Raw genomic sequence first — 70,913 nt, 5'->3', positions numbered from 1 at the left:
TTGCTCATTTTTAAAGTTACTGACAGCGCGCAGTGGCTTCTCATCCAAGTACATAAATGCTGCGGAACACAAGTTGCAGTGCAGGGCTTAATATTGTTGGCATAGTGCTGACGATGATAGAAACTTCGATGTGTGAATGTGTGATGAGCATTCACGGGACTGAATTTATTCAGTCTGATGGTGAAGTCTCCTCCTAAACAGTGTTTCTATCTGACTTTAATTGGCTTGCGTGTGAACGAGATCCCCTGCGATGGATCAGCATGAGAAAAGCGTATAAACGCACATACTCCGTACTACTCCCTCCGTCCTTCGTTCAGAGGCGTAGTAGCATTTTTCACCGAGACCAAGGAGAACTTAATTGCCGTAACCTCCAGCCGCAAACGCCGCAAAATCCCTTCGTATCCCACGCTGACCGTAACTCCCTGCATGGCTGCATGCAAAAGCATTCAACGCTCGCGCAACGCCGGAACGCCCACGACCGCGCTCGTCCGCTCCCGCGTTTTTAGTTTCAGTTTTGCAGTTGAAAATTGCCGCGTTTTGAGTTTCAGTTTTGCTGTTGAAAATTACGGCAATGCATAAGAAATCAAATCTCCCGCTTAAGGTTTCAGGGTGTTTAAAATTTTCACAGTTGCCGCGCCTATGAAGCCTCCACAGTTCTATATATACCCTTCTCCTGCAACCTGTTCTAATCAGCTCTCTCTCTCGTCAATTCTCCTCTCCCTACCTCTCCAATCCATGGCGCCAGGTTGGGACAATCCAATTGATCGATGGTAACAAGCTCGCTCTCGTCCTCAGGAGTCCGGCGCCCAGTTGAGACCACGAATGAGCACCGGCGAAGCGACCGCGCCCTTTGCCGGCAAGGCGGCCGCGCCCTTTGCCGGCGAAGCAGCTGCGTCCTTTGCCGGCGAGGTGGCCGGCGAGGTTTCCGCGTCCATGGCCGGTGCTTCTCTTTCGTGGCTGAGTACGCAAGCGGGAGGGATAAAATAGGAAGTGCAGTTGGGAAGGGAGAGCAACTTGCATGCATGCATGCAGCTGATACTGGAAGCGAGGCGTCGCAGTTACTACGCGCGAGAATACAGGACGTGAGCGCTGGCTCCCGATGCACCCAACGGCTTAGGCGCCGGTGAATTCACAGACCTTTTCCAAGTCAATACGCCTCTGAATGAAGGACGGAGGGAGTACTAGGGCCGCGTTTAGTTGGCCTCCTGATTCGGCCCGAAATTTTTGGCACTGTAGCGACACTGCTGGGTACTGTAGCATTTTGTTTTTATTTGGTAATAATTGTCCAATCGTTGACTAATTAGACTCAAAATGTTCGTCTCGTAAAGTACAACCAAACTGTGCAATTAGTTTTTAATTTTGTCAACATTTAGTACTCCATACATGTACCACAAATTTGATGTGACAGGAAATCTTCTTTTTGCATAGTGCCAAATTCTGGAATCTGGCAAACTAAACATGGCCTAGTTTGTCATGGCCCAGCATGCCACTGCACTCAGATCTAAACTGAAGGCAATAATAGAGGACAGGGGCAGAGGTCCGCGCAGGCCAGCCAGTCAAGTCGTCGGCCCCCACTCACGGCGGAGCAGCATATGTTGTGCTCATCACTCATCAGTGCCGTAGACCCCATGTGGACGCATGTGCTACCAGCGTACTCCCTCTGTCCCATATTATTTGTCGTTTCCGGTTTTCGTGCCACAAGTTTGACTCGATTTATAGAAAATACGTACAACATTTATATCTCCAAATAAATTTATTAAAAAACTAGATTTAAAGATCTTTCCAATGATACTAATTATGTATCATAAATACTAATATTTTTTAATATATATTTTATCAAAGATGTTTCTCGAGAAGTGAAAGCGACAGATATTCTGGGACGGAGGGAGTAGGTATCGAGGCCCATCGAATGGATGGCTGCCTGCCATAGCCCCCCGTCTGCCTGGTTGCTTCCGGGTTAGGGCGCGTTTAGGCCTTGTTTAGATCACTCCAAAATTCCAAGTTTTTTCACTCTCTCTCCATCACATCAATTTTTGGACGCATGCATGGAGCATTAAATGTAGATAAAAAAATTAACTAATTGCACAGTTTAGTTGGAAATCACGAGATGAATCTTTTGAGCTTAGTTGGTCCACGATTGGACAATATTTACCAAATAAGACGAAAACGCTACTATTCATCGGGTTGAAAAAATCTTCAATCTAAACAAGGCCTTAGTTTCGAAATTTTTTTGGCTTTTGGCTACTGTAGCATTTTCGTTTGTATTTGGTAAAAATTGTCTAATTATGGACTATTTAGGCTTAAAAGATTCGTCTCATGATTTCTCGGCCAACTGTATGATTAGTTTTTTTTTTCGTCTACATTTAGTACTCCATGCATGTGCCGCAAGATTCGATGTGACGGGAAATCTTGAAAAATTTTGGGTTTTGGGTTGCATCTAAACAGGGCCTTACTTTTGCAGCTACTTCATGCCTCCAACTAGACGCCTTGTCACCACCAACCATCAGACTTATTTGCTGCTATGAATCCACTACACTCAGATCTGAAACAAGCAAGGGTAGAAGCATGAGTGTGGTGACGGGGGCGCTGGGAAGCCTCGCCCCCAAGCTGCTGAAGCTGCTCTATGGTGAGTACAAGCTCCAGAAGGACGTTCGGAAGCAGGTGCAGTGGCTCCACAGCGAGCTGGAGAGCATCCACGCCTTCCTCCGCAAGGTCGCTGATGTGCCATGGGACCGGCTCGACGAGCAGGTGAAGGTGTGGGCGCGCGAGGTCAGGGAGGCATCTTACGACATGGAGGATGTCCTCGACACCTTCCTCGTGCACGTCGATGGCGGAGAGCCTGCCGACCCGAGCAGGCTCAGACGCGCCATGAAGAACATGGACCAGAGTGTGAATGGTCAATAGTCTACAACTCTATTGGTTTGGACACTGGAGGTAATAGGGAAGCTGAAGATACTATGACAATACTCTCATTGATCTCCCTCCAGATTTGAGGGCATGCTTACTATATCTAAGTACATATCCAGAAGACTACGAGATCGAAAAGGATTCTTTGCTATGGAAATGGATAGCCGAAGGATTTATCAATCCAGATCTAGGAAAAACATTATTTGAGCTTGGAGAAAGATACTTCAATGATCTCATTAATAGAAGCTTGCTGGTCCAGGTAGTGGAGGCATGGGATGGCAGAGTATCAGGCTGTCGTATTCATGATATGGTCTTGATATGATTCGTAAGCTTGCATTTGAAGAAAACTTTATTGCTCTGTTACGTGATAATATTCAAGCAACAGCTGGACGAAGCAGCAACGTTCCCAGGCATGGGCGCGGCCACCCAGCCGCTGCAGGCGCACGCGGGCTTAGTCGGCCATGAGCCAGGCTCGGGTGCGACCCAGGCTAGAGCAATCTGTTTACGGATGAGAATTGGGTGACATGGTTAAGCTAATGACGCTTATTTGGTATAAAAAAATAGTATTTTAATGTATTTGGTTAAACTTGAAATTGTTTCACGTATCAAAATATGAGACCTGCACTTCTTTCAGCTGGAGAAAGTGCATACTAAAAAAGTTACTGACAGCGTCCAGTGGCTGCTCATTCAAGTACATAAATGCTGCGGAACACAAGTTCCAGTGCAGGGCTTAATATTGTTGGCATAGTGCTGACGATGATAGAAACTTCGATGTGTGAATGTGTGATGAGCATTCACGGGACTGAATTTATTCAGTCTGATGGTGAAGTCTCCTCCTAAACAGTGTTTCTATCTGACTTTAATTGCCTTGCGTGTGAACGAGATCCCCTGCGATGGATCAGCATGAGAAAAGCGTATAAACGCACATACTAGTTTGTTATGGCCCAGCATGCCACTGCACTCAGATCTAAACTGAGGCCTTGTTTAAATTTGGGTTAGGAATCAGTATTTGGCACTGTAGCAATTTTGTTTGTATTGGACAATTATTGTCCAATCATGGCCTAACTAGGCTCAAAAGATTCGTCTCGTAATTTACAATCAAACTGTGTAATTAGTTATTTTTTTATCTACATTTAATACTCCATGTATGTGTCCAAAGATTTGATGTGATAGAGAGGGAGTGAAAAAACTTACCTGAAGGCAATAATAGAGGACAGGGGCAGAGGTCCGCGCAGGCCAGCAAGTCAAGTCGTCGGCCCCCACTCACGGCGGAGCAGCATATGTTATGCTCATCACTCATCAGTGCCATCTCTAAAGACACCTGCAGTCTCAGCCTCCCATAGACCCCATGTGGACGCATGTGCTACCAGCGTAGGTATCGAGGCCCATCGAATGGATGGCTGCCTGCCATAGCCCGCCCCCGTCTGCCTGGTTGCTTGCGGGCCTGGTTTAGATCGCAAGTTTTTTTACTCTCTCTTCATCACATCAAATCTTTAAACACATGCATAGAGTATTAAATATAGATAAAAAATAACTAATTACACAGTTTGATTGTAAATTACGAGACGAATCTTTTGAACCTAGTTAGGCCATGATTGGACAATAATTATCAAATACAAACGAAAGTACTACAGTGTCAAATACTGATTTCTAACCTCAATCTAAACAAGGCACCAGTTAATTTTGCAGCTACTTCATGCCTCCAACTAGACGCCTTGTCACCACCAACCATCAGACATATTTGCTGCTATGAATCCACTACACTGCTATGATCTGAAACAAGCAAGGGTAGAAGCATGAGTGTGGTGACGGGGGCGCTGGGAAGCCTCGCCCCCAAGCTTCTGCAGCTGCTCCAGGACGAGTACAAGCTCCAGAAGGGCGTGCGGAAGCAGGTGCACTGGCTCCACAGCGAGCTGGAGAGCATCCACGCCTTCCTCCGCAAGGTCGCTGATGTGCCATGGGACCGGCTCGACGAGCAGGTGAAGGTGTGGGCGCGCGAGGTCAGGGAGGCATCTTATGACATGGAGGATGTCCTCGACACCTTCCTCGTGCGCGTCGATGGCGGAGAGCCTGCCGACCCGAGCAGGCTCAGACGCGCCATGAAGAAGCTGGGTGAGCTGTTCACCAAGGCCAAGGCTCGCCGTGATATTGCGGGTGCCATCGACGATATCAAGAAGCATCTCGACGAGGTAGCTGAAAGGCGTCAGAAGTACAAACTCGATGAGATGATTATGTCCAAGTCAATTACATCAGCGTCCACTATTGATCCTCGCCTTACTGCTATGTACAAAGAGGTTTCCCAACTGATTGGCGTTGACAAGTCAAGGGACGAGCTCATCTCTATGCTGAATCTATCCCAACCGGATGATGATGCGCCTGACAAGAAAACTATCAAGAAGGTTTCTATTGTTGGTGTTGGGGGATTGGGCAAAACCACTCTTGCCAAAGCGGTGTATGACAAGCTTAAGTCGCAATACGATTGTGGGGCTTTTGTTTCAGTTGGTAGGGATCATGATTTGGTAAAAGTTTTCAAGGACATTCTCTTTGATCTTGACAAAAATAGGTATGAGAACATTCATAACACTGGAAGAGGTGTTGATCTCCTCATTCGTGAAGTTCGAGAATTCCTAGAGAACAAGAGGTACACATCAGAAATCCAATTGTAAATTGTAATTAGCAAGTGCCTTTTAAGATGATGTTGCTCCACAATTTGCTGTAGGTTATACTAAAAATATTATCTCCGCATCATCTATGCATGCCAGACTGCTTCATGAGATTGATGTTTTTCTACTCCACACATATAAAAAAATGCATAATTCAGTGGTGTCCGACATAAAAGGGCATGCATAGTATCATAATTTAATTAACGGCTTAAACATTTCTAATTCATAATTGAACTTAGTTTTTTTATATTTTTCTTCTGCAACTATAAACTTTCAACTTATAGTATAAAAATAAGGACCCTAAAAAATATAGTATAAAATAATCTCATAAGACGATAACTTCTTATTGCATATGCATAAAAGTTGAGGTATATTTTAAGAAAAAGAACAGTTTTAGGGTCACCTTGTGTTGCAACATGCACTTAGATGTGTAACTTCTGTATACAACTTGGCCTTAAATTTGTAGTTTTTTTTTAAAAAAATAGGACCTTTAATGTGTAGTTTTCAATTTTTCATGCATATGCCCAAAGTTGTAGGTTACTTCTTGAAGTTACTCTTCTATAATTACTTTCAACTACGATTCCTAATCAGAAAGATTCTGAAACATCAATGCACTGTATATTTGTACTGGCGACTACTTTTAATGTATAGTCATGAGTTTGATATGTAATGGCGACTACTTTTAATGTTAGAATTTTTTTAATTATGTAGAAGCTCCAACATTATTACTAACCAATGGTTCTTCCACTTTGGTGTGAATAGGTATTTTATTGTTATTGATGATGTATGGGAGGTACGCATCTGGGAAGCAATCGAACTAGCACTTGTTGAGAATAATCATGGAAGTAAAGTAATCACAACTACTCGAAATGTCGAAGTTGCCAAAGCATCTGGTGAGGTTTACAAGCTGAAACAACTTTCCAATGATGACTCCATGAAATTATTTTATACAAGGTTATCTAGAGCAGACCGAAAGTTCCTTGATAACCATCCAGATGACATTTCTGAGAAGATTCTAAAGAAATGTACTGGTATACCATTAGCAATCATCACAATGGCTAGTTTGCTGGCTGGTAAACCAGAATGCGAATGGTCAATGGTCTACAACTCTATTGGTTTTCATACTACAGATAACAGGGAAGCTGAAGATACTATGACAATACTTTCATTTAGCTACTATGATCTGCCTCCACATTTGAGGACATGCTTACTATATCTAAGTACATATCCAGAAGATTATTTTATCGAAAAGAAACCTTTGATATGGAAGTGGATAGCTGAAGGATTTATTGATGGGAAACAGGGAACAAGATTATTTGAGCTTGGAGAAAGATACTTCAATGATCTCATTAATAGAAGCTTGATCCAGCCAGTGGAGAATGAGTGGAATGGCAGAGTAGAAAGCTGTCGTGTTCATGATATGGTTCTTGATCTGATGCGTAAGCTTTCATCCGATGAAAACTTTATTGCTATATTAGGTGATAATGTTGAAGGAACACCTGCACCAAGCAGTGTCCGTCGGTTAGCCAACCAAAACAGAATATCTGAGCACATCAATTCGGAAACAATGGTTACTGGGATGCCAAAAGTGAGGTCATATACCGCATTCAAGTGTTTTATTGATAGCCGGGACCAGTTTTTGAGATTTAAACTTTTGCGCGTGCTGGACATAGTACGCTGTAGCTTTGAGAAAGGTTGCCACCTTGATCATCTTGGTGATTTACTTCACTTGAGGTACCTTAGGATAAGATTCAACGGTAGTTCCCCTGAGCTCCCCATGCAACTAGGGAATCTAAAGTTACTGCAAACAGTCGATGTGCAGGGAACGTTGCCAGCAAGCATTGTGCAGCTAACAGAGCTGGTCCGGCTACGTGCTCACCAAAAGGTACCGGATGGGATTGGGAAGCTGGTTTCCCTGGAGGAGCTAATAATGAAAGGTTTCGGTGACAAGGCCTTGAAATTTTTGAAAGAGCTTGCCAGCCTGCGAGAACTGAGGGTGCTCGTGTTCGGCACTAGAGGGGCGGACGAGAGCATGCAGAGAGATTTCGTGGAGTCTCTAAGCAATCTGCAAAAGATCCAGCATATAAAGGTGTACGGTTCATATTGGCACGCAGATACAGCCATGTGGGAAGCAGCAGGCTTTGTGCTCCCACGACCTCTCCGTTGTTTGCGATGGTCTGTTATTGAATTTTCTAAATTGCCGTCATGCATTAATCCCACACGTCTTCCCAACCTGGCCCAATTGAAACTACGGGTGACTACTATGGATGAGCGGGATCTGAAACTCCTTGGCAGGTTGCCGGCGCTCTGTTGTCTCACGCTCTTAACAGTGTCCACAGTAACTGCAAGTAATATTAACGCTGGTGATGGATGCAATATTAACTCTAGTGATCACAGCTTCTTCCAGAAGTTGAGGCACTTTGAGACCAATGCAATGGTCCTGTTTGAGCAGCCCGACGAGGAGGACACTAGCGTTTCATTGCATATGTGGAATGGAGAGGATGCTATGCCCTTTGCCTCTAGAAAAAACAGTGACTCTAGAAAAGTTGTACCCTCTGGCGTGATGCCAAATCTTGAAGTGCTTTATTTTGATGTCCCTCTGCGGGCTCTAAAAGATAACTACAGTGACTACTGTGAGAATATTGGCTTGGAGTACCTGCCTTCCCTTCGGAAACTTGGAGGTGCGATCGTCCGTGAAGACGCGCCTTTTGTGAATAGCGATGCTGCGTTGGCTGCACTGAGAGACGCATGCAACGTCCATCCTAACCATCCCACGTTTGATATGTATATATCATATTATTACACCATGTTCGCTTGATCGTATCAGCTATGATACGGTGTTTTTCTCTCACAACAAAACAGCATCAGGTACGACCAGAATTTTGTAGTTCCGATCAAATTAATATCTCATTATTTGTTTCTACCTTGTTTCAGTTCTGTCTCCATTTTGGCATATATTATATACATACAGCACTGGCTTGTCTCTACTCAATTAATTATTAGCTTTATCCGAATTTTCAGCTTGAAGACGATAATGTATCTTAAAGAGATACGAATTTGAATCTGCATGCCTACAGTGTATGTAAGTACTCTCTCCACCCTGTTCTGTCCTATCCTAGCTGATGGTGTCACTATTCCTGCTCGTGCGTGTCAGCCATTCGAGTGCTTCTGAGTTTTTGGGAGTTCACGGATTTTGAAATTGTGTTAACCTAATTTCCGTCAAACAAATAACTTTATGATTCCCCAGTCCTGACTACGTAGAATGGACCGTCGCATTTCCAATAAGCAAATACATGCATGCCGACATCTATGTTGATGTATGAATTACATTTTTGTTTCGGAAGGGCGAGTTCTAATAAGCAAATAACTTTATGCCGACATGTATGCATGAAACTACCAAACGTATTTAAGCAGATACCGATTTTTCATTGAATCCGTTATACAGCGGACGTAGGTATAGTCACTGGACCGTTCCTAGTGCCTGCACCAACTCTGTTTCTGGCCATCAGTGGATACTCTGTTTTCCACTGTCCACCTGTGAGTCTGTGACACGTCCTTCTATGATTATTTACTACTTCCTCCATCCCAAATTGTAAGACGTTTGATTTTTTTGGCCCTAAGTTTGACCACTCGTCTTATTCAAAAAATTTGTGCAAATATAGTCAAATTTAAGTCATTCTTGAATAATTTTTATTAATAAACCAAACCACGACGAAAGAAGTGATATTTTACACAAATTTTTGAATAAGACGAGTGGTCAAATTTGGTGTCAAAAAAATCAAACGTCTTACAATTTGGGATGGATTGAGTACGAAATAAGCACTTTTGTCATCCGATAATTTATGGTTGTAAGCTTAATATGTACAGAAGATTAAGTAGAATTATTGACGAACTTGCTTTCTCTCGTAGATTAGTTTTCCTGATCCAAGTTTCTGCTTGAACCGTAATATGTACAGAAGATTAGCTCAAATGGTGCCGGCTTCAATGCTTCAGAGTCCACGTCAGCCCATCGACACAAGTTCACTCGACTGCCAGCCATACTGTGCCGGCTCTTATGTTCACCCGATCTATTTTCTATTCGAATAAATATGCTGTATCAAAGTTTCAGTGTACTCCACTGCTATTAGAACCTGCTGCAACATTTTTCTCCATGCTGAACTGCTGGCTTGTATTATTAGTTTAGTTTCTCGACCTTTTCTGTGGTTCGTACATTCTAATAAGCTTGGAACGTATTTATGTTGTGCGAAAGTTTGAGGAGGCTTTATGTGTTGCTTGCATTGCCTCATGGTGCCTTTTTTGCATTGCCGCTGTCTGGTTTCCACACGACCCATTTGCCCCCTGGGATGCTGGATCCAGCCATGGAACAAGAGAACAGAGAATGCAGCCATGGAGCCGGCAGACCTGGTATCGTTTATATGCTGTCGTAGAGGTCGGCCCCCGTGGCGAGAACAGCAGGCCAATGGGTATGTGCGATATATACTCATTGCTCAAAAAAAAAAAGATGTGCAATATATACTCACTATATAATAAGTAGGATGCTGCTGATCATCTACAGATCTTCTATATAACACACAAGAGAAATTGAAGTGGACTGGAGAAGGAATCAAGCTGAAAACTTATAAGTACTGTTTTCCCGGGTGTCAGAGTGGTTATTCCTAAGTCACAACTTAAATAAAAAGGGTTTGCTCAGTCTCAATTACAGAACTGGAAACACAGAGCATATCCCATATATAGTTTAAACACAGAGCATATCATCTACAGACGGTTTCGGCTCCTATGTTCACCCGAGCTATTTTCTATTCGAATAAATCAAATATGCTGTATCAAATTTTCAATGTACTCTGCTGCTATTAGAAGCTGCTGCAACATTTTTCTTTTTCCTGAACTGCTGGCTTGTATTATATATTTAGTTTCTGGACCTTTCTTTGGTTCGTACATTCTAATAAGCTTGGAACATATTTATATTTATGCTGTGCGAAAGTTTGAGGAGGCTCTATGTATTTCCTTTTTCCATTGCTGCTGCCTGGTTTCCACACGACGCATTTGCCCGCTGGGATGCTGGATCCAGGCACGGAACAAGAGAATCCTGCCATGGAGCCGGCAGACCTGGTATCGTTTATGTGCTGTCGTAGAGGTCCAGCTACGGCAGTTGCTGAATGAAATTTGCACCTTTTTTTTTCCTTTCTTGAACAAGCAGGAGGGCTGCGTGCCATTCTGTATTACGGAAGAAGATAAAAGAGGAGGGAAACACCACTAAGTACACTGTTTTTGAAAAGTTATAGACTCACCTGTGCTAAAAGAAAAGTGACCTTAACCATAACCTCTACTGAAACTGAACATCGGCTAGGGCGGTCAAAAGAATTGGGAAAGAGTGAAAGACAAGAATTGCGTAAAACAATATCGTCTGTAAATTTCGTATCCCCGTCGGTAGAGTAATACACAACCAGCCGTCAGCTGGGAGCAAAAGGCGTCACAATAATGTGCAGAAGCTTACACCTGCAGAAGCTTTAGCCTCAATCAGATGGAGCTACATATATATGCAGATGCCAATAACAAGCTGAAAAAGCTTAGAATGGACAAGAACAATGTCAGAGATTTTGCAGCCGTCAGCTAGGGAACCCTGCGGAGCACAACAGCACCAGAAAATAAATCCCACAAGGGCAGCCCAGTGAAATCTAATGCGTGATTCACCGTCTCCTGCGGTCCTGGTTGACATCGCTTTGACTTTTTTTGCCATCCAATTTACTATGTATTTAGATATATTTTATATCTAGATGCATATCAAAATGGATGTACCAAAAAAGTCAAAACGACTTATAATATGAAACGGAGGGAGTAGGTTGCTGCTGATCATGTACCAATCTCTTATATACGGAGAGGCTAGCGCCTGGATTTCCGGACGGACGCCCACATCTGTTCTGCCCATCTGCTCAGATTCACGTGCCGCCTGCCCCCGGCTTGCCCGGATGACTCGCCCCCGCCCCCGCCCCCGGATGGCTCGCCACTGCCCACGGCTCATCACGCGGATGCGACAGGGCGCAAGTCACCTCCACCGTGTAGGACTCCTTTGCTAGGAATCGTGGGGGTTCTTCCACACCGGTGCTGCGTTGTGTAAGCCTCCTCCCCACACCGTCGGTGGTGGCCTGCGCCTCCTTCCCGCGTCAGTGGCCACAGCCCTCGACGACACCAATGATGGGGGCTTGCACCAACAACATGAAACACCTGCTGCGACATACAACTAAGAAACATTTAGAACATACGTGTATAGCCACCGTAACATGTGCAAGATCAGAAGAACGTACTTGTAACATACGTCTAAAACAGATGAAACATTTTTAGTAGTCGCTTGCAACACACCTCTGAAACACTTGCAACATATGCAACATTCAAATCTACTGTTGCAACATCCATATGAAACACATGCAACGAACCACCGAAACATCTGAAGCACTTGAGATTGAAACATACATTTACAATATACGCTCTCAGCACAACATCTCCTGGTGGGGGACTGCGGCAGCGGAAGCACCTTGGCGTGGCGGGGGATGGGCACAGTGAGGCGGAGTGGGCGCGGCAGGGGAGGAGCACGGCGCGGCTAGGATGGGGCGCGCGGTGGGAAAAGGCGGCAGCTGCGAGGTGGAGTGGGGCAGGCAGCGTCCGGGCGGACGGATGCCCGCTTTCCTAGCATTACCGTTCTATATAAACACACGAGAGAAATTGAAGTGGACTGGAGAAGGAATCGATCTAAAAAAAACTACAAGTACCGTTTTTCCAGGTTTCGTAGTGTGATAGTGGCACGTCCAAAGTCACAAATGGTTTGCCCTGAATTACAGAACTGGAAACAGTGAGCATATCCCATAGTTTGGACTGAATGGATGTAGTACTCCCTGTAATATAAGCGAAAGCTCAGAAAGTTCAAACCGGTGTTAGGAGAAGACAAGCCATCGTCCACATTCATTTGGGGTCTCATCTCGTCATTCCTTTCCTGATCTTGAGTCTATTAAGCATTTGTTCTTTCGGGCTGGCAACACTTTCTCGCCATTGAACATGTCGCGAGAAAGGATAGCGTTGTGGAGATGTCCTGGTTTCTAAGCACCGTACGTGACAACGTGCACGAAACTTTTTCAAATTTTTACCATAGGCTCCATATGTTATATAACGATGCATCCACAAGTTTCGTGATTTTCTGAATTCGTTTGAATTTTATACAATTTAAAAACACTTTGGCCGCAACTTTGTCCTCATGTTTCGTTAACAAGATGTGAAAAATATCCCGCAAGTTCCTGGATACGGCCTCAAAACACACTCACTAGCGTGACAATCATTTTTTGAATGATTAGATTTCATTATTCGATGCACTTGCAGTTCAAACTTGCTTTTTGCGAAATAAATCAACAAAACAAAAATAATTCTAAAAATATAGTAAAAAGTCACAAAATTCAACCAAATTTTAACGTGTACTTTAAAGCACTGTATAAACCCTAAAGAAAAAATCTGGGAGCAAAAATAAAAAAAAAATTCTTTGCCGAGTGCCAGACCTGGCACTCAGCAAAGGGGGTCTTTGCCGAGTGCCAGAGATAGGGCACTCGGCAAAGAAAATAAACAAAACATTAAAAAAACCTTTGCCGAGTGCTAGAGACAGGGCACTCGCAAAGAAAATAAACAAAAAAAACCTTTGCCGAGTGCCAGAGCCAGGGCACTCGGCAAAGAAAATAAACAAAAAAAATAAAAAATCTTTGCCGAGTGCCAGAGACAGGGCACTCGGCAAAGAAAATAAACAAAATAAATAAAAAACCTTTGTCGAGTGCCAGCCCGTGGCACTCGGCAAAGGACCTAACATCAAAATGGGCCCCGACCGGCCCACGCCGGCCAAACCCTACGCAACCGCCTACGCGCCGCCGCGCCTGCGCCCGCGCCGCCCGCGCACGCTGCCCGGCGCCCCGCCCCGCGCTGCCCGCCCCCGCGCCGCCGCCGCGCCCGCCCACGCTGCTCGGCGCCCCACCCCACGCTGCCCCGCCGCCCGAGCGCGATGCCAGCGCGCCGCCGCGGCCGCGCGCGCTGCATGCGCCTCGGCCCGAGCTGCCCCAACGCCCGCGCGCGCCCGCGCCCGCCGCCCGTGCGCGCTGCTCCGGCGCCCCGCCCCATTGCCGCTGCTGACGCGCAGCTGGACCGAGCGGCATCAAGCCCCGCCCCGGACCCCTCCCCTGCCGCCGATCTTGCGTCGCGCCGTGTCTAGGCCCCGCTTCCCGCCGCCGCGACCGGCGAAGATGCGTCCGCACCCGGCTCTTAGCCGGCCGGGCCTGCCCCACCGCTCCCCGCCCCGCCACGCCCCACCGAACGACCGGTGCAGAAGGAGGAAGAAGGGGGAGAGGAAGGAGGAAGGAGAGGAAGGAGGATGGAGGAAGGAGGAAGGAGGTTGCCTTCCCGTTCCGTTCCCGGCGCCATCTTCCCCGTGTTCCCATCTCGTCGATGCCTCTGCCGCCAAGGTATAATGATGTGCCATTGTGATTGTCGGCCTTTGAGCCGTTGTGATTGTCGGCCTTCGAGCCGTTGTGATTGTCGGCCTTCGAGCCGTTGTGATTGTCGGCCTTCGTGCCGTTGTTTTTTGTAGGTTTTGGAAACCTCCCCGTGCAGGGGAGGTGCTGCCAAAATTTAGAATTGACCAAAATCTATTTGTTTTTCATGTAGGTGAAGGAACTGTCTGAGCGGAGCCGGAGCGCCTTGGCTACACCGATTGTCTTCCTCGGCGTTGCGGGTCTACCTACACCACATCGCCTCGCCACTGCACCGACTCACCACCGCCCCGCTAGCCTGACTCCACCGACACCCTAGGTATAACCCTTCTTTTGCGTACCTTGGTCGTAGATCGCGTAACCAAGTTAGGCGTCTCCCGTCCGAAAGAGATACGGTTGGTGGTATGCATATCTTTGCATATCTACGGCCGTATCTTTTTCAGATTGTCCACGTTATTTGGACAGCCCGCCGATGCGTAGATGAGTTTAGTTTCCATGGTCCGCTCCGATCCGAGACAGGGTTTCGGCATTACCTCCCCGTTGTTCTCCGGATACACACTCTCCCTGCCAGGACGTGTATCGGGAGAACAACGGGGAGGTGCTGCCAAAATTATGTCTGGGATAGGAGCAGACCATGGTAACTAACCTCATCTACGCATCCGCGGGTGGGATTAGGACCTATCCTCACCTATTAGACAGTATGAAAGTCGTGTAGATGTAGTTGATGGTTGCAATACTCGTTGGCATTTTAGAGGATGGATGACCGTCAGTGGATGTACACGGGCTGGAAAAGTCACATGGAGTACACAGATGAATGGTTTCGCAAGACCGAGGCTTTTTTGAACAAGGCATTTGGCAAGGCTTCGTCATCACATCTGCTAGAGCCGTGTCCCTGCTACAAATGTACAAACAGGAGAAGGATAAACATGGTCGACATGGGTAAACATCTTGTGAAGAATGGATATATGCCGGGCTACACCCGGTGGATCTACCATGGTGAAGCCCATCGTACGAGAGAGGAGGTGGTGAGACCACACGTCGAAGCTTTTGATGATGATGCCGGTGTACCAGACTTGTTAGATGATGTTCACCAAGCACTCGGTGTTGACGAACGCAAGAAGGAGGAGATGGAGGCAGCCACAAAGGCTTTCTACGAGATGACGAACTCTACTCAGAAGCCTCTTTACGATCGGTCCTCGGTGTCTGAACTTGACGCCATTGGACGCTTGATGGCGTTGAAGTCTGAGTTAAACATCAGTCGAGACGACTTCGATAAGATGTTGATCGTGATTGGCACCCTGCTTCCAGAGGGCCACATTCTGCCAAAGAGCATGTACGATTCACAAAAGCTCCTTCGGGCACTTAAGATGCCGTATGAGCAGATACATGCTTGTCCGAAGGGGTGCGTCCTATTCTGGAAAGAACATGTGGACGCAAAGTACTGTCCAAAGTGTGAATCGTCTAGGTACCTGGAGACAGACTCTGGTGATGGTCAGAAGAGTCAGACGACAGTCCCAGTGAAGATCGTACGGCGTCTTCCGTTCCTATCGAGGATCCAACAGCTATTCATGAACGAGGAATCCACGAAACAGATGACATGGCACAAAAATGGAAAATGGTACAGTCCGGAGAAGATGGTGCATCCAGCCGATGGTGAAGCATGGAAACACTTCGATGACATATATCGTGAAAAAGCTAGAGGCTCGTAATGTACGTGTTGTGTTGGCAACAGACGGGTTCAATCCTTATGGAATGATGGCTGCCCCATACACATGTTGGCCTGTATTCATTAGCCCCCTCAATCTCCCCCCCCCCAGTGTCTCCTTTGAACGACATAACATATTCTTGTCGTTGATAATTCCTGGACACCCGGGGAGTAATATGGGTGTGTTCATGGAGCCGGTGATTGATGAATTGATCCATGCTTGGGAGGTAGGGGTATGGACATACGACAGAGCTACAAAGACAAGCTTCAAAATGCACGTTTGGTACCAGTACTCCATGCATGACTTCCTAGCGTATGGGTTATTCAGCGGTTGGTGTGTTCACGCTAAGTTCCCATGCCTAGTATGCAAGGAAGCTTTGAGGTTCATCTGGTTACGGAAGGGTGGCAAGTATTCGTCGTTCGACGCACATCGGCAATTCCTCCCTTCTGAGCATCCATTCAGACAAGACATCAAGAACTTTATGAAAGGTGTCGTAGTGACAGACCCTCCACCGTGGATCATGACTGGTGCTGAGGTTCATTCATAGATAGATGCTCTCGTGTCTGCTCCAGATGGTGGGTTTATGGGATATGGTGAGCAACATATGTGTACACATAAGTCAGGCTTGACGAGGCTCCCCTATTTCGATGACCTTCTTCTGCCACATAACATCGATGTAATGCACACCGAGAAGAATGTCACCGAGGCACTTTGGGGAACACTCATGGACACTGAAAAGTCTAAGGACAACACTAAGGCTAGAGTGGACCTGGCAACATTATGTGATAGACCAAAGCAAGAGATGCAGCCTCCTAGAGGCAACAAGACATGGAGGCGGCCTAAGGTCAATTTCGTCTTGACCAGGGATCAGAGGAGGGAAGTACTTCAATGGATCCAAACGCTAATGTTCCCTGATGGGTATGCAGCGAATCTGAGGAGGGGAGTCAACTTAGGCACTCTGCGAGTCAACGGGATGAAGAGTCATGACTTCCACATCTGGATTGAGTGGCTTCTTCCAGCGATGGTTCGAGGCTATGTCCCTGATCATATATGGCAAGTGCTTGCAGAGTTGAGCTATTTCTTTCGCCAGCTTTGTGCAAAGGAGCTTGACCGGTCCGTCGTTCGTGACTTGGAAAAAGCGGCACCTGTGTTGGTCTATAAGTTGGAGAAGATCTTTCCACCCGGCTTCTTCTTGCCGATGCAGTATTTGATTGTGCACCTCCCCTATGAGGCACGTATGGGGGGGCCCGTGCAGGCCCGGTGGTGCTATCCAATCGAGAGATGTCTGAAGACTGTTCGAACAAAATGTAGAAATAAGGCCAAAATTGAGGCTTCCATTGCAGAGGAAACCGTTAGGGAGGAGGTGGGAACCTTCACACAGAAATACTACAAACCGAACCTCCTTCCTAGGGTGCATAATCCACCCCCTCGTTACAATGCTGGCGAAAATGAATCGAAGCTCAGCCTTTTCCAAGGGCAGCTCGGAAGCGCAAGTGCATCGACCACTAAGCAATTGAAAAATGAAGAGTGGCGCAGTATCATGCTGTATGTGTTGACCAACCTTGTCGAGGTGTAGCCGTTCATTGGGTAAGTTCTCAACCCCCTTGTTTCGATACGCCGTCACACTATTTCGCATCCAAACCCCTTATTTCTCTTTGGTACAGGGAATTTACTTGTCAAACTTGGCAAGGACGAAGGGATCCAACCCCGCAGGAAACTGATACCCTTCTTTCAAAGGGTGCAGGACCTGGGAGGCCCGATTTCATTTCTTGGTTCAAACGGAAGGCCCAAACTGATGTTACTATAAGTGACGAGTTAAGACAGGTTGCAAACGGCTGTGCCATTAGGGTCAAGTCATTTAATGGCTACGACGTGAATGGATATCGCTTTCAAACAACATGCTACGAGCAGAGTCGGCCCAATCAAAACACCACAAATAGCGGAGTTTTAACACCAGGCACTGATGAGGTCCAATATTATGGAAGAATTGAGGAAATCTATGAACTTTCATTTCATGGTTCCAAAGCTCTTAATCCTGTCATATTCAAATGCCACTGGTTTGATCCTGGAGCAATGAGACGGACCCCTAATCTTGGGCTAGTGGAGATTCAACCAGATTCCGTCTACCCAGGAAAAGATGTCTATATTATGGCTCAACAGGCCTACCAGGTGTATTATATGCCATACGCGTGCCAAGACGAAGAGCTTAAGGGTTGGGCTATTGTGCACAAGGTACCACCACATGGTAAACTACCTGCCCCAAACGATGAAGATTGCAACTTCAATCCAACCACATATGAGGAAGAGTTCTTTCAAGAAGAGGGGCTACAAGGAAGCTTTGTGATAGACTTAACCGAAGCGATAGAAATGGAAGTAGACAATGAAAAGGTTGATGATGAGGATGCTGGAGATGAGGTCCAAAATGTGGATGACCTACAAATGCTTGAGCGATTACGTTTAGGCAATGACAATGAAGACAACATTCCTCCTTCAATTAGTGTTGATGATTTGGACAATGTTGATAGCGATGATGAGACCTATGATCCAGCTAATCCAAATAATGACGATTATTTCTAATAAATGTAATACTAAAGTTGATTATCATTTTGCATCTATTTCTAATTAAGTGTTTTTTAAGCATGAATATTATTTCTAATACATGTAATACTTTTCTTTTTTTCAGGTGATTCAACAAAGATGGCGGCGGGTGGACGTCACAGGCCCGTCAGGTCGCTTTACCAAGCGGGGGAGGAGGCCGAGGGGTCGGACGCGAGGAGGAGGAGGAACCCGAGGAGCAGGAGGCCCCCGGCACGTCTCCAGGTGTCGGAGGAGGCGGAGCCGGTGACGCCCGTGGAGAGGGCGCACGAGGAGGAGGAGCAGGAGGAGGAGGAGGTTTCGCAGATGCCCCCCGAGGGCAACGAGGAGGAGGCGCCCTTCGATGAGCAGGAGGCGTTGGCGGGAGGCACGGGTTCCTCTTCCTCTGCTTTGAGGGTGTACCTGCGAGGCCCCATGAGCCTCCCTGCTTTTCCGCTTCCTCACCGCCGCCCAGTGATTCGCCCTGAAGGGCAAAAGTAAGTAAACTTGACATTTTATTTGCCCCTACTTCATATGATAAGTTCAAACAAAGATGAACTACTAATTTTTCTTAATCACATGTGCAGGAACTGGGTGGTTGTGTCCGGTGCTGGTGCACGTGCCCCCAATGGAATCCTAGGTCTTCTGTGCAGGCAACACTACCCCGGCGTCGTCACGTACAAGAACAACACGTTGGCGGCCTGTTCGTTTGACCACTATGCCATCGCCGCTGATATAGAGCCGTACCCCAACATGGCAGCACGGGTCATTGGGGAGTACTGGGTAAGTCTCCTCGCATAGCATTGCTTCTTTCATTGAACTTTTTCTTTAAAAAATATCCATACAAATATCGTGTTTGTCTGCAGGCTTATTTCAAATGCGAGGAGGGATTTGAGGGCAGGAAGGATCAGGTGGCAACCAAAGCCTGCAAAAAGCTCATCGTCGACATGATTCACGAGGCGAAGATCCAGGCCTTTGTCACCTACTATGGGTCGAAGCTTGGACAGAGGGTCAAAAAGGCCGACGCCAGAACCATGGACCTGACCCGGGAGCAGTACATTGAGGTACATGAGAACATCCAGATTGATTCGTTTTGAGAATAAGTAGGTTTAATTTGATCATCTTATATGTCAATTACCGGATGACATGCAGATGACTCCCTGGTGGTGCAGATCGTATCCCGAGGCGTGGGAGAAGATCGTGGACAACTGGTTTACGGAGGGGTATGCCTCGACGCACAACGCTGCAAGGGAACGACGTTTGGAGATGCAAGGACCTGCACACCATCAAGGCAGCCGCAACCTCGCCGGATACAGAGACGCATGGGTACACGAATTCATTTATCTATTCTGATGCTCAATTATGACTGATTTGTAATCTTCTTGATGTCTTTCTCATAGAGGGCGGCACATCAAGGCCAGGAGTGCTCGGACTTCCAGGCATGGTGCATGTCCCACAAGGGAAAGGCGATGTCCGACGTCTCCTTCAGCCTGGAGGACGGGTCCCAGGAGTACACGAACCCGAGCGTCCACACCCGCATCAGCGAGTACACGTCGGCGGCAAGGTCAGTCCATGGGCCAGACTTCGACCCGTGCATGTAGGAGATTGATACGGAGCTCGTCATGATGTTGGGAGGAGGGAAGAAGCACGGCCGCATGTGGATTGCCGATGGCACAATCGACTCGCCCGCTGTCCCCGACCTCTCCACGATCCGAGCCCGGAGCACGAGCGAGAGCCCGGCCATACGCACACGGCCGACCGTTGCACAGCAGCGGGTCGACGTCCTCGAGGTAATTTCAGTTTGACTCGTCGTATATTGACTTTTACACACCGTAATTAGCTATGCATTACTGAAACATTGGAGTGAAATGTTGTAGGCCCGGCTCAAAGAAGAAGCTCGGCAGCGTCAAGAGCTGCAGGCACAGCTGATGTCCCAGCATCAGAACTATGAGAGTAGGTTGATGGGCATCACGGAGACCTATGAGACTCAGTTGTCGAGCATCACGGCCTTTCTTCAAAGCCTTGGGCAACATACGGGTCTTGCTTTGCCACCTGAGCTGCTCGCTCCACCACCTCCACCTGCAGCCTCACCCTGGGATGGACCTACACCTGTGAGTATGAAAGTTAATTGCAGTCTCTTACATGCAAGTAATTTCTAATTAGCTAACCAAGTACATGTCTAACACATAGAATATATACTCCTTTGTGCAGCCTCAGTCGGCGCCTCAGTCGGCGGGTTCCAATAATCCACCTAATCCTCAGGATCCGTATCGGTCACCGCCCGATCAAAGGCGTATTTGGTAATGAGTTTGAACTTGTCCATGTTCATGGAATTGTGGTAATAAACTGGATGTTAGATGATGAACAACTTTTGAACTTGTGAATTTCGATGTGATATATTCAGACACTTATGTTTGTGACTTCTAAATGGTGTTTGTGATATGTAAGTGATGAATGTCATGGATTTGAAGAATGTGATGAATATCTGTGAAATTTTCTGTTTGAATGTGTGATGGAAGTGTTGGAATGTAAAAACAAGAAAAAAATAGGCAATTATAGACGCTTTGCCGAGTGTCACACTCGGCAAAGGCCTCTTTGCCGAGTGCAATGGCCACTGCACTCAGCAAAGCTGGCAAAAACTAGAGGAAAACACCAGATTTCCTAGCTTTGCCGAGTGTAATTGCAAGGACACTCGGCAAAGCTGGGCTCTTTGCCGAGTGTCAGGCCACGGCACTCGGCAAAGGGGAAGGATTTGCCGAGTGTCAGGCTAGGGCACTCGGCAAAGGGGAAGGCTTTGTCGAGTGTCAGGCCAGGGCACTCGGCAAAGGGGAAGGCTTTGTCGAGTGTCAGGCCACGGCACTCGGCAAAGAGACTTTAAAAAAATTCTTTGCCGAGAGCCGACACTCGGCAAACAATTTCGGGAAAAAATTATATAAATTCTTTGCCGAGTGCCGTCCTTGAGACACTCGGCAAAGCAATCGTCATGGTTAACGGCTACTTTTCTTTGCCGAGTGTCCGGTCGACACTCGGCAAAGGCTTTGCCGAGTGCCCGACAAATGACACTCGGCAAAGATGGCTTTGCCGACTTTTTTTTCTCCGAGTGGCCTATGCCGAGTGCAGCGCTCGGCAAAGCCTTTGCCGAGTGTTTTTAAGCCTTTGCCGAGTGCCGTAGGCACTCGGCAAAGTCCCTGTTTCCAGTTGTGGTAGTGGCGTGAGTTGTGATAGTTATACCAAAGTTATGCAGGATGAGTGACGTACTCTCCTCAGTTGTATGGTTTTTCTGGTCCAGTTTCCATTCAAAAAACTGGACTGGAACTTGCATTTTTTCTTTCTTTGTCTAATAGAAATCGCGGCAAAGCTTTTACCATCCTTTCTAAAAAATGTCAAACGTGGAGACTAAAAGTTGACTAAGGCCCTGTTTAGTTCTAGGGACTCAAAGAGATTAAAGACCATTAAGGCAGATAAATAAAGACCAAAATACCCCTACTTCTCTTGCCTAGCCGCGCCGAGGAATGGGGCACGCCGCGCCACTCCCGGCCGAGCTCCGTCTCGCCGATAGCTGTACGCGCGCCCGGGGAGGGGCGGCGCCGCGGGCCGTGGTGGGGAGGGGGCACCGAGATGTCGGAGGTGGGGAGGGGCTGCCGAGATGCCGGAGGTGGGGAAGGGGCACCGGGATGCCGGAGCTGGCCGCCGTCTCCATAGTGGCCACGAGCTCACCACCATCTCGTTGCGCGGCGGGATGGTGGAGAGCGGAGGCGGGTGACTCCATGCTGTCAGATCCAGGGAGAGAAGACGCCGTTGCCGATGCTTGGAGGAAGGGCTCACCGCACCGCCATAGCTTTCCCCATGCACGGCCGTGAGCTCCAGGGGTCGCGAGCTCCTTGTTCGTCGTCGCGCATAGCCTCGTCGCACAGTCGCTATCGGTGCTCCAGGCCGCGGCGGCGCACGCTACAGCGGGCAAACGCAGATGGTCCCGACACAATAAAAGAGGAGAGAGATAAGGGCATGGTTTGTCAACTTGGCCTAAGAGTCCCAAATAGCCATCGTTCAAGGACTACAACCCAAACGTCTTCTAGTCCCTTTAGTAGTCCATGTGTTCGAGAAAGTAGGGACTATTTGGGACTAAAATGGGCTCAGTTGTCTCTAGTCCCATCTAACCAAAGAGGCCGTAAAGTAGTTCAATCCTCTTTAGTCCTCAAGGGGTGACTAAACTTTAGTCCAGTAACAAACTGGGCATAAGTTAATTAAGTCAGAATTTTCCTCTCACTTTATTTTTGCATTTTCCTTTTTTAGGTTGTGGATTGCAATTAAAGCCCTACCTTTTCAAATGCTTTATTAATTATTAATTTCAGATTGTGCTGTAGCTTTCCTCCGATCTGAATTTTATTACGTATTTGGAGATGCTAAAAATTTCACACCACCTCTATTAATAAAATTCCTTTGACTTCTGAAATTATTTTTGTATTAGTAAGATGTGGTTTCCCTTAAAATATTATTTTTGGAGACGCTTCCAATTTCAAACCGCTTCTGTAAATAAAATGTAAAATTTTAATATGGAAAAATATGGATCATTCATTGGGCGAGATCGGACGGTGTAAAAATAGGAGGTACCTAACTGAAAGTACCTGGAGGTACCAAATTAGTCGGGGGTAATATCAACTTAGGTCGGACCAGTACCAAAATATGTAGAGCAATATCTATTTTTCATTTTTTTTCCGAATATGGGTAATCGGTCATTTTAGTACTGTCATTTAAGGTAAAAAATGGGATAGCTTCTCGATGAGTTACGTGTACTTGTATTTGAAGACATTTCTTCTTTAATTTTGAAAGGGAAAAAGAGCATATACGACGTCATCATGACATCATGGCCCAGTCCGGCGTTAGGCACGCCACGCGGCTTCGCGCCCTCCGCTCCCTGACCGCCACCTATACGCTCCCAGGATTCCTTGGTCCTGAGAACAGCCGCACGCTCGGCGTCCTAAGCCTTGCTGTCTCGTAGTCCGCCATGGCACGCTAGCCGCCGTCCGTGTCCTCCGGTGTGTTGCGCTCCTCCAGTGAGGCCACCTTCCAGGGCCGCGTGTGCCATGGCCAGGGTTACATCTACTTTTAGAAGGGCGCAACCTCAATTACTAAAATATCCTGTATAATATATTTCTCAATTAGTAACTTAGAAAAAGAAAAAGATGAAAGCACCTGGAGGTATACAATGGTACTTTTCGATCTATAATAAAATCCCTCGTCTCCTAAAATCATTTTTGTACTAGTAGAATTTGTTTTGCTTAAAATATGAGTAAGATTTTGCCCCGTAGCTAAGAGATTTGGTAGCCGTTGGCGAGCAACGCACGCTTCTTCCTGTTCTATATATATTGCACTTGTTCAATCTTGAATCGTCTTTGAATTTTGATGGAGGTATGGAGAAAAAAATCTTAAATACGATAGATGCATTCAGAACTCTTAAAGTTTTGACCCAGTCATTGATCATCGTAAAGAATGAGAAAATTTTAGAGACAGCAGGTGACAGTGAGGTGTTCAGCCGCATGGATGCATGCGCAGTGTCACATGGACGCATGTGCTACCAGCGTAGGTACCCGAGGCCCATCGATGGATGGCTGCCATAGTCCCGGCTGCCTGGTTGCTTCTCTTCAGCTACTGCAGGCCTCCAACTCGACGCCTTGCCACCACCAACCTCCAGACCAGTGCAATGAATCCACCGCACCCAGATCTGAAGCAGGTAAGGGAAGAAGCATGAGTGTGCTGACAGGAGCGCTGGGAAGCCTCGGCCCCAAGCGTCTGCAGCTGCTCCAGGACGAGTACAAGCTCCAGAAGGGCGTGGGGAAGCAGATGCAGTGGCTCCACTGTGAGCTGGAGGGCATCCACACCTTCCTCTGCAAGGTCTCTGATGGGCCATGGGACCGGCTCGACGAGCAGGTGACGGTGTGGGAACGCGAGGTCAGGGAGGCATCTTACGACATGGAGGATGTCCTCGACACTTTCCTTGCGCACGTCGATGCCGCCGAGCCTGCACTACGTCAGAATTGCACTTCACTGCCGGTTCAAAATACCCTATCACTGTCGGATTTTGAACTAGCGAAACCATACCGACAGTGATGAGGATAAGCTATCAATGTCGGTTCTTATGAACCGGTAGTGTTCTTCAACTTCACTGCCGGTTTTTTATACAGCCGGTAGAGTTCAGTTCCACCAACACTGTCGGTTCATAAGACCACCCGGTAGAGTTCATTTCCACCAACACTGTCAGTTTGTGTTTGAACCGGCAGTGTTGTCGTAAACATCACTGCCGGTTTGTGGCAAGAACCGGCAGTGATGGCTAAGCCAACGCTGCCGGTTTGTGGCTCCAGCCGGCAGTGACATCACTATCAGTTTGTTGCTAACCGGCAGTGATATTTACGACAACACTGCCGGTTTTCTACTGACCGACAGTAATGTCACGTTTGCATTTTATTATTTTATAATTTATTTTAATTTATATTTTTTTGTGGAATCAGGTTTCGCTTTATATACGCTACTTAGACGACAGGTCTATCAATATTAAACATTATAAATGTTACGGTTACAATTCAAATATTCTTATCAAGATCTCGATCCCTCAAAATAAAATAGAAATATTCTCCGACTTCACAGATTGTGCAATACTTCTCGGACTTCTTACAATAATTTGGCGAGCCGCTGTGGGCCATACTGGTCATTTAACTTCACGGATTGTGCAATGGAAAATACTCCATCTTTTTCTAATACCTCGGCTAAGATGAATTTTGTCAACTCCGATTGCAGCGCGACGATCTCTATGTCTAACAGCCTTTCATGGTTATATTTCTTGCGCTGTCGTTCAAAAAACATGATATCCAAAGAGGAATCAGTAAATCATTTTGTTGAATGATTAACAGACATAAATAAAATGTGGATTATACACACCAACTTATCGGCTTCTTCCGATTTCTCGTCGATGTAGCGAAGCGTTGCCTACATTACATAAAACCCGTATTCATTGTTTTTCGCTGGCTGTTTTAGGTACTTCCCCTCTATTTCGACAACCTTGAATGGGACCTGCGTCCCACCGATATATCTTCTTCGGACACTGAGCAACATTAAAAGGAGAAACGTTAGAAAGCGGTATGTGTGATTAAAAAATAATATATTATTAAGATCGCTTACTAATTCAACACTACCACCAGTGCATCCAGATGATGAAATGGTTTTTTCTTCGAGTCCCACACCTCGATCAGATTTTTGGCAAGATTAACACAAATGAAGACAAAATGGTGGCTGCAATCACAGAATCCTAATTATCAACTAATCTTTTCGAAAAAAGAAGCATAAAATTAAAAGCCAAGAACACATACTCGCAGTTGTAGGCTAGAAGTACGTGGATTTTGTTCTTCATCTTGAATTCGTCGAAAACTACAATCAATCTCTGTTTCAGGTCTTCCACGTCACATCCATGGAGGCCTAGGCATGTATTCTCATTGACTCGCAAGGGGTCCAAGAAGCCTATGTTATCCCATTTGTTTTTTAGATTGCAAAATTTTGCTATACACCTATATAAAATCATGGGAAGTGCTGAAAAGTTAACAATTTGTGTCCCGAGAGAGTAGTTATTTATAATATCGTGCGTGTAGGGTACTTACATAGTCCACAGCGCCAACATTTGTGTATCGAGAGAGCATTCTGGTATAGCTGGAACAAGCACTCCCACTCGACATCGAATTCTCTTCTTCAGGATAATTAAAAACATGTGGCGAACGGATAATAACCTCAAAACCAAAGTCCTCCATCTCTGTTGTTTGAGCCATGTAATATTTATGCAACTGGCGCATATATGTTGTCAAATTTTTATACTCGTGATCGGGAACCAAAAGATTGCCCCTTTCATACTTCATTGCCGGTGTTGCCGTCCCTTGTACATCATAATAGATGGCCGCGGCCTCTTCTATGGTTAATTCGGGGTTGTTTTCGACGAACTTCTGTATCTTCCTTAAATCTTCATTGAGTATTTCATCGGCTCTTGTTGTAGCGTACTAATTCTGTGTTTGCCTTTCGAATTCGGACTTCAACAAAAACGGGGGCAGTGAGGTACAGAGATTGAAGAAACTAATACAATCTTCCTTCGAGATGTGTGCTGTAAATTTTCCTTCCATCAAGTTTGTAACGCTGCCACTGAACATCCTTTTTCTTTTTTGTTGGTCCACTTTGGGAGCATTAGCGACCGAATCCGAGGACCTTTTTCTACGACTGCGAGGATGTCCTTGATCTTGTTTTGGGCTGAGGTGGAGGAGGAGGAGTATGACGATGAGAATTCTGTTTTCCCGGGGCTAATGAAGATGGAGGAGGAGGAGGAGGAGGAGGAGGAGTCTTCTCTTTTCTTGGGGCTAATGAAGATGGAGTCGGACGAGGAGGAATAGAAGGAGACCTCTGTCTTCTCGGGGGTGATGGCAAGGGATGAGGAGGGGAGTGATCTCTGTTGGGAAATGGTGAGTGATTATCGCGGGTGGGCGAAGACTCGCAGTCGTCCTCATCATCAGAGGACAATTGGTGGTCAAGCTTAATGAAGCGCTTGCGCCAGGCCACTTGAGAGCCCTTGTTATGACCAAGTTTCGGCCTGTCTTCCGCTGGGGGGTACTCAATGTGTATCTTATTATAATTCTTATCAAGTATTCTGTCAATGGTGACGCAAGCATACCCCTGTGGAATTGGGCGGCCATTAATGGTCCCGTCTCCCGTAGGCCAGGCCTGGCCGAGTGCCACCTTGTCCTTTGTCCATTCCTGATGGATGTACAACTTGACATTGATGGGTTCAGTGATGCCATCCACCGAATGAGGCACATTCGCATCTTCTTCATCGAGCGGGGTCGATCCGCAGCTGCTACGACCCCTAAACTGTGGACTAAAGGCAGTAGGAGTTGGGTTTTGTGGTACTCCTGACCCCTTGGACAGCAAAATTTGCTGGACTCATGCTTCAACAGTCGCCTCAATTCGTGCGTCCATTCTGTCTTCTATCTCTTTTAATCGCCTCAAATACTCTGCCTCATGTTTTGCTCTACCCCTCGAGTGGCTCCGGTAAGTGTTAGATTCTTGGGGGAATGCTAGTTTCCAAGGAACAACACTGGTTCCTCTAGTGCGACCAGGGTGCTCCTTGGTTCTGAGTGCTTATGTGAGCACGTCTTTCTCCCTATTAGAAGTGTGAGTCCCTTGCCTCACCTCCTCAGTTACCTAAGAGATCATCTGGATGAGTTCGCTCATGGGTTGATTTGTGGAGCTAAAGCTCCCGTCCTCGGCGTGCCGTACATTCCTCCCCATACAGTATATTACCGATCTGGGCTCCCAATCGGCGGTCTCAACCAAAACGCCTTCCTCAGCAAGGCGATCCATCTTTTGAAGTTCTGCTTCAAATTTTGGCATCTTTTTGGCGTAGCCACGTGAGCCGAGATGATGAGGATTTGTCGCTTTCTGCGAGTTCTCCTTATTCTTCGTGCTCAGTTCTAAGTACTCCTCGGATAACCTGTATTCCTTGAAATCCTACCAGAAGTCCTTCTGCTTGCTAAACTGTCCACCATCGAAATCTGGCTCTTTATTTTTGGAGGACAAAATTCTTGTACAATGTCCCCTTGAAATTCTTGAAGCACGTCCCCATGATTTCTTTTGCTTTTTTCTTGATTAACTCCTTGTCATACTCGGTTCGGAAAGTGAAATACTCTGGGATCTTCACATCCCATATGTAATCCTTCTGATTTTCGGGAACCCTCCATGGGTCATCATCTTTCCCAATCCACTTCCTGACCTAATCGGGATGAAGTCCCTAACAATTAACCCGAGGATAGTCTTGTATTTGGTCAAAGCTATAGGCGGTGAGAGTGGATCCCCGAATTCATCGAACTCAGTAATGTGCCAGTGTGCATTCCTACCAACAAGAATCTTTGACACGCCTTACTTGGATCTGGCCTTCCTGCTACCCGAACCCTCTGGCTCCTCGGCCGACGGAGGCTCCTGCTAGAGACACCAAGTAAGCTATGACCCTCTCAATTGATTAGCGTGTGTGGCTACATAGTCACATGATACCAAAGTTACCTGGCCATCTTGGTCATTTTGACCCAGATCGAGCAGGCTGGACGGGGTCCGTGGCTGCTCGTTCTCACCGTCCTGATTGACACCATCACCGTTTGTCGAATCATGCGGCTCTCTCGTCCCAGCGATATCAGTCGCTTCTTGTTGCCGATCTGTTCTTCGGCGACGGGGTAACAGGCGACGATGAGTCATGGCTGTGACACGATCATGGTTAGTTTTGGCTGTGGACAACTACTAATAGCATATGTTTATATATATATAATATGTTTAATGCAAAATTTAATAATAAGTCCACATACAACAAAGTCAAATAATAGCATATGTTCACCTAGAACAAATTCATTGTTTGATTGACTGCATACAACAAAGTCCACCTACTGTTCTACGAAACTAAGCCTACATCAACTTCCAAATAAGAAAAGCAATGACCATAGCCATAAATAAAAGCATGACATCTTTCCAAGACCAAGGAGCAATTCTTCTAATCTTTACATCTCCGGCGGGTGGCTTCTCTTCAATCTCCAGTGCCAGCGGATGGCCATGGTTTGCATTCATTTAACCATAGTAGGCCGGTTGCCCATGGTTTGCAAGGTATGCCAGATGACTATAGTAGGCCCTCAAAGCTTCAGCTTCTGTGTTGTACTTTTTGTGCAAATTATCAAGGTAGCAAATGACTTGAGCATAGCAATCTTTCCAGGTTCGATAAATCCCAGGCATGTGGCCAACATGCACTACATACCATGCTATGGTTGCCTATACATTTAAGTAAATTAGGCATGTGGTAAGTGGTAATGGTAACTCACTGAACAAGAGTTATTATTCAAGTTATATGGCCAAACTAAATCTATTTAATGTTACTCATCCTCCAAGCAATCCAGGTGACATTTCAAATGAAAATTTTGCAGGGCTGCAAAGTCTATTTTACTAAATCACATAATGCACATAAAATACTCACTTTGCAATCATTGATCATGAGAGAAAGGATAAGAAATAAGCTACTTCTCTGTTAGCTGGCTTTGCAACTGTATCCCTCAAATGCTCAGTAGTGCTTTGTACAGAAACAATGGGACATGATAGTTATATGCATGTTACATTGCCTGATTGACAAACTTAGATGGTTGTACCATGCTCCTAAGCAAGTTAGACAAGAGGATTGTGATTTTATGAATGGTTCTGTCTAGATTTTGGATTGACTGCTTTGAATATTCATTTGTGCTCTGAATGTATTTTCAGTCTTCCAGACAAACAAACGCTTTAGCAATGATCATGAATTCTATGAATTGCAAGTTTGGATTATTGAATTTCTGGTTTCACGGTTTAGGGTTTAAATAGGTTGTTTAGCAATGATCACGAGGACAAATGTAATAATTGCTTTTTGGTTTTGTGTAGCAAGTTTTAGGTTTGGGTGTTGCATTTTTAAAATTGGAGTGCACCATGCTCAATTGGCATGTAGATTCGTCTCAAGGAATATTTGTTTTTTTTAATATGTACCATTTACTATGAATTGCTAGTTTGGAGGGTCATCCCCAAACCGGTAGTGATGTGGTGTAGCAGTTAGGTGTTAAGTTAGGTTTTAAGTAGGATAACTTTTTGTTTTGTTTCGAACTCCTCCTACTAGCGCAACGGTTAAGACCCCTCAACTTAGCCCTCGAGACCCGTGTTCGAGTCCCAGGCGGCCCAAATTTTTTTTTGTTCTATTTTATAAATTATTAATTTACTTTGGAAAATAGCTCATCACTGTCGGTTTTGATTGTAAACCAACAGTGATGGGGTACATCACTGCCGGGTCATCCCCAAACCGGTAGTGATGTGGTGTAGCAGTTAGGTATTAAGTTAGGTGTTAAGTAGGATAACTTTTCGTTTTGTTTCGAACTCCTGCTACTGGCGCAACGGTTAAGACCCCTCAACTTAGCCCCCGAAACCCGTGTTCGAGTCCCAGGCGACCCAAATCTTTTTGTTCTATTTTATAAATTATTAATTTACTTCGGAAAATAGCTCATCACTGCCGGTTTTGATTGTAAACCGACAGTGATGGGGTACATCACTGCCAGGTCATCCCCCAAACCGGCAGTGATGTGGTGTAGCAGTTAGGTGTTAAGTTAGGTGTTAAGTAGGATAACTTTTTATTTTATTTCGAACTCCTCCTACTGGCGCAACGGTTAGGACCCCTCAACTTAGCCCCCGAGACCCGTGTTCGAGTCCTAGGCGGCCCAAATTTTTTTGTTCTATTTTATAATTTATTAAGCGACCTAAAGGTCAAAAGAAAAAATTAAATAACCCTTGGCACACATCCTATACTAGCGTAGCGGTTAAGTCTCTGAACTCTGCAACCCGAGACCCGAGCTCGAACCTGAGGGCTGGCACAATTTTTTTTAATTTTTTATATATCACTGCCGCTTTTCAAAATAAACCGATAGTGATAACCAGTATCACTGTCGGTTTATTCTCATCAATGCTGGTTTTTTGAAACCAACAGTGATGTTTATATATATTAAAAAAATTCTTTTATATACTGAATAAATAGAAGCATATGTATTCCTATGACGAAATGGTTTGAAATTTTTTTGGCAAGCTTGTACACCCAAATTAAGACCCCACACAGGATCTTATGTTTTTCTGATCAGTTTTTTATTTATTATATTTTTCTGTGTGCTGAATGGGACAAAAGAGGGTGAATTTCATCATGGACCCAATAGTTTTTTTTCATCCACCTCCATAAAATTCTTATCCCTAGGGCACATTAGAGCCTGTGTAAAAGTTTGGCGCCATTCCGGATCTTTTCGTGGGTAGACTCAGTTCAACCTATAATTACATCGCGCGGAAATTCAATTATACCTTAGAAAGTAGCAAATCATCTTCGGAAAATCCCAAACTAGGTGTTTCCTTCACACGTGGCATGTGCAAGCCTAAGAAAAAGTTTGAGACTAATACGACACCGAAATGCATATGAAGCACAGTGTCGGTGTTTTGGACCAGCGGGCCCTCAACCAACTAGTGAAAATGTACTGCGTGTCCCTAATCCCGGATGGTGATGCAAAGAGACACACGGTTTATACTGGTTCAGGCAATAGGTGCCCTACATCCAGTCTGAGAGATCGATCTTGTATTCCTTGCACCGAAGTGCTTGTAGTAGGGGGTTACCAGCTGGGCGAGAGAGGGAGCTAATCCCAGGTCTCTGCGTGGAGTGCGTGTGTTGCTTGAGATGTTGATCTCAAGCAACAAGGGAGTGTGCGTGTTATAGAGTGTTGCACGTTGCTTGTGCGTGTGTTTCTCGTGTGAGCGTCTATGTGTTCGCCCCAGAGCCTCTATGCGTCTCTGCCTTCACGTCTCAGCCTCCCCTAGAAATGGCCCCGGTCACTCCCTTTTATAGTTGAAGGGGGGACAGGGGCGATACATGTGTTCGCTACGTGGCATCTTGTGAGTGGAGGTGGCATGTCCGAGCCCTGTAGCTTGCCACTGTGGCGGCATGGTCGACGGAGTAGTCTTGTCCTCGATGCACTAGAGCGACGCGTCGGTCACGCCCGATCCTGTGCGACGTGGAAGCTCTTGTGGCTTGGCATAAGGTATGTTGACGACGTAGAGAGCCGAGGCCCAGTTAGTGCCGAGGCCGAACCATTATGGGGGGCTCAGCGGGCGCGAATCCCGAGGCTACCAAGACCCCGAAGCGGTTAGCCGAGGCTCGGAAGGAGCAGTTGGTCCTGTACACTGATTCTAAGGCTATAGGGCCCGGACCTGACTCTCCATGCTGCGCTGTCCTTGGAGCAGGTGGGATTAGGTACCATAGTGCCGCATGGGTGTCAGTCATGGGCACAGTGCCGAGCACAGCAGCAGGTAACCCCTGCCCCGTCCTGTCCTAGGCAGCATGGTGTCAATGCGACTCCCATCTCATCGGTCACTCTGCTGTGTTGAGCCGTCGTCCGGCTGACGTCGCGGGAGTGGTTGGTCGCGCTAGTTGGACGTGACGTTTTGTCAGGGAAATCAGTCGAGGTGGGGGCAACGGGGTTGTTGCCGAGCCAGCCTTGAGCGAGGCGGAGAATCGGCACCTCGTCCGAGGCCTTGCGTGCGGGGCCTCGAGCGAGACGGAGAATCGGTTCCCCGTCCGAGGCCTTACATGTGGGGCCTCGAGCGAGACGGAGAATCGGTTCCCTATCCGAGGCCTTACGTGTGGGGCCTCGAGCAAGACGGAGAATCGGTAGCCTCGGACAAGGCGGGGGTTTGCCGGTAGTTGTGCCTTGGCTTCGATTTTGACAGGGTCTAAGCGATTTTTTTGGTTCTTGCTTAGGGGACCCCTTTTTATGGTACCCAATAGTAGCCCCCGAGCCTCGGGGAGAGTGTGAACGCTCTCCCTGAGGTTTTGACAAGACTCGGCTCATGGCAGCTCCTGGCGGGATGGCATTTTATACTCGAGACTTCGGTGGGTGCGCGCGAGCGCACCCGCCGGGTGCAGCCCCCGAGGCCCTGGAGGAGTGGATTTGTTCCTTCAGGGGCTTTTCATGCGTTTGAGGGATTTTATCGTGTTTGCCGAGCCCACGAGTGCGAGTTTGGGTCGCTGGTCTCGGCTGGGTTATAGGAAGAGCCCCCGAGCCTCCGCACGGAGCGAGAGGGCGATCAGGAGTTCCCCTGGCTTTTTTGTGCGGCCCTCGCGCATCCTTTTCGTTCGGAAGGAGGGTTTGTTTGCCGAGCCCTCGAGTGCGAGCTTGGGTCGCTGGGTCTCGGCTGGGTTGCAGGAAGAGCCCCCGAGCCTCCGCACGGAGCGAGAGGGTGATCAGGAATTCCCCTGGCTTTTTGTGTGGCCCTCACGCATCCTTTTCGTTCGGAAGGAGGAGTGGAGTATGACAAGCTACCCTCGGTGGGCGCGAGCAGTGACACCTCCGGTGAGCTGTTATCAGGTAAGTCCAAGTGGAGGCCCATGCCCCATTCGATAGGGGTCAGCTAGCGGTCTAGAGACGCACTCCAAAAGTACCAGAGGGCTTCTCCAGTGGGTCCCAGGGCCATTCGATTGGCCCTGGGGGCTCGGTGCCTCCCTACGGTGGGATCCCATTCAGAGACTTCCCTGCCGGTCTCGGACACGACTTAGGGCATCCCAAGCATTTGCTTGCTTGGGCCTCGGTCATGTACGGGCTCGCCCATAGTCATCCCTGACTCTGTTTGTCCTAGGGCGGCTGTCGAAACCTTCGGGGGCCTAGCCTTCGAACCCCTGGACCATAATGGGCTTGGTGCCCTTTATCGTGTTTTGCCGAGCACCTGAGTGCGAGTTCGGGTTGCTTGTCTTCGACCTGGTTGCAGGAAGAGCCCCCGAGCCTCTGCACAGAGCAAGAGGGTGATCAGGAGTTTTCCCTGTCTTTTTTGTGTGACCCTCGCGCATCCTTTTTGTTCGGAAGGAGGGGTTGTTTGCCGAGCCCTCGAGTGCGAGCCTGGGTCGCTGGGTCTCGGCTTGGTTACAGGAAGAGCCCCCGAGCCTCTGCACGGAGCAAGAGGGCGATAAGGAGTTCCCCTATCTTTTTTGTGCGACCCTCGCACATCCTTTTTGTTTAGAAGGAGGGGTTGTTTGCCGAGCCCTCGAGTGTGAGCCTGGGTCGCTGGGTCTCGGCTTGGTTGTAGGAAGAGCCCCTGAGCCTCTGCACGGAGCGAGAGGGCGATCAGGAGTTCTCCTGTCTTTTTGTGCGACCCTCGCGCATCCTTTTCGTTCAGAAGGAGGGGTTGTTTGTCGAGCCCTCGAGTGCGAGCCTAGGTCGCTGGGTCTCGGCTTGGTTGCAGGAAGAGCCCCCGAGCCTCTGCATGAAGCGAGAGGGCGATCAGGAGTTCCCCTCTCTTTTTGTGTGACCCTCGCGCATCCCTTTCGTTCGGAAGGAGGGGTTGTTTGCCGAGCCCTCGAGTGCGAGCCTGGGTCGCTGGGTCTCGGCTTGATTGTAGGGAGAGCCCCCGAGCCTCTACACGGAGCGAGAGGGCGATCAGGAGTTTCCCTTGCTTTTTTGTGCGGCCCTCACGCATCCTTTTCATTCGGAAGGAGGGGTGAAATATGCCAGGCTACCCTCGATGGGCGCGAGCAGTGACACTTCCAGTGAGCTGTTATCGGGTAAGTTCGAGTGGAGGCCCGTGCCCCATTCGATAGGGGTCGGCTAGCGGTCTAGAGACGCACTCCAAAAGTACCAGAGGGCTTCTCTAGTGGGTCCCAGGGCCATTCGATTGGCCCCAGGGGCTCGGTGCCTCCCTACGGTGGGATCCCATTCAGAGACCTCGCTGCCGGTCTCAAACATGACTTAGGGCATCCCAAGCGATCGCTTGCTTGGGCCTCGGCCATGTACGGGCTCACCCATAGTTGTCCCTGACTCTGTTGTCCTGGGGCGGCCGTTGAGACCCTCGGGGGCCCAGCCTTCGAACCCCTGGACCGTAACGGGCTCGGTGCCCAGTTCCTTCGTCTGAAAGGAATCGGGTGGGGGATATTCCCCTCCCATCGGCTGAGAACGGTAGGTGCGCCCTTTGAGGTGGTTTCTCAGGGAGATGGAACGGCGCCTGCCATTGCTGTGGTCGGATGCGACGTGATGTCAGCGGATGGGACGTTACTGTGCGCACGATTAATAAGGAAAAGGTGGGCGCGTGGGCGGTTTAATCGGATCTGGATTAACTGTGCCAGATCTGAGGGAAACTTCCCCGATTTCATCGCCCATCCATTTCGTCCCCTTCCTACATAAATACATGACGAGCCACGCCCCTCTCCTCCTTACCTTGCTGCATTCGCCTTTTCTGCCTTCGAGCCGTTGCTAAGAACAGAGAGCGCTGGGGAGAAGAAGGGAGAAGGGCGAGGAAGAGAGAGAGAGAGAGCGAGCCTTACCGCCGTAGCCGCATTATCCACCGTGCAATGGCCGGCGGCGCTGTTGTCCTCTAGGTGGATCCTTGGGTTCTGTCTGACGTGTCCATGGAGACGCTGTAGTTGCTCGTCGACGATGGCCTTCTCTACACGGTTACCGACCCCAACAGACCAGAGTGGATTGCTCCGGGGGGCGAGCTGGAGCTGAGGCCACGCGACGGGTACATCGTGAGCTTCGTGGCCTTCCATGAGCATGGCTTCGGCCTGCCGGCGGACTGGTTCATGTGGGGACTCCTGCACTATTATGGCATGGAGCTTCATAACTTGAACCCCAACTCCATCGCGTAGGTGGCCATCTTCGTCGCCGTCTGCAAGGGGTACATGGGCATCGCCCCCCACTGGGAGCTGTGGCTCCACCTCTTCCGGGCGGGGCATACCACCAAGCCGACGGGCACGATGGGCATGAGGAAGGCGATGAGGGCCGGTGGCTGCACTCTCCAAGTGTGCCAAGACCGGCAGCATCTCTACATCCCGGCCCAGCTCGCGTCGTCCAACCGCCGCTGGTACAACAGCTGGTTCTACCTCCGCAACGACGACGGTGGACTTCCCCCCTACACTGGGCGGGTTGTGGAGAGCCAGCTAGAGAAGTGGAGGTATGGCATCCCGGTGGTTGAGCAGCCCAAGCTGCATCCACTCCTAGAGGGGCTGGAGAGGCTGCGTAGCCGCGGCCTTACGGCGGCTGTGGTCGTGGTGGCCTTCCACCGCCGGAGGGTGCTGCCGCTGATGGCTCGGCGGCAGCGCCTGTTCGACATGACACCGGATGAGCCGATCGAGGGCATCCGGATGTCCGCCATCGCTCTCTCCGACGAGGAGATTCTACGTCGGGTGAGAGAGATGGTGGAGGGGCGGCTGAGGAGCGGTGGTCTGACCCCATTTGCGATGCGCCCATCGCGGGGGTACCTCTCTCTAGTAAGTCACGCGCTGCTGCGGCCCTTGAGGCCTCCTCGTTCCTCACTGTTTCCTGTTCCCTTACTTGTGTTCACCGTTCCTGCAGGGGATGAGGGATGTGCGAGCCTCCCCGTCGCCCGTTCCCGAGGACGTAGAGCGGCGGGCGGTGAACAGGGCGCATGCCGAGGCACAGAAGAAGCGGAAGGACACTGAGGAGGCAAGGCGCAAGAGGAAGAACCTTGAGCGCGAAGAGCTAGAGAAGTGTCGTCGGTAGCAGAGGCACGATGGTCTCCCGGTGGAGTCGTCCCCGTCACTGTCGTTGTCGGACTCCTCGAGCGACGACGACAAGAGCAAGGCAGGGTAGGGTTTCCTGGACCATCTCCCTGACATCAGGGGTACGGTGTTTGGGGCATCGGTGAGCAGCCCGTCGCTTCCAGGGGGAGGGGGAGAGGACACCTCGGGGCCGGCGATCGCCCGCCCCGGGGCCGAGGCTGACGCGCCAGAGGCACGGGCGTTAGGGAAGCGCGCTGTCAGCCCGGTGGGCTCGACGGTGGAGGTGGAGCAGGCGGCGGTGGGGGTGACGCAACCACCCCCACAGAGGGTTGAGGGGGCGCTGGAGTCTGGTGAGGGCTAGCCGGCACCGGCGGACACGAAGGCCAAGCCACCACCACCGCAGAGGAGGTACGCAGTGCCAAAGCGGTTGTGTCCCCATTCGAGGTGAGTGTTTTTTCGGCGGAGTTGGCAGCATCTCCCATTCGTTCCTTGGTCGTATGTTGACCTTGTCGGTGTTTTACCTTTAGCCAGAAGCGTCAGGCAGAAGTGCCCGCCCTGGTGCCACGTAAGGCGCTCAAGGTGAGCACCAGCTCCACCGCCCAATGGGTGGTGGAGGCGCAAGCCGCCATACAACGTGGCGCGGCGTCGGCAAGGGCCGACCCGAAGGAGCCGGTCACCCAGGGAGAGGCTACCGAGGCGGCCACGAAGCAAGCGGAGGAGGAGGAGTTTATGCCCCATGAGGCCGAGGCCCGCGAGTCAGATGGGGCCGAGGCGCCCTCAGTCGCCGAGGCCACCGAGGGCGAGGCCGAGGCCCCTCGGACTTCTGAGGCCAAGGCAACGGAGGCCGAGGCACCCAGGACCACCGAGGCCGAGGTGGCGGAGGCTGGAGCCCTCGGGGCCACCGAGGCTGGGGTGGTGGAGGCTAGCGTGAGCGCGGCGAAGCCGGCGGCCCAGGAAGCAGAGACGGAGGCGGGGCAGGAGAGCGCCCGGGAAGTGGAGGTCCACTCGATCTCCTCCGACGATACTTCCCGGGGGAAGGAGGTGGTGGACGCCGAGGCGGCCAGCACCGTGGAGCAGCCAGCTCCGACCTCTAGTGAGCGAAGCTTGGCCCTCGTGCAGGTACAACCCGAGCCCCTTGGGTGGGATCACCCGCGTGTCTTGTGGCGGAGCCGGGATGACCCTAAAGGGGAGCCTCTATTCGCCGTCGAGGACGCGGGCGAGGGGGCGCTGGAGCTCTTTCGAGCAATACCGCCATCTAGCGGAGCGAATGCTACAGACAGCACTGTCTATCATGGCTGACGATCTGCCCAGTGTTGCCCAGGTACGCGTCTTCTTTTCTCGTGCGGTGTCATCTTTTTCTGAGTTTTCTCGCTGTGCATGACCCCTGTTCTGCCTATCCAGGAGCTCGAGGCCCGGTCCCTCAGGAAGTCGTTGTTCCTCCGACAGGAGAGGGACATCTGGGACCAGCTCCGGCAACAGAAGAACCTGCTCGCAAATGCCAATGAGCTTCTGTCGGCGCGGAGCGCGGAGGTGGAGGATCTCCGCCTTCGCTGTGCTGATATGAAGGCCAAGGCGGCCATGGCTCAGGAGCAGGCCGCCCCATTGGCGGCACGGATCAAGGAGCTAGAGGAGGAGTTGACCCGGGTGGCCGGCGAGCGGGACGCCTTCGGGTCTTGGGCCGCACAATTGGAGGTCTCTGCCAAGGCCGTCGTCGGGCAGCTAGGGGCGGAGCAGGGCGCGCACCTGCTGACAAAAGGCACCCTGGCGGAGGCCCTCAAGGTGGCCAAGGCCTCCCAGGCCGAGGCTTTAGTCTAGAAGGGAAAGGCAGGGGGTGAGTCCTGTTCCCCTTGTTTTATTTGTTTTTCCTGCATTCGACCCCTAACTCCCTGATGCGATGCAGAGCTGGAGAAGGAGGCTTCCAGGGCGGTCGAGGCTTGTCAGATCGAGATCCAGCGCTAGAAGGAAAAAGCCAAGGCCTCTCGAGTCGAGGTCCAGCGCTGGAATGAGAAAGCCGAGGGTGAGTCCCGTAGGCCTTCGCCCTTATTTGGCTTATTTTCTTTTGCACTTAACCCCATCCTGCTTGTCTTGGGTGCAGGGTTGGAGAAGGAGGTCGCCCGTGCAGCCGAGGCCTCCGTCGCAGTGCAGGCGGTGCTTGAGGCCGAGATCCTGGGGCACAACGTGCTGTAGGTTGCTGCCCGTACCGCCTACGAGGCCCTGGAGGTTGAAGAGGTCGAGTCGGGCAGCTCCCTTGGGAGCCGCTTGATCGCGTTGAGCGGCCAAGTGCGCGAGTGACTCCGGGGGGCGCTGCACATAGGCGTCAAGCGCACCCTGGCCGTCGTCTCCTCGCACTACGCTGGCGTCGATCTCGTGGCCGTCAGTGATGGCTACATCTTGGCTGAGGATGATGAGGAGGCCGATGCGGAGGTCACAAAGCTGATGAAGGCGGCTGAGGGCCCCGGCACGGCACTGGCCAAGCTGTTCGAAGAGGAGGTGGTTCCTCCCACGCCCTCCGCCGACGCTGGGGACCCTGAGCCTTGACCTGGGCTAGAAGGGCCATGCAAACAGATTAGGATTTAGATTATTGTACCGTAACACTTGTGGTCGTCGAGGCCTTTTTAAAGTACTCATGTGTATACGTTTTTTAATCGTTTTTATTGTATTTCCGAGCCTCTGCCCTCTGCCTTGTCTCTGAACATATTACTTGCAAAAAACTTCCTCGGAGCCTAAGCTGTCCCTCGGGCAAAAGGTGGTTAGGGAGTTGCCATAGCCCGGAGGCGTAGGCTGTCTCACGGCTCGGCCGACCTTTTGGCCCTAGGACAGACTTTTGGTCCTTAGGTTTTTTACAATCGATTTGTCAGAGCACGCTGGAGAGTTTGGCGTAGAAATTTATTCGAAAAACGATTAAAAAAAGGTGCCTGGGACTTAGGGGGGTTCCCCCAGGGTTCCCCCCTTCTAGCCCCCGAGGGAGGCTCAGTTCTGCAGAGGCAGAGCTAAGTCTTGTTAGAGCCCCGTGATGGGCACCTCTACAGAGGTAGAGCCGAGTCTCCCTTATAGCATTATCATAACGCCGATCCCCCATCGATGGGCTCGGGGGTTTCTCGAAAAATTAAAACAACTAAAGAACGCTTCTTTATTGTATTTCGAGAAACAATGTATAGAATGCTTGGAAATTTAAGGGTAGAAGCGACGTAGTTGTTCTATGTTCCAAGCGTTGGTGAAGATCTTGCCTTTTTTGTTGGCCAGCTTGTAGGTCCCGGGCTTTAGCACTTGGGCGACGATGTACGGCCCTTCCCATGGCGGGGTCAGCTTGTGGCGGCCCTTGTTGCTCTGCCTCAGTCTCAGCACCAGGTCGCCGACCTTCAGGTCTCGGCTCCGAATGAGCCGGGCTTGATAGCGTCGTAGGGATTGCTGGTACTTGGCCGAGTGTAGCAGCGCGATGTCTTGGGCTTCCTCCAGTTGATCGAGGGCATCCTCGCGGGCAGTGCAGTTGCTTCGCTCATTGTAGGCCTATAGCCTCGGGGAACCGTACTCCAAGTCAGTGGGGAGGATGGCCTCGGCTCCATAGACCAGGAAGAACGGTGTGAACCCCGTGGCTCGGCTCGAAGTGTTCCTTAGGCTCCAGACGATAGACGGGAGTTCGGCAAGCCATTTCTTGCCAAATTTCTTCAACCGGTCGTATATTCTTGGCTTGAGGCCTTGTAGGATCATGCCGTTGGCGGGTTCTACTTGGCCGTTTGTCCTAGGGTGTCCTATGGCCGACTAGGCCACACGGATGTGGTGGTCGTCGCAGAACGTCAGGAACTTGTGGCCGGTGAATTGTGTCCCATTGTCAGTGATGATGGTGTTTGGGACTCTGAACCTGTGGATGATATCGGTGAAGAACAGCACCGCTTGCTCGGATTTGATTCGATTGATCGGACGAGCCTTGATCCACTTGGAGAACTTATCGATCGCTACCAGCAGATGGGTGTAGCCCCCGGGGGCCTTCTGTAGGGGCCCAACAATGTCGAGCCCCCACACGGCGAATGGCCATGTAATGGGGATGGTTTGGAGGGCTTGGGCCGGGAGGTGCCTCTGCCACGCATAGTACTGGCACCCCTCACAGGAGCGTACCAACTTGGTGGCGTCAGCAACTGCCGTTGGCCAGTAGAAACCTTGGTGGAAGGCATTTCCGACGAGCATCCGAGGCGCTGCATGGTGCCCGCAAGCTCCCGCATGCAAGTCCCAAAGTAGGGCTTGACCTGCCTCGGTGGTGATGCATCGTTGGAGGACGCCAAATGGGCTTCGCCTGTACAACTTGCTGTTGCTGACGACGTAGGTTTTGGCTTATCATGCAAGCCATCGGGCTTTGGTCTTGTCTGCAGGAAGCTCTCCTCGAATGAGGCAATCAAGGAATGGGGCTCGCCAGTCCGTGCCCTGGTTGGCCTCGGGAGGCTCCGCGTTGACTTCCATGACCTCGGGCTCGGCCGAAGGGGTCTCGGTGATAGAGGGGGCCTCGGGCCCTGCGGTGGGCTCGACCGGTGGGCCCTCTTCCTCCGCCGAGGCGTAGTCGATGGAAGGCTTGTGGAGGTCTCTGGCGAAGACATTCGGGGGGACCGGGGCCCACGCCGATGCCATCTTTGCCAGTTCGTCCGTGGCCTCATTAAATTTTCGCGCGATGTGGTTGAGTTCGAGACTGTCGAACTTGTCTTCAAGGTGATGTACCAGCTTGCAGTATGCCTCCATTTTGGGGTCATGGCAGTTCGACTCCTTCATCACTTGATCGACGACGAGCTGCGAATCACCCTATACGTCGAGACATCGTACTCCAAGTTCAATGGTGATCTTCAAGCCGTTGACGAGGGCTTCATACTCGGCTGCGTTGTTGGAGGCGGCGAAGTGGAGCCGAATCATGTAGCGCATGTGCACTCCGAGGGGTGAGATGAAGAGCAGACCCGCGGCTGCCCCGGTCTTCATTAGGGACCCATCGAAGCACATGGTCCAGCATGCTGCCTGGACTTGAGTAGGTGGCAGTTGGGTGTTGGTCCACTCTGCCACAAAATCGGCCAAGACCTGGGATTTAATTGCCTTCCGAGGTGCGAAAGACAGTGTTTCCCCCATGAGTTCCACGGCCCACTTGGCTATCCTACCTGAGGCCTCCCGGTTATGGATTATCTCTCCCAGGGGGAAAGACGATACCACGGTCACTGGGTGGGACTCGAAGTAGTGACGCAGCTTGCGTCGAGCCAAGACTATGGCGTAGATCAGTTTTTGGATGTGGGGGTAGCGTGTCTTGGTCTCGGAGAGCACTTCGCTGATGAAGTAAATAGGTCGTTGGACGGGTAAAGCATGCCCTTCTTCCTGCCTCTCGACCACTATGGCCACGCTGACTACTTGGGTTGTTGCGGGGATGTAGAGCAAGAGGGCCTCGCCCTTGGTCGGCGGCACCAGGTTGGGAGGATTGGTGAGCAGTGCCTTGAGCTTGGCGAGGGCTTCTTCGGCCTCGGGGGTCCAAGAAAAGCATTCGGATTTTCTCAAGAGGTGGTACAGAGACAAGCCTTTTTCGCCAAGGCGCGAGATGAAGCAGCTCAGGGCCGCAAGGCATCCCATAACCCTCTGTACTCCCTTGAGGTCTCGGATTGGTCCCATGCTGGTCATGGCCAAGACCTTCTCTGGGTTGGCCTCGATGCCGTGCTCCGAGACTATGAATCCCAAGAGCATGCCTCGGGGCACCCCAAAGACACACTTCTCGGGGTTAAGCTTGATGCCCTTCTCTCTAAGGCATTTGAAGGCTATCTTTAGGTCATCAATGAGATCACTGGCCTTCCTAGACTTGACCACGATGTCATCCACGTAGGCCTCAATGGTTCGCCCGATGTGCTCGCCAAAGACCTAGGTCATGCACCGCTGGTATGTGGCCCCTGTGTTCCTGAGGCCGAACGGCATAGTCACATAGCAGTACATGCCGAATGGCGTGATGAAAGAGGTCGTGAGCTGGTCGGATTCTTTCATCTTGATTTGATGGTAACTGGAATACGCATCAAGGAAAGATAGGGTTTCGCATCCCGCAGTGGAGTCAATGATTTGGTCGATTCGAGGTAACGGGAAAGGGACTTTTGGACGTGCTTTATTCAAACCGGTGTAGTCTACACACATTCTCCACTTCCCATTTTTCTTCTTAACTAATACAGGATTAGCTAACCACTCTGGATGGGACACTTCCTTGATGAATTCGGCCACCAAAAGACTCTACACCTCCTTGCCGATGGCCCTGCGCTTTTCCTCGTCAAATCGGCGCATGCGCTGCTTCACCGGTCTGGAGCCGGCCCGGATGTCCAAGGCATGCTCGGCGACCTCCCTCGGTATGCCCGGCATGTCCGAGGGACTCCACACGAATACATCGACATTCGCGCGAAGAAAGTTGACAAGCACGGCTTCCTATTTGATGTCGAGGGTGGCGCTGATCCTCAACGCCCGGTCGTCAGAGCAGGCGGGGTTGACCAGGACGAGTTTGACGGCCTCCGTGGGCTCAAAAGTCCCGGCGCAATGCTTGGAGTCAGGCGCCTCGCTACCAAGCCGGTTGAGGTTGACGATGAGGGTCTCGGCCTCTATGATAGCCTCGGCGTACTCGATGCATTCGACGTCGCAGTCGTATGCATGCTCGTATGTGGACTCGATGGTGATGACGCCATTGGGACCCGGCATCTTGAGCTTGAGGTAGGTGTAGTTGGGGACCACCATGAACTTGGCGTAGCATGGGTGCCCTAGAATGGCGTGGTAGGTTCCCTTGAACCCAACCACCTCGAAGGTGAGGACCTCCTTGCCGTAATTGGAGGGAGTGCCGAAGCAAATGGTCAAGTCGATGCGCCCGAGGGGTCACGTGCGTTTCCTCGGCATGATGCCGTGGAAAGGCGCGGCATCACCCCGGAGCTATGACTGGTCAAGCTCTAGGAGCTCCTGGGTGTTGGCGTAGAGGATGTTGAGGCCACTGCCTCCGTCCATCAACACCTTGGTGAGCCGGGTGTTGCCAATGATCGGGTCGACAACAAGTGGGTACTGCTCGGGGTTTGGGACATAATTAGGGTGGTCATCCCGATCAAAGGTGATCGCCTCCTGAGACCAGTTGAGGTACCGGGGAGTGGCCACCTTCACCAAGAAGACCTCCCGGTGCTCCCTCTTTCGCTAGCGCGCCGTGAGGCACGCCGAAGGCCCGCCAAAGATCGTGAAGGCGTTGTGCACCTTGGGGAACCCGTTGTCCCTATCGCCGGCGTCCCTCTTTTTGGCGTCGTCATTGGGGAGTCCGAGCTTGGCGTAGTAACACCGGAGCATGGTGCACTCTTTGAGGGTGCGCTTCACCAGGCCCTGGTGGTAAGGGCAGGGCTTCCTAAGCATGTCGTCGAAGAGCCCGGGGCCTCTGGGGCCTCGGGGATTCTTGCGCTCTGTGGCCGCGACTAGACCAGCCTCGAGGACCTCCTGCTTCCCCTGGCGACCCTTTTTCTTTTTCTTGGGGAGGTGGGGAGCCGAGGCCCCGGGGGCCTCATCCCTCCGCTTCCCCCTGGCGTCGTTGTCAGGGAAGATGGCCCCAACAACCTCTTCGCCCGAGGCAAAGTTGGTGGTGATGTCGAGGAGCGCGGCCGCCGAGGTCGGCATGTTTCGGCCTAACTCTCGGACCAGGTCTCGGCAGGTGGTGCCGGAGAGGAAAGCCTGGACAATTTCTGAGTCACCGACGCTGGGCAACTCGGTGCACTGCTTGGAGAAGCATCAGATGAAGTCTCAGAGAGACTCGTTCGGACCCTGGCGACAACTCTTGAGGTCCCAGGAGTTTCCTGGGCGCACGTATGTGCCCTGGAAATTCCCGATGAAGACCTTTACCAAGTCGCGCTAGTTGTGGATCTACGAGGGAGGGAGGTGTTCGAGCCAGGCTCGCACCGAGTCTGACAGGAACAACGGGAGGTTGTGGATGATGAGCAGGTCATCGTCCGCACCGCCTAGCTAACAAGCCAGGTGGTAATCGGCCAGCCACAGCTCGGGGTTGGTCTCGCCGCTGTATTTTGTGAGGTTGGCCGGTTGCCGAAACCGGGCCAAGAAGTGAGCGCTGCGGATGGCCCTGCTAAAGATTCGAGGGCCAGGTGGCCTAGGAGAAGGGCTGCGGTCCTCCCCACTATCGTAGCGACTGCCTCGGTGCGGTTGGTAGCCTCGGGCGGGCCCCTCATTGTCGTGGCGCTGTCGCCTGCTAACCACGTCGTGGTCACCTTGTGCCTCGCGTCGGTTGCCAAGGTGATCGTGCACCGAGGGGGCTCTGTTGGCCGTCGGTGCTCGAGTGGCTCGGGATGAACCGAGGCCTCCCTACCCTACCGAGGCGATGCCACGGGTAGTTCCGAGGCGCCTCCGCGCCGTCTAGAGGTGGAACTCTCGGCCTGCTGCACCGCGGCAGTCTCAAGGAGGTCTCGGAGCTCACCGTGGACCAGTCGTCCCTCCGTGGTAGAGGGCTCGGGCATCATTTGGAGTAGCATCGCTGCTGTCGCGATGTTCTGGCTGGCATGATTGAAGATAGGGGGTTGCTCGCCCCTTTCGTCGTTGTTGATGTGGCGGTTGATGTCGTGAGCCCTCTGCCGGGCTGCTCCGCCATTACCGCGACCCCGATGCTCTTGCTCGAGGGTGTCTCGGAGCTACTGCAGAAGGAGTCGGTCCTGCTTGACCTTGGCCTGGAGCTCGCGGAGCAGCTCCAGGTCAAGGCGTTGAAGTTCCTCGTGGGCGGGGCTCTCATTCCGCGCCGCTAGGGGCTCGATGCGTGGAGGTGTGGCGTCGCCTGCCCCTTCACGGTGCGGGGAGCGATTGCCTGCCCCTTCGTCCTCATCGCCCGCTCTTGGCATCCCGAGCCCGATGTGGAAACACTCGCGAGTGGGGTCATAAGTGCCTTCATCGTCGGAGTCGGAGTAGCCGAAGCAGTAGTCTCTCACAGCCAAGAAGCGGCGCATGGCTTCAAGGTCGCGAAGCCTGGAGAAGTCCGCTCCGGCCCACGCCTCATCCTCCTCCGAGGAGTCAGCGTGGGTGTGGGTCAAAGTTGTGGCGTTGAGGTCGAGGGCAAAGCGTTGGTGGTGTCCTGAGGGCTCCGCGTGAGTGGAAGCGTAGGCGGAAGCGTAGATGGCGGTGGCATTTCTCAACCCAAAAGGATACGGGGATGGTGCCATCACCAGGCTCCGCTCTACTGGAGTCGACCCCTCAGGAGGTGGCGGGGCAGAGCTTGATGATGGGGCGTCGCTGCATGCCGCCGACATCTTTCCCTTGCCCAGGCTTAAGCTGGACAGGTGAAAGGTCCTAATGGCTAGAGGGGGGGTGAATAGCCTAATAAAAATTTCTACAACAACACTTAACAAAAGGTTAGACAATTATGAGGCGAAGCAAGTGTTGCGCTAGCGTACTCAAAATGCAAGCCACCTACCACAATTCTAGTTTAAATAGTGTCGATTCACACAAGAGGTATGACACTACCCTATGTTAGTGTGCTCTCAAAGGCTAACTAAAGAGCCACACCAACCAAGCAAGCAAGCTCTCACAACTAGTTACACTAAAGAGCTTGTCAACTAGTTTGCGATAATGTAAAGAGATCGATCAAGATAGTTATACCACCATATAGGAGTGAACCAATCAATCACTAGGATGAATAACAATGAAGACCAATCACCTCGGAATCAAAGATGAACACAATGATTTTTACCGAGGTTCACTTGCTTGCCGGCAAGCTACTCCTCGTTGTGGCGATTCACTCACTTGGAGGTTCACGCGCTAATTGGCTTCACACGCCAAACCCTCAATAGGGTGCCGCACAATCAACACAAGATGAGGATCACACAAGCCACGAGCAATTCACTAGAGTACCTTTTGGCGCTCCGCCGGGGAAAGGTCAAGAACCCCTCACAATCACCACGATCGGAGCCGGAGACAATCACCGCCCTCCGCTCAACGATCCTCGCTGCTCCAAGCCATCTAGGTGGCGGCAACCACCAAGAGTAACAAGCGAAATCCGTAGTGAAACACGAACACCAAGTGCCTCTAGATGCAATCACTCAAGCAATGCACTTGGATTCACTCCCAATCTCACTATGATGATGAATCAATGATGGAGATGAGTGGGAGGACTTTGGCTAGGCTCACAAGGTTGCTATGTCAATGAAAATGGCCAAAGATATGAGCCACAACCGGCCATGGGGCTTAAATAGAAGCCCCCACGAAATAGAGCCGTTGTACCCCTTCACTAGGCACACTGCGCTCTGACCGGACGCTCCGGTCCGACTGACCGGACCCTGGACTCAGCATCCAGTCCACTGATGGATGCCACGTGTCACCAGCTTCAAACGCTGTTCGTCAGTTTTCAACGGCTATGAACCTGACCGGACGCTCCGGAAGAACTGACCGGACGCTGGAGCCTCAGTGTCCGGTCGAGTACAGTAACGGTCGAAAACTAGTTTTCCTCAACCGGACGCGTCCGGTCCACCTCGACCGAACACAGCCCAGCGTCCAGTGGTAAACCCTAGCCTCTGTACCGCCAGTCAACACGACCGGACGTAGGCAGTCAGCGTCCGGTGCTTTTGGATCCAGCGTCCGGTCACTTGACCGACGCTGGCATCTCCTCTGTTTTCACTTCTAACTTCTTCACCCTTGCTCCAATGTGCCAACCACCAAGTGTATCACCTTGTGCACATGTGTTAGCATATTTTCACAAATATTATCAAGGGTGTTAGCATTCCACTAGATCCTAAATGCATATGCAATGAGTTAGAGCATCTAGTGGCACTTTGATAACCATATTCCGATACGAGTTTCACCCCTCTTAATAGTATGGCTATCAAACCTAAATGTGATCACACTCTCTAAGTATCTTGATCACCAAAACAAAATAGCTCCTACGAATAATACCTTTGCCTTGAGCTTTTTGTTTTTCTCTTTCTTCTTTTCAAGTTTAAGCCCTTGATCATCTCCATGCCACCACCATTGTCATGCTATGATCTTCATAAGCTTCTCTACTTGAAGTGTGCTACCTATCTCATGATCACTTGATAAACTAGGTTAGCACTTAGGGTTTCATCAATTCACCAAAACCAAACTAGAGCTTTCAATAGGTCCCCAACCAGGGACACCGTACCATCAGCCGGGCATGGGGTACCAGCGGAGCGCAGTGCGTCGTCCTGATCTTGCGTGGTGTTAGGGTGGTCCCGCCCACGTCGTGCCTGGCAAGCGCGACGAGAGCGGCGGCCTGGGCGCCGCCCGCGCTTGGGCTACTGGTGCATGGTGTCGTCCTTGGTCGATGGGGCTCTGGGCATGAGGAGCACCATATCGTACTCACAGCCTAGAGACATGAACTCTAGGCTCCTGACCAGATCACCATGCCGAGACACAGTGGTCGTATGGGGTCTGCCATCCGGAACTTATTGGGATGATGAAGCTGACACGCAGTAGCCCCCTACCTGGCGTGCCAACTGTCAGTGTTTTGGACCAGCAGGCCCTCAACCAACTAGTGAAAATGTACTGCATGCCCCTAATCCCGGATGGTGATGCAAAGAGACACAAGGTTTATACTGATTCAGGCAATAGGTGCCCTACGTCCAGTCTAAGAGATCGATCTTATATTCCTTGCACCAAAGTGCTTGTAGTAGGGGGTTACAAGCTGGGTGAGAGGGAGCTAATCCCAAGTCTTTGCGTGGAGTGCGTGTGTTGCTTGAGATGTTGATCTCAAGCAACGAGGGAGCGTGCGTGTTACAGAGTGTTGCACGTTGCTTGTGCGTGTGTTTCTCGTGTGAGCGTCTATGTGTTCGCCCCTAAGCCTCTATCCTAGGCCTCATCCTGTCCTGTCTTGGGCAGCCGGTAACCCCTACCTCGTCTTGTCCTGGGCGGCATGGTGTCGATGCGACTCCCATCTTGTCGGTCACTCCGCTGTGTCGAGCCGTCGTCCGACTGACGTCGCGGGAGTGGTTGGTCGTGCGAGTTGGATGTGACGTTCTGTCAGGGAAATCAGTCGAGGCGGGGGCGACTGGGTTGTTGCCGAGCCAGCCTCGAGCGAGGCGGAGAATCGGCACCTCGCCCGAGGCCTTGCATGTGGGGCCTTGAGCGAGATGGAGAATCGGTTCCCCGTCTGAGGCCTTACGTGCGAGGCCTCGAGCGAGACGGAGAATCGGTTCCCTGTCTGAGGCCTTACATGCGGGGCCTCGAGCGAGACGGAGAATCGGTTCTCTGTCCGAGGCCTTACGTGCGGGGCCTCGAGCGAGATGGAGAATCGGTTCCCCGTCCGAGGCCTTACGTGCGGGGCCTCGAGCGAGACGGAGAATCGGTAGCCTCGGACAAGGCGGGGGTTTGCCGGTAGTTGTGCCTTGGCTTTGATTTTGACAGGGTCTAAGCAATTTTTTCGGTTCTTGCTTAGGGGACCCCTTTTTATGGTACCCGACACACAGAAACCTTGATGACGTATGTGTATAGTCATGGTTCGATAAAAGGGCACATGTACCTCTGTGAAGCATGTATACTCCACCTATGTCGAAATGGCTTGAAATTTTTTTGGCAAGCATGTACACCCAAATTAAGACCCCATATAGGATCTTAGGTTTTTCTGATCAGTTTTCTTATTTATTATATTTTTCTCTATGCCGAATGAGACAAAAGAGGGTGAATTTCATCTTGGACCCAATAGATTTTTTCATCCACCTCCACAAAATTCTTATCTCTAGGGCACATTAGAGCCTGTGTAAAAGTTTGGCACCATTCTGGATCTTTCATGGGTAGACTCAGTTCAACCTATAATTAAACGGTGTCGTCGCGCGGAAAATTCAATTAAACCTCATAAAGTAGCAAACCATCTCCGGAAAATCCCAAACTTGGTGTTTCCTTCACACGTGGCACGTGCAAGCCTAAGAAAAAGTTTGAGACCAATACGACACCGGAATGCCTATGAACCACAGAAACCTTGATAACCTATGTGTATAGTCATGGTTCGATGAAAAGGCACAGGTAGCTCTGTGAAGCATGTATACTCTGCCTATATTGAAATGGCTTGAAATTTTTTAGCCAAGCATGTACACCCAAATTAAGACCCCACACAGGATCTGAGGTTTTTCTTATTAGTTTTTTTATTTATTATATTTTTCTCTGTGCCGAATGAGACAAAAGAGGGTGAATTTCATCTTGGACCCAATAGATTTTGTCATCCACCTCCACAAAATTCATATCCCTAGGGCACATTAGAGCCTGTGTAAAAGTTTAGCACCATTCCGGATCTTTTCGTGGGTAGACTCAGTTCAACCTATAATTAAACGATGTCGCCACACGAAAATTCAATTAAACATCAGAAAGTAGCAAACCATCTCCGAAAAATCCCAAACTAGGTGTTTCCTTCACACGTGGCACATGGAAGCCTAAGAAAAAGTTTGAGACGAATATGACACCGGAATGTATATTTCTAGTTGTCCAACAAATGTTACACGAAATAAGCGCACGCTTTTCTTCCTTCTTCAATGTCCATGACGCAACCGGAAGTTCGAACTGACCATTCTCTAGCTCCACGAGATGCAGCTCCTTCGTGATTCCCATGTGTTGCATGTCCAGGCGTGTGGCTAGTTAATCCTTCGATGTCCCCGCGGTGTCCATCAAGGTGTTAAGAGTGTTAGCGCACACGTTTTTAGTGATGTGCTTGGGCTCAAGATAGTGGCGTACACTCAGAAATGGCCAGTAAGGTAGTTTCCAGAAAACCGATTTTTTCTTCCAAACGCTCCCATCAGGCGCTGCTACTGCATTGTCTCCCTTCCCAAGGACAACCTCCAGTTTGTTGAGTTCTCGAAGTATCGCATGCCTATCTTAATATTTTGGAGCTAAGCGTTTCTCAATAGTACCGTTGAAATCTTTTCTTTTCCTGCGGTAAGGGTGATTCTTAGGTAGGAACCTACGGTGTCCCATATAAACTATCTTTGAGTTATTTGGCAAATTTACAGCATCGGTGTCGTCCAAGCACTCGACACATCCAGTATAGCCTTTTGTCTTCTCTCCGGACAACGAACCTTGACCTGGCAGGTCAGTGATTGTAGCGATAAGTACTCCCTTGATAGTGACATGTTCCTTTTTGTACTCGTCCCAAACATCCGGCACATCCTTTTAAAACATCTCCACTAGTTCATCGATCACTGGTTCTAGAAACACATCGATGTCATTCTCAGGTTGTCTTGGCCCTTGGATCAGTAGTGGCATCTGGATGTATGACCGCTTCATACAGACCCAAGGTGGAAGGTTGTATATACAGAGCGTCACTGGCCAGGTGCTACGATTGCTTCTAACCTGGTCGAAAGGATTCATCCCATCTGTGCTCAAAGCAAACCAAAGGTGCCTTACCTCTCCACCGATGTCCTTATAGAACATAGTATTGATAGTCCTCCAGTCATGCCCATCGACGGGGTGCCCCATCATTGTATCTTTCTTATGCTCTTCGCCATGCCAGCGCAACAGCTTGGCTGACTTTGCACATACAAACAGCCTATGCACCCGGGGAGCTATAGGGAAATAGCAAACGACCTTTATGGAACCTCCTCTAGTCTTGGTACCCTCATCTGACGGTCCTTCCTTGTACCGTGGAGATTCACACTTGGGGCACTTGTCCAAGTCTTTATATTTTTCTTCATGGTACAATATGCAATCATTGGAACACGCGTGGATTTTTCAACCTCGAGGTCGATGGGCCAGATTATTTGCTTGGCCAAGTATGTCTTTTCTGGCAACTCATTTTTTTTTCTTGGAGCATTTTCCTTATTATACCTAACAACTGATTGAAGCCTTTATCGCTCAATTCGTTTGTCGATTTGAACTCTAACAGCATGATGTCGGCTTCCAATTTGCTCATTGGACAATTCCTATACAATGATGGTTTGCCATCTTGTCTCATTTTCTCTAGCTTTCTCAGTTGTCTTTCACTAAGACATCCGGTCTCTATATTACGTAACAGCTGAGAAATCCCATCGTTATCCTCGGTGTCGTCAGCTAGCGTGTTCCTAAACACATTATTAACTGTGGTCATAGGTTCCATATTGACACCGAGCTCCTCATCAGCATCGTGGATGGCTACGTCAGGCATGTCCACATCATCTTTTTCCTACAGAACATTCACACCAACCTCACCATGCATAGTCCATATCGTATGGTTTGGCATGAACCCCCTGGTAATCAAGTGCGATCGTATAGACTCAATTTGACGAAAGTTCCTATGATTCTTGCAATCTTTGCATGGGCAGAAGATAGGGTTCCCATTCCCAGCATGGGCTTTGGCATCGGTGATAAACTGGCTGACGCCATGCATGTACCGCTTATCCGTTCAGGACAGATGCATCCACTCTCGATCCATCTCTGCACAAAAAATATTGAGACAATAATTACAAAGAATTAATAAGAAATCGAGCTTCATGAACAACAATTGTAGCTCGAAAGTACCATTTTTGGAAAACATTATTGTACACTAATTATTGGAAAATTGAAATTGGTAGCCCCGGCCCTGTAAATTGAAAATCGTAGTAAAAAATAATTATTGCGCAATAATGAAGAACATCTATTCTACTCTACTTCTAAGAACTAATTATAGCATCACATACTAACAATGATGATCTTGACCACCATGGAATAATTAGCTAGGAATTTAAATGTGTTCATAGACACCAACCGTTTGGATGATGGATTCACTACAATTTGAGCCTTGCACAAATGTCCAATTGGAAAAGTGCTCTCTAGAATGGAGAAAGAACTAGAATGAGAATCAAGCAATGTAGCCATCAAAACGAAGCTAATTAAGCAACAAAATCAAAGGAGTGGATGTTTGTTACTAACCTTAAAGCAAAAAGATCAAGCCATTCTTCAAAATCCAAGCACTAGCTTCATGGTGAAGAGCAGCCGCAACAATGGAGGGAAGGGTCCAAATGCGCGCCTCTGTTCTCGGGATGGAAGAGAGGAGGAAGGAGAGGACGGTTGCAGCCTTTTTGTGTTGTAGGCTTATCACCGTCGGTTCTTGGCTAGAACTGACAGTGATCGAGCCCAATCATTATCGGCTCTTGGCTTAAACCGACAGTGATGAGTGGTCGCCAAAACACTGTCGGTTCAAGCCACAAACCGGTAGTGATGTGGTCCTTCACTGCTGGTTTTAGCCCAGCCCCAATCATTTTTTCATTTTCAAGCTCATAACCGGCAGTGAAGGTACATCACTGCCGGTTCTCACAAATCCGGCAGTGATGATGCCGGTAGTGATGTGCAAATCTGGCGTAGTGCTGCCGACCCCAGCAGGCTGAAACGCGCCATGAAGAAGATGGGTAAAGTGTTCGGCAAGGCCAAGGCTCGTCGCAATATTGCTGGTGCCATCGAAGACATCAAGAAGCATCTCGAGGAGGGTAGCCGAAAGGCGTCAAAAGTACAAATTTGATGACATTATGTGCAAGCCACTCACAACAACATCAACTATTGATCCTCGCCTTAAAGCTATGTACAAACAAGTGACGCAACTTACTGGCGTCGACAAGTCAAGGGATGAGCTCGTATCCATGCTGATGACGTTGCAACCAGATGATGGTACCTCGAACCAGAAGATGAAGAAGGTTTCTATTGTTGGAGTTGGAGGATTAGGAAAATCAACCCTTGCCAAGGCTGTGTATGAGAAGCTTAAGTCACAGTATGACTGCGGGGCTTTCATTTCAATTGGTCGGGATTATGACTTGGTAAAAGTTTTCATGGATATTCTCTTTCATCTTGATGGTGAAAAGTATATGGACATTCACAACACTCGAAGAGGCCTCAAGCTCCTCATTCACCAGTGCAGAGAGCTCCCGCTCTGTGCGGGGTCTAGGGAAGGGTGTCAGTGGCAAGCCTTACCCTCGCATGTGCAATGCGAGAGAATTCCTGAAGAAAAAGAGGTAACACAGACACTCAATTGTAAATTGTAATTAGCAAGTGCCTTTTAAGATATTGCTCCACGGTTACTCAATGCTACACTATGTTGTAGGTTATACTAAAAATGTTATCTCCACGTCATTTATGCCAGACTACTTCTTGAGATTGATTTTCTCCACTCCATGCATACAAGAAATGCATTTATCCGGTAGTCTCTACCTAACAGCTTCTAGCTCATTTTTTAAGTATGTTGCTTTTAGACTACTATAAAAGGGCAATGCATTTAGCACTTCTAAACATCATAGTTTAAGTAAATTCGTAAACATTTCCAATTATGAATTGAGCTTAGATTTTGAAAACGTGTTTCACATCTGAAACTATAAATCTTAGGAAAAACACATTTTTAGGGTGTCACCTATGTTTGCAACATGCCTATAGATGCTCTGTATAATAAATTAACTTCTTACATACGTAGTTTTCTTCAAATAGGCCCTTTGGTGTGTAGTTTCCATAAATATCACTACCATAATCCGGAATTACCTTGAGTGCCAAAAAACGCAAAGGAAAATACTAGAACTGCAAAAGAAATAATCCTTGAACATTAACCATCAAGCAAATTCCGTCATGTATTTTATTTTTACTAGCGCGATCATGTGTTTTATGTGTCATGCGGACTTCCTTTAATCATAGCAAATTTCTTGCGTCTGCAGAAGGTCAAACTTTACTAACCAATGGTTCTTCCACTTTGGTGTGGATAGGTATTTTATTGTTTTTGATGATGTATGGGAGGTACGCACTTGGAAAGCAATCGAACTAGAGGTCGTTGAGAATAATCTTGGAAGTAAAGTAATCACAACTACTCGTAATTTTGATGTTGCCAAAACATTTGGTAAGGTTTACAAGCTAAAGCCACTTTCCTATGATGACTCCATGAAATTATTTTATACAAGGTTATCTGGTGCAGACCGAAAGTTCCATGAAATTTCTGAGAAAATTCTAAAGAAATGTGCTGGTATACCATTAGCAATCATCACAATGGCTAGTTTGTTGGCTGGTAAACCAGAGTGTGAATGGTCAATGGTCTACAACTCTATTGGTTTGGACACTGGAGGTAATAGGGAAGCTGAAGATACTATGACAATACTCTCATTTAGCTACTATGATCTCCCTCCAGATTTGAGGACATGCTTACTATATCTAAGTACATATCCAGAAGACTACGAGATCGAAAAGGATCTTTGATATGGAAATGGATAGCCGAAGGATTTATCAGATCGAGGAAAAACATTATTTGATAGATACTTCAATGATCTCATTAATAGAAGCTTGCTGATCCAGGTAGTGGAGGAATGGGATGGCAGAGTATCAGGCTGTCGTATGCATGATATGGTTCTTGATATGATTCGTAAGCTTGCATTTGAAGAAAACTTTATTGCTCTATTAGGTGATAATATTGAAGCAACAGCTAGCGCGGGACGCGGGCACGGTCCCGTCGGCCATGACCCAGGCTAGAGCAATCTGTTTCCGGATGAGAATTGGGTGACATGATTAAGCTAATGACGCTTATTTGGTATAAAAAAACTAGTATTTTAATATATTTGGTTAAACTTGAAATTGTTTCACGTATCAAAATATGAGACCTGCACTTCAGCTGGAGAAAGTGCATACTAAAAAAGTTACTGACAGCGTGCAGTGGCTGCTCATTCAAGTATATAAATGCGCGGAACTTCGATGTGTGAATGTGTGATGAGCATTCACGGGACTGAATTTATTCAGTCTGATGGTGAAGTCTCCTCCTACACAGTGTTTCTATCTGACTTAGGGCGCGTTTAGTTGGCAAAAATTTTTGGTTTTGGCTACTGTAGCACTTTGTTTGTATTTTGGCAATTAGTGTCTAATTATGGACTAATTAGGTTCAAAAGTTTTGTCTCGCGATTTCTCACCCAACTATGCAATTAGTTTTATTTTTCGTCTATATTTAGTACTCCATACATGTACCGTAAGATTCGATGTGACACTTTGAGGTCAAAATTTTTAGAATCTAAACAGGGCCTTAATTGGCTTGCGTGTGAAGGAGATCCACTGCGATGGATCAGCATGAGAAAAGCGTATAAACGCACATACTAGTTTGTCATGGCCCAGCATGCCACTGCACTCGGATCTAAACTGAAGGCAATAATAGAGGACAGGGGCAGAGGTCCGCGCAGGCCAGCAAGGCAAGTCGTCGGCCCCCACTCAGGGCGGAGCAGCATATGTTGTGCTCATCACTCATTGTTAAGATGGTAGATATCCACCGTGTAGTCTAGGTTCAATGTATCCTATTATCATGTGTTTGTTCCTAGATTGTAGCATCATACATGTATTTTGTTGTAACAAACTGATCTGTACAAGGCCACTGTCGGGGGGCTGTTCCCCGTGCTATTTAACACATACCCGAGGGCCAAGGATAGGTCACTCGTTAACCCTAAACTTTACATGGTATACAGAGCCACTTTCCCTACGGATTTTGCCATGGCCTCCTCCTCCTCCGCGCAGCACACCGTGCTTGCTTCCCTAGGTTTTCTGCCGGTCAGTGAAAAGCTGACCCGCGGGAACTTTCCAGGGTGGCGCGCTCAAGTCCTCTCCTCAATCAGAGGAGCGGAAGTCTACGAGTTCCTCAGTCCCACGGCGGAGCCCCCCGCCAAGTTCCTGCCCAAGAAGGAAGGAGGGGAGAAGGAGGCGGCGCCGATCCTCAACAAGGAGTACACCACGTGGGTCGCAAAGGACCAACAGGTCCTGAGCTATCTGCTGGTCTCCGTTTCAAAGGAGATTCTGCAACAGATCTCCACCGCGACTACGGCCGCCGAGGCGTGGGCCGGCATCGAGGGGTTCTTTGCCTCTCAATCTCGCGCGAAGTTGATCATCACCAGGATGGCCTTGGCGACGGCATCCAAGGGTACTTCTTCCATTGCCGACTACTACTCCAAGATGAAGTCGCTCGCTGACGAGATGGCTTCTGCTGGGCGCCGTCTTGAAGATGATGAGATGGTGTCCTACATCCTCACAGGCCTCGACGACGACTACGATTCTGTGGTCACTTCTGTCGCAAACAGGGTTGAACCTATCTCCCTGGGCGAGCTCTACACCCAGCTGATCAGCCATGAGCAGAGGCTGGAGATGCGTAGTGGAGGATCTCAATCCTCTGCTAAACTGGCGTCCCGAGGAGGGCGCGGCTCCAACAACAACTTCAACCGTGGCCGCGGTGGTTTCAGCCGTGGCGGTGGAGGTGGTGGACGCAACCCGAAGAACGCGCGGAACAACAACACATTGCGCCATCCTTTCCAGGCAGGACTCATCTGCCAGGTGTGTGGAAAGGAGGGACACCTGTAACACCCTTGGTGTTACGAACTTGTTTAGCACCACGATTTAGGCCTAAGAAAAATTTCCGAATCGAGTTTTATTGGGTTTTTAATTTAAACGTACTTGAGGCGATAAGTGAATCCTATGTGACTTAGTTTCGTGGACTCAAATAAACGCTCAAGATAAATTACGCAGTGCGTAGAAATATTCAGGAATGTCCGACGACGATTCTAGAGAACGGTTTGTCCTGTTAGATTAAGCATAAAAATCAACTTTTATAAATAAAATAAAATCCATTAATAAATAGAACGATACATATATATAAACTCACGGGTTTATTTTGTTAAGCACGAGCTGACGAGAAAGAGAGCGCGTCAGCTTCGTTTATTTTTCCGACATGCAACGTACTCGCCTGGCATTACTTTTTGATCACTGTCTCGTTCTCATCGTGGCCCTACAATTCTCTGCATTGCAAAGTCTCCTCATCCATCCGCATCCATGCTCTCCGGCTTTTGCTTTGCTTCTGTCTCTGACTTGATTACTTATGTCTACATTTGCCAAGCCGAACTACCGTGTGTGCACCAATGCCACAGCTCTGCTCTCCCTCCCCAGCTCGCCATCCCTCTATTTGCCTCGCGCCGACGCCGACTGTGAATATCACGATTCACAAGTCTACCACTAACAGTCAGGGTGCTCGTAAGTAATGCACGACTAATAACAATCTGGATCCTTGCCTTGTACTCTGACTACAGGCAGTCAACATCTTCCTGGGATTGGTTCTGGCTGTACAGTCACTGAGTCACCACAACCAGAACCAGGTGCAGCCAATAGAAAATCTAACTTCCGAAGCATACAAAGGACTAGAAGCTAATGACAGTGATTAGACTAAGCTGGCCTGCCAACCACGACGACACTGTTGTGTTCAAAAGGTATACCCGGCCAGTCATGGTATGATGATGGCTCAGACTTTGGTCATGGTCACCTCTGCAGTCAAGACTTGCCCTTCGGGCACTCCACTTCTCAGGCACCTTTTTTTCCACACAGAACACTGCAGCACGCAGAATCACTGTAGAACCACAGAAACACTGTAGCTCGTGGAATGTACTGTAGCACCATGGAAAAGTGCTGTAGCACCATGGAACGCTGTTCATCCGAAGCATCACAGTCGTGCGCTGCCGCGCTTTATTACCTTTCAGCAAGCTAGTTAGCCGCTAACCTTACGACGCGTCGCTGTCGCGCCTTCACGTCGCCTGCCTTTAAAAGGATACGCCGAGCCGTTTCGCTCCGCTGCTCACTTGCTTCTCTCAAATCAAGTTTCTCTGTTCTTGCCCGTGAAAATTGCGTCTATCGATTTCTCCCGAGCTGCAATAATCAGCTAAGGTAGCTAATCTGCAATTGATCTTCTCATTCTCTAATGTTTCCTTGACCTGTGGTCTCCTCCCCCATTAATTCCTTGACCTGCATGAATGAATCAGCACCCCACCACCAAGCACGTTTAGCCCAAAGCACACTTTAGTCCTGATGTGCTCGTCAAGTCCAAAGACCACTCAAAGTCTATCATTTGAATTAATGCACTCATGACCAAAGACCCACTCCAAGTTCATCATGTGAAATCCAATTCACATGACTAGCTAGCCAAATGCCAGCTCCACCTCCAGCCCCGCATCTCCTGCCTATAAAGGACACACCAAGCCTGCCGAGCCATCCCACTCCACCACTCACCATCTTAGTCTCTAAATCGAGTTTCTCTGTTCTTGCCTGGGAAGGCTACGCTCTGTTGATCTCCTTCCTCAAGCTGCAATAGACCAAGGTAGATAGTCCCCATACATCCCCTACCTCCCTTCTACCTCCCCATGCCCTTAGATTTGGAAGTCATGGCCAGAATCGCCATCAGGCGAAAGTCCAGCAGCTGTCCATGGTGGACGAGCTGAGGAGCACAAACGCACGGTGCTCTCTGTGTCTCTCTCGAAGAATCCTAGCCGTATACCCACTCTGCTCTTTGTTTAAGTCCACAGCAGCAGCTTGTCCTATGCCATGTGCTAGTAGCAAAGCCGAGAACCAACTCAGCTCCTATACATGTAAAGTCAAGAGTCATGAGCCATTAATCCACTCCACCAATTTCTTTATTCCTTTTTCCCTTTCTAATAACCAGCGGCAGCTCGTGGCCACTAATCACGTTTCATTTTCTCTCCTCGTGATTAATTAGCGGCCACCTTGCACAATTAATATCTCCACTATGCTAACTCCGATTCCATCACTTCTTCTTCCTAAATTCATCTCAAATCAAACCCCACCTATCCATAAAGTTTCATAATTTTTGGAACGCAGTTGAATTTATGTGAATATTTAATTGTGTCTGTTTGCCGAGTACTCGAGTTCGACGCCGACGGAGGGACGTCGATGGATTGTGGAGTCATCGGGAGTTGCTGGAGAAATGGTACTTTTGGAAGCGTGATTAGATTTCTAAGAATTTCAGCTGTCGTTGATTATTTACATCTATGCATTTGCATCAATACATATCATAATAGGAACGACGGTGGATCGATGATATCAACTGGAGTAGCTGAAAGATGATGCTATGATGATCATATCACGAAGATGGAATGCTGACTTTTGGTTATATTTTACCCAGGCAAGCCCCGGTGCATAACCCCTACTTTTCTGCAGTTTAAATTATATTTGTGCATTAAGTTTAAGGAGTTGAATGAAACCCACTTGCATATATATCTTTATTCCTATGAGTCTTACTAGTATGACAGGATCGTGTAGAATGCTATGCTACAGGGCTCCGGTAGAAGTCGAGTGATTGCCTGTCACTCGCGAGAGATAGGAAATATATTATGGGATTACTATCACTTGGAAAATATAAAATGGTAGAAAGGAAAAATGGTGACCGGGCAGGGATATGGTTTGGGTATTGGTGGGTGTAAGAAGTTGTGTCGCCACGGAGGCGGGTCATAGCTTGGTTACACCATTTTTTCCCTGTCTGGTCGGTTAAGGACTGATCGTTGCATATGACTCTAGGCAGGTCACAGACTTATTATCTCGAGCACATACTTGTGTATGGGCGCTTGGAAGACTTGTTGCTCTCTTGTCGCGGATCCGGCTCTTTCCGGACCGACTGCTAGGGTTTGTTTTTGGTGGAGGAGGTCCTTGCGCCGCACTGAGTCCGGGACTCAGGGGCGGGGGCTTGGAGTCCCAGTTTGGACGGGGACCTGGACACCCGGGATAGGAGAGTGATGGGTTGGTCCTACTTGTGCCTGGGGTACAAGCGGGGCGTGTGTTTTCGGGGTACCCAGCTGGGGGCATTGATTCGCGAATCGCCGGGCTATCCGGTACGGCTTGTCTGCGGTTTAGCATCGTAGTAAGAACTGAAGATAAAAGATGAAAGATGGAAAAGGAAATCTGATTGCTTACCACCTGCTTGAAAATAGCACAGGTGCTTACATAGAATTGTTAGTTAATGAACCAATGCGGCTATTAATAAAAATCAAATATAAGGACGCACGCTTAGTAATGCTTCCTGCAAATGCAACCCACAAGCCAGATAGCCTTGCATATCCTTGGAGTCTTTTCTTTCCTCCTGTCAGGTAAGTCTTGCTGAGTACAATTGAGTACTCAGGGTTTTATTCCCCCTGTTGCAGGTGACAGGTTGATGCTAGAGCTGACCCTTGTGTGTGGATTCCTCCTGGTGGGCTCAGCGAGGATTCCTTTACGTCACGATCGTAGTTTTTATTTATAACTCTCACCAAATGTTTTTATAAATGAAAGTTTCATAATCTGTTGTAGTAGTTTATATATCAATACTTCATCATATCATTAATAGATGTTTATTTCCGCTATAATTCTTATCACATGTTTAAATTCCGCTGTACATTAAATTATTTATAACTCTGATAATATGATTACATTCCGCTATTATACAATAACTATTATACTCTGATGTTGTACTAAAAGGGATGTATGAAATGGTTAAGAATGATGTAAGCTTTGTTCTCTCATTTGTGATCCTGATGGCAAAAATGTGGATTTTTAGGTTCTCCCCTGGGGTGTGCCCGACGGAACCGAGTAATTTAGTGTTCTCCCTTGAGTGCTTAATGTCTAATGGAAGACAAGCACTCCTGTGAGGCATTAGATTAAGCGGTTCTGCTACAACACCCGGCCTACCGCTGCTTCAAAAGGTTCGATGCTTCAGTTACACACTACTACAGAATGGACCTGTTGTCCCGGGCGGTAACAGCCTTTAGTCCCGGTTACCGCGCCGGGACAACGATCCCGGGACTAAAGGTGGAACCTTCAGTCCCGGGTCATCGAGCCGGGATTAAAGAGGGACCTTTAGTCCCGGTTGGTAACACCAACCGGGACTAAAGGCCCTCCAGCCGAGCGAACCTGGCGCACCCTTTAGTCCCAGTTGGGGTTACCAACCGGGACTAATGGTTCACCCTTTAGTCCCGGTTGGTAACCCCAACCGGGACTAAAGGTTCCTTTTCTTTTTCTTTTTTTTTGTTTAATTTGTTTTCAGTTCAGTTACACGTATTTGTTTAATATATAATATGTTTTTATGTACGTATTCTACGTTGCTAATATAAATACACGCATGCATATAATTACATCTAATTCTCATCTTGAGCATTATTATATTCGAATAAAGTATGAAACTATATATATTATAGATATATATATATATATATGTATATATACAACACTTTCATAATCTTGTTCTCGAAAATAACGATATCAATAAACATTTAATTTACATCATTTATTCCTTAAGATCAAAGTAGAACTCGCCGTTGGGATTTAGCACTTTTTCTAGAAGATATCCTGCTATTGACTCTTGAACTGCTTTCAGATGGTCTTTTTGCATGACCCTTCGTTTCAACCATTCAGTCTTGCATTTGAAATAAAAGGAAAAGTATTAATACACATATATGTATATATATTCATTTAAAAATAAATAAAAATTGATATATACGTACTCTGAGGACATCTTCAGGAGTTCTTCTTATGTGCGCAGTGATAAATTCACAAACGTAGTATCCACACAAGTTATTACCTGGTTCCTGCCGCAAACACCACTGTACGAGAAGAAGATTATTCTCATCATCTCACACGTAAATTGAAGTACGATATAGTAATTAAACACGTGGGGAAGTGTATATAGTACAACTTACTGGTATTTCAACTACATTAAGTGGTGCCTTGCAATCCTTGCGATGTTGCCGAATAAACTCTTTCCAAACCCTGTGCGATCCAATAATGTACGATCGTTAATAAATTATGGCAAAGTCTATTCAATAATAGTTGTGCGCGAGAGATCGAAATTACCCCTGGATAATGTCTATCATATCTTGGTATAGTGCCCGTTCTTTTCTCAACGAGTCAAAGATTAGTAACCGACTTGAGTTTAACTCAATGACAATGAGTATCCAGTGAAAACTGCATTGGTTTATACACACACGTACATGCATATAAGTTGTATTGATATTACATAAAATGTGTAGACTACATTATTATTAACACTTACTCAAAGTTGTACGGGAAAAGTATTGTTGTCTTGTCGTGCTGCTTCACGAAGAACTTCATGATATTCGTCTGTGCTTCAGATACCCAGTGGTCCTTGACAATAATATCGGTTTTGAATACGATATAAGGATCAATGAAGCCAACACTGGTGTCTTGTATTCTTTGGAGCTCTGACATCTGGAATCTATATATAAATATAAGTTACATGTGAGGATAATTATATACACATACGCATGGAAGTGAGTTTATTAAATAAAAGTAAGAATCACTTACAAACAAAAGGAGCTCATGATTGATTTGTCCAGAGCGTCCAAGTGGAATAGTTGATGCAATTCTTCGAAACTAATATGTAAGATGTCATCGCCACGGAAGTAATGATGGTCTCTAAATCTGACAAAGATCCACTGCTCACCCCTGCCACACGCCTGCATGTACCACTTGTTGAGCAAGTACATTTGCGTACCCAATTCATTCAGAGCCGCAGGGTTGTATAGACTTTTGCCATATTTATAAGTCTTCCAGGTATCAACTTCCAGGTTCTGGATTGGAGCTTTGCCCGTCAATTGATCCAAGGTTAAACCAGTATCTTTAAAAAAAGCATTAAGGGCTTGAACCGACACTTCTCCAGAGTTGTCTGGTCGATAGACTTCTATGTTGGAACCATATTCATTAGCAACAACAAGATTTTGCATTGGTTGCTTCTGTTGTCCGAGCTGTGGGACATCCTTCCCTGATGCTCTTTTCCTTTTCTTATCTGCATCATGTGACTTCACGAGGGAGCGGTCATAGTCTGATAGTGGCGAAGGCTTACGAAGTTCAATCATCTTTTTCTTGTGAGCATCGACCTTCTGCCTCAGCACATCTCGTGGTATGTAAAAGTACGGCTTCTCCTTAAGCTTTGCTTGACTCTTGTTTTTGATATCTATAAAAAAATCTTTTACTTTTTTGTCTTCTTCAGCTGCTATTTGCTCATCAGTCTTTTCAGGAAGTATTTCTTGAGAAATAACTCTTTTTCTTGGGGTCTTCTTTGCCGCCGGGACCTTAGACGTCTTTGTAGTGCGTCGCTGTGGAGGGGGTGGGGGCAGGTGTTGGAGATCGGCGTGGAGGCGATGAGGCCGGTGTTGGTGGAGACCGGCGTGGAGACGTTGGAGATCGTTGTGGAGGCGGTGGGGCCGGTGTAGGAGTTGGAGATCGTTGTGGAGGCGATGGGGCCGGTGTAGGAGTTGGCGATCGCCATGGGGATGAAGTCGTCTCGCCCCCCGCGACACTGTGATGAGATGGGGAATGAATGATTAGGCTAGGCTGGGGAGAGACCCTGCTATAAAAACAATTTGTGTGTCAATTATTTTTGAAGCCAATAGAAAATTAATGGAAAATAATATTTCATTCACTTTCATTCGTACCTAGGGTGAGGTAGGGGAAGCGGTGGCGCCCCAGGAATGATGATGAAGCGTTTGCGCCATTGAATAAATGTCTTCTCTGTTTCTCCTAGTGTCTTCTCCCCATCACCGCCTTCAATGTCAAGAGGAACATTGCTGTAACCTTTGAGCACTCTATCGACCGAGACGCTAGCATATCCAGGTTGAATAACTGACCCATGGATTCTTGGTGTCTTCGTTCGGTCTATTGGAGATACAACCCCGACAGCCACCATGATTGATGCATTACCATCTGGAATGTGCAGCTCACATTTTGTTAGAGGCTCGGTAATGTCATCAACAGGGAAGCGCAATCCCAGCGTCGTCTTGAATAACTGGCAGCTCCGTAGAAGCACAACTGCTTTTCATCTGACCAACGGGGCTAATGGTGACTCCCGGTGTTGATTGCGATTGCATTTGACTCATTGCTAGCTGCACTTGCCTCTTGATCTCCTCCTGCATTCTTGCCTCAAGAGATTTTTCTCGTTCACGTGATTCAAGCAATGCTTGTCGTGACTCATCAACAAATTGCTCCAATGCACGAATTCGTTCTGCCTCCTCATCCTTCTTTCTCTGGCGGCTTCTGTAGGTATCCTTGTCTGCTGGGAATGCGTGTAGCCACGGAACCGCCCCATAGCCTCTTGTTCGACCACCGTGTTTGGGATTCTCTAGGGCATATGTCAATTCATCCTTCTCTCTGTTGGGCTTGAAAACACCACTATCAGCTTCTTCCCTAGCACGAGCTAGTCTCTGTGTTGCTCTCTCAATTTTTTGGTCGAAAATTAGCTTGCCAGTGTCTGGGTCTAGGCTTCCCCCATGAGCGTAGAACCAATTCTTCGCGCGTTGAGGCCAGTTCTTTTCTATTGTTTCAGGTATGATTCCCTTGGCAGTAATCTCTGCTTCTAGGTTCTGCCACTTGGGAATAGCACTCCTATAACCACCTGATCCCATGCGATGATGGTATTGCTTCTGTCGGGCATTCTGCCGATTCCTCATCACACGTTCCTCACTGTCTTGAGATGTCTTGTATTCTACGAAGGCATCCCAATAGGGACTCCAACTTGACAAACGCCTTAGCATTGAAATTCGGCGTAGCATTCTTCAAGATAAACTTTTTATACAATGTCTTCTTCCAACTCTGGAACAATGTTGCCATCTTCTTCATTGTCCAATCCCTCACTAGCTCCTTCAAAGCATCATCTGCTTGTAATGTGAAATGCTGAGTGATATCTCTCCAAGCTAGGTTCTTATCACGATCAGATACAAAACTAACATTAGGAGCGGATATCTTCTGCTTCCATTCACGAGCACTAACTGGGATCCTATCCCTTACAATGAACCCACATTGATTGACATATGTCTGAGCATGTGGTCCCAATGGTTTGCCGGTGTCGGTGTCGAATTCTGATATTATGAAACGGCCCTCTAATGGCTTTTTTGGCCCTCGGACTTTCCTACTTTTGTCGGTGGTTGATGTAGATCCAGAGACCGGCTACATGAGTAGAAACACAACGATTAACAACAAATATACGTACGCATGCATCTATAAGAGATGATAGATAATCGAATATACCTCGCCAGTATTTTCTTGCGCGACAATTTGTTGATCTTCAACCACCGGCATATTCAGGATATCCTCATAATCAGCAAAGTACTGACTCGTGTCATCTACATCCACATTGGTGCCGGCGTTGATAATATCCGCCATTATGTCATCACTCAAGTTATCATCCGGAGCAGCCATTTGTATCTTGAAGATAACACATAGATAGAATTATTATGGTACATAACATAAGTACATGTGATAACACATATAGAATTACTAAATCCAATTAAATATAATAACACATAATATTTCATAAGGATAAACAATAATAAGGTATAGGCTTTGGAATCGAATCAAAAACACTTTCGATCCAAAAACATGGAAATAAGTACATGTATATATATACACATAGAATGATACAATATATTTTCTCTCTCTCTCAACACATAGAAATAAGTGCATATGTCTATATCTCTAGATATGCATGTGATAACACATAGAATGTCTCTCTAGATACAATTTTCTCTCTCTCTCAACACATGAAAATAAGTACATGTATATATACATATAGAAATAATTAATTAAGTACCATATGTATACATATAGAATCTCTCTCTAGATATATATATAGAGAGAGATAGAATATATAATTACTAAATCCAATTAAATAAATCTAACATGAAATTAGATAAACTAGTAATAGATAATACATTTTAATCTAACATATATCAAAAACTATAATAAAAAACTATCTAAAAAAACTATCTAAATAAGTACTAATTAAAATTTAATACATTTTAATCTAACATATATCAAATACTATAATAAAAAACTATCTAAAAAAACTATCTAAATAAAGTACTAATTAAATTTTAATACATTTAAATCTAACATATATCAAAAACTACTAATTAAATCTAACATTTTAATCTAATATTGGCCGGCCGAGAGCAAGCTAGCTCTAGCAGGCTGGGGATCGAGGCGGATGGCACGGGCCGGCAGGGCGTGCTGGCCGGCCACGCGCGGGGCCGAGCTGAGCACCTCGCGCGAGGACGACGTACGGCGGAGACGGCGGGGCTCGACGACGAGGCCGCCGGGCGCGCGGGAAGCGGTCGACGGAGGGGGCTCGGGTGCGGGCAGAGACGGGATGCGGCCGGGCGGATGGCGCGGCTGGGCGGGGGTAGAAGACGACGGCGGCGCGGCAGAGACGAGCTCGACGTACGGCCGGGCGGGGCTGGGGCGACGGAGGCGAGATCGAAGATGGCGGTGGCGGCGGCGATGATCGATGTGTAGATCGAAAGGTAGAAGATGAAACCGTTCGATATATATAGGCCGGGACCCTTTAGTCCCGGCTAGTAACACCAACCGGGACTAAAAACCCTTTAGTCCCGGCTGGTATTACCAGCCGGGACTAAAGGCCCAACCCTTTAGTCCCGGCTCGCCTTACAAGCCGGGACTAAAGGGTTTTTAGTCCCGGTTGGTGTTACTAGCCGGGACTAAAAGTATTTTGGGCGGGCACCGAAATTGCCGCTCACCCTTTAGTCCCGGTTCTTGGTCTGGGCCGGGACTGAAGGCCTGAAAATTTTGGCAACCCGCCAGCGTAATTGGAAAGACCTGGGATTTTGATTTTGTCATTCCATACTCTTTGTCGACTGTTACCCCTCCTCCGGTCAGCTTCACCCATTGGCACCGGAACAAAGGGACTTTAAAATTAGGTGCGTAGTCTAGTTCCCATATCTCTTCTATGCGGCCATAATATGTTTGTATATTCCTATTTGGATCTGTGCCATCTATGCGAACACCACTATTTTGATTGGTGCTCCTTTTATCTTGGGCAACTGTGTAAAATGTATTCCCATTTATCTCGTACCCTTGGTACGTGAGGATATGCCACGATGGCTGCCTAGCCAACAAATATAGTTGCTCATCAATATTGTCATCGCCTTGACATTCTTTTCGCAACCAACCACTGAAACTTTTCATGTGCTGACGCCTAATCCAAGCTTCAGTCTTCCCTGGAAACTTGGATCGTAAGAACTCCTTATGTATCTCGATGTACGGATGCACCAATGACGAGTTCTGAAGAACTGTGTAGTGTGCTTTATTGAAATAATCGTCTTCCATGCCAATATATGTTTTCTTCCCTAAAGTTCCTTTACCACTGAGTCTCCCCTCATGTCGTGATTCGGGAACGCCAATCGGAGCAATGTCAGGAATAAAGTCAACACAGAACTCAATGACCTCCTCTGTTCCATAGCCCTAGGCGATGCTTCCTTCAGGCTTAGAACGGACTTTCACATATTTCTTCAAGACTCCCATAAACCTCTCGAAGGGGAACATGTTATGTAAGAACACAGGTCCAAGAATACTAATCTCCTTCACCAAATGAACTAGGATGTGTGTCATGATATTAAAGAAGGATGGAGGGAACACCAACTCAAAGCTGACAAGACATTGAACCACATCGTTCTGTAGAGTAGCTAGTTCCACTGGATTGATTGCCTTCTGAGAAATTGCATTGAGAAATGCACATAGCTTCACGGTGGCTAGACGTACATGTGGAGGTAGAATTCCTCTTAAAGCAACTGGAAGCAATTGCGTCATAAGCACGTGGCAGTCGTGGGACTTTAAGTTTAGGAATTTTTTATCTGGCACATTTATTATACCCTTTATATTGGAGGAGAATCCCGATGGGACCTTGATGCTGCTTAGACATTCGAACATGCTGTCCCTCTCTTCTTTGCTAAGCGTGTAGCTAGCAGGACTTAAGTAATGACGTCCATCACCTGTCTTCTCTGGATGAAGGTTGTCTCGTTCTTTCATGCACTGCAAGTCCTGGCGTGCTTCAAGTGAATCCTTTGGCTTCCCGTACACACCCATGAATCCTAACAGGTTCACACAAAGATTCTTTGTCAGGTGCATCACGTCGATTGCGTTGCGGACCTCTAGGACTTGCCAATAGGGTAGCTCCCAAAAGATGGACTTCTTCTTCCACATGGGTGCATGTCCATTAGCATCTTTGGGAACAGATTCACTGCCTTGTCCCTTTCCAAATACTACTTTCACATCCTTGACCATTGCGAGTATATCTTCCCCGGTTCGGTTATGAGGCTTCTTTCGGTGGTCTGGCTTACCTTTAAAATGCTTCCCTTTCTTTCTTACTTGGTGGTTCAAAGGAAGGAATCGACGATGGCCAAGGTACACGACCTTTCGACATCTTTTCAAATATATACTGTCAAGGTCATCAAAACAATGTGTGCATGCATTATATCCTTTGTTTGTCTGACCTGAAAGATTACTTAAAGCAGGCCAATCATTGATGGTTACGAACAACATTGCTCGTAGGTCAAAGTGTTCTTGTTTGTACTCATCCCAGACACGTACACCTGGTTTGTTCCATAAAACTAGAAGTTCTTCAACTAATGGCTTCAGATATACATCAATATCGTTGCCAGGTTGCCTCGGACCTTGGATGAGGATCGGCATCATAATGAACTTCCGCTTCATGCATAACCATGGAGGAAGGTTGTAGATACATAGAGTACCTGGCCAAGTGCTATGACTAGTGCTCTGCTGTCCAAAAGGATTCATACCATCTGTACTTAAGGCGAACCTTAAGTTTCTAACCTCATTTGCAAACTCTGAAAATTCTCTATCTATCGCTCTCCACTGGGACCCATCAGCTGAGTGTCTCAGCATATTGTCTACCTTACGGTCTTCTTTATACCACCGCAACAACTTTGCGTGGTCTTTATTTCTGAACAAACGTTTTAAGCGTGGTATTATAGGAGCATACCACATAACCTTGGCAGGGATTTTCTTTCTAGGACGTTGTTCACCCTCGACGTCACCAGGATCATCGCGCCTGATCTTATACCGCGATGCTTTACATACCGGCCATTCATCCAAATTCTCGTATTCATTGCCATGGTAGAGGATACAGTCATTAGGACATGCATGTATCTTCTGGATTTTTAATCCCAAAGGGCAGACAACCTTTTTTGCTTCGTACGTAGTGGTGGGCAATTCATTTGGCTTCGGAAGCATCTTCTTTATGAGGTTTAATAAATTCCCAAATGCCTTATCGGATACACCATTCTTTGCCTTCCACTGTAGCAATTCCAGTGTTGTACCCAGCTTTTTTTGCCCCTCTTCGGCCGTCGGGTATAGCAACTTCCTATGATCCTCAAGCATGCGCTCCAACTTAACTTTCTCTTTTTCACTTTCCCATTCTTGTTGTGCATCACGAATGGCATTGCCAAGAGCATCACCGAGATCATCTTCTACCGCTACCTCTTCTTCATCTCCCCCCATTGTAGTATCATCAAAGGCACCATACTGAGCAATAATGTCATCAATGTCTAAATCTTCTCCTTCACCTTCTTCCATCATGACCCCGCTTTCTCCATGCTTAGTCCAACATATATAGTTTGACATGAAACCTGACTTAAGCAAATGTGAATGAAGACTCATTGAGCTTGAATATTCCTTTAAATTCTTACATAGGGCACATGGACAGCATATGAAACCATCCCGCTTATTTGCCTCGGCCACACCTAAGAAATAGTGCAAGCCCTCTATAAAGTCTTGGGAGCGGCGATCGGCATTGTACATCCAATGGCGTGACATAATCTGTATTACACGACAAATTATGAAAACCTTGAACATAATTAAGTATTTTATTACACAACATAAATGACACACACACGGTTGATTAATTAACTAAGCCTGGCTACAACGTAAGCAATCCCAACTATCACTAAACAAACTAAAACTACAATGCACTTCAGTAACATAATTATTTTGTGATCGTACGCAACTAAAACAGATAAATCATTCTTCTGTTGAATATCAATAAGCTTCTCCTGCTGGCTCACTGCCTCATCAGCAGCATCCGCTACCTCAAGCGCACCCAAATTCTGCACGTATGTAGCATAATCTTCCTCCCAGTACCAACCATCGCATCCATTGCCCTCCCACTGAAATTAAAGCCAAAAAATATTTAGTCAAAAATATTCAAGAAAAGCAGGTCAATTAGCCATAATTATAAAATGCGTAAGAAACTCACATCGCGATCCGGGCACTTGTAGAAAACACGACCCTTGTTGGGTCCCTGTCTCTTGACTCGGTACTCCATCACAATCTTCTGCTTACACTTGCCGCAGATAATGAGAGGGAGTTCTGGCCTCAGTCGTTTCGCAACCGAACGAGAGGCCGAGGATCCAGTAACAGTTGTCATCTACTTTCTATACTTATTTTTGCAAACTAGTGTAAATTTCATATTTTCAAATATCCATCAAATTATAGCTCAAAAACATGTTTCAATAAATAACCATCCGTACTAGTTGACCTTGCTTACGTGATCATCTCGGCGAGCATTTCTCCACCGGACGGCACCGTACTTGGCCAAGGAAGAGCTCCGATTCTACGAGAAAGGGAACACGGTCTTCCACGACCGTTGCCGCTCTCCCTCGTAGAATCAAAGCTCCTCCTTGACGTCCGTTACCGCTCGGCAGAGAACATGCTCGCCGAGATGAACACGGTCCGCAAGTTCAACTAGTACGGATTTTCTACAATTTTCTAACAATTTTCTAAGTTTTTCATTTCATGGAAAAATTAATTCTAAGATCACGTAAGCCACCGGGGACGAGAATGGCGCGTGCTCCAGCGAGGACGAGTGAGGCGTGATTTTGATGAACTAATTTAACTTTTGTTTATCCAAACATATATGCAA

The 70,913-nt window shown here is 48.2% G+C and overlaps 3 protein-coding genes and 1 non-coding gene across 6 annotated transcripts; all 4 read left to right on the top strand.

The window, feature by feature from the left end:
- The first annotated feature begins 4,652 nt into the window (after positions 1–4,652).
- LOC136482957 (disease resistance protein Pik-2-like) lies at positions 4,653–10,464 on the top strand. 3 transcript variants are annotated; one of them, XM_066480106.1, is made up of 5 exons: positions 4,653–5,548; positions 6,333–8,438; positions 8,592–8,652; positions 9,485–10,033; positions 10,126–10,464. In XM_066480106.1, the coding sequence occupies exons 1-2, from the start codon at positions 4,704–4,706 to the stop codon at positions 8,386–8,388; spliced, it is 2,901 nt and encodes a 966-aa protein (XP_066336203.1). In that variant the 5' UTR covers positions 4,653–4,703; the 3' UTR covers positions 8,389–8,438; positions 8,592–8,652; positions 9,485–10,033; positions 10,126–10,464. The 3 variants fall into 3 exon arrangements, with proteins under 3 accessions (XP_066336203.1, XP_066336202.1, XP_066336201.1); XM_066480105.1 differs by having other exon boundaries at positions 9,480–10,033; XM_066480104.1 differs by lacking the exon at positions 10,126–10,464 and having other exon boundaries at positions 9,527–9,838.
- A 26,737-nt stretch (positions 10,465–37,201) lies between these two features.
- LOC136480942 (uncharacterized) lies at positions 37,202–38,287 on the top strand. Its single transcript, XM_066478359.1, has 2 exons — positions 37,202–37,591; positions 37,874–38,287. Exons 1-2 carry the CDS (start codon positions 37,202–37,204, stop codon positions 38,285–38,287), a joined length of 804 nt encoding a protein of 267 aa, XP_066334456.1.
- A 14,476-nt stretch (positions 38,288–52,763) lies between these two features.
- Positions 52,764–54,592, top strand: LOC136480941 (disease resistance protein RGA5-like). Its single transcript, XM_066478358.1, has 3 exons — positions 52,764–52,854; positions 52,958–53,222; positions 54,061–54,592. Exons 1-3 carry the CDS (start codon positions 52,764–52,766, stop codon positions 54,590–54,592), a joined length of 888 nt encoding a protein of 295 aa, XP_066334455.1.
- Positions 54,593–56,356: 1,764 nt separating this feature from the next.
- LOC136484588 (small nucleolar RNA Z247) lies at positions 56,357–56,495 on the top strand. Its single transcript, XR_010766096.1, has one exon. It is a non-coding gene; the product is annotated as a small nucleolar RNA Z247 (small nucleolar RNA).
- The last annotated feature ends 14,418 nt before the right edge of the window (positions 56,496–70,913 follow it).

The sequence above is a fragment of the Miscanthus floridulus genome, chromosome 9 (assembly GCF_019320115.1).
Source record: "Miscanthus floridulus cultivar M001 chromosome 9, ASM1932011v1, whole genome shotgun sequence".
Taxonomy (NCBI): domain Eukaryota; kingdom Viridiplantae; phylum Streptophyta; class Magnoliopsida; order Poales; family Poaceae; genus Miscanthus; species Miscanthus floridulus.
Note: the sequence above shows the minus strand (reverse complement) of the source record. Positions and strands in the feature narration are given on the sequence as shown.

Excerpts from the sequence above, each read along its gene's own strand:
- LOC136480942 (XM_066478359.1), top strand. The coding sequence starts at position 37,202 with ATGCCCCATGAGGCCGAGGCCCGCGAGTCAGATGGGGCCGAGGCGCCC. Across the intron at positions 37,592-37,873 it reads GAAGCTTGGCCCTCGTGCAG|GAGCTCGAGGCCCGGTCCCT; the intron begins GTACAACCCGAG and ends CTGCCTATCCAG.
- LOC136480941 (XM_066478358.1), top strand. The coding sequence starts at position 52,764 with ATGAAGAAGATGGGTAAAGTGTTCGGCAAGGCCAAGGCTCGTCGCAAT. Across the intron at positions 52,855-52,957 it reads CAAGAAGCATCTCGAGGAGG|TGACGCAACTTACTGGCGTC; the intron begins GTAGCCGAAAGG and ends TGTACAAACAAG. Across the intron at positions 53,223-54,060 it reads TTTCATCTTGATGGTGAAAA|AAGGTCAAACTTTACTAACC; the intron begins GTATATGGACAT and ends TTGCGTCTGCAG.
- LOC136482957 (XM_066480106.1), top strand. The coding sequence starts at position 4,704 with ATGAGTGTGGTGACGGGGGCGCTGGGAAGCCTCGCCCCCAAGCTTCTG. Across the intron at positions 5,549-6,332 it reads GAATTCCTAGAGAACAAGAG|GTATTTTATTGTTATTGATG; the intron begins GTACACATCAGA and ends TGGTGTGAATAG.